This window comes from Mesoplodon bidens (assembly GCF_964165515.1).
Source record: "Mesoplodon bidens genome assembly, chromosome: 8".
In the NCBI taxonomy this organism is placed as follows: Eukaryota; Metazoa; Chordata; class Mammalia; order Artiodactyla; family Ziphiidae; genus Mesoplodon; species Mesoplodon bidens.
This window is the reverse complement of record NC_138165.1, coordinates 59,937,971-60,010,059: the sequence shown is the minus strand read 5'-3', so window position 1 is coordinate 60,010,059 and position 72,089 is coordinate 59,937,971. Positions and strand designations below refer to the sequence as shown.

Sequence of the window (72,089 nt, the reverse complement as noted above, 5' to 3'; positions counted from 1 at the left end):
TGTCTTTGGAGACAGGGATGCTCCTTTCTTCTGGGTATAGGAGGGCACCTCTGACACGAGGGTTTTATGACCTGTTCCAGGGGAGAATGGGAGGTGGAGATCAGAGTGACCTTCCTGCTTCTGCTGATTTAAAAAGTCCTTTCACTTAGGTAAGGTGTCCCTCTTATGAGGTTCATGACTCAAGACTGGAAAGCTCACTGAGGGATAATAAATCATTTTTACTGGATGAGTTTTCTGGATATGTTTAAATGTATGCACTGAGCAAATATTTTAAAATATTTATATTAAACTTGGAATGTTTGACACACACACACACACACACACACACAGTCCTTCTACTTAAAATATTTAGTATGCCAATGTGCTGTATTTTGGGGTAGCATGGGCTGAACCCCGTCATTAGACATTTCACACACTTTTGGCATTGTCACAGATTATAGTCATTTTTACTTTAGGAGGAGGGAAAAGAAGCAGGGTGGGGGCGGGGGGTTGGGAAGGGGGTAGAGGGGTGGAGAAACTTCCATTTCACCTCTCGGATTACCGGTGGTGGATAACTGCCGTCCTGGCTTCTCTTCAATCCTGTCTCTGACCGTGAGCCACGCATGTCATATGTGACATAAGATATGTGGCTGGCAGAGTGCCCAGTGCTCAGAAAACCTTGTATGGAGGGATTCAACTGGGTCAGTTAAATCTCTCAATATTTAAAAGTCTCCCTTGGAAATTAATGGTTTGGGTTTGCTAGGCTCTTTCTTTTCATTCCTCTTTTCCACATAGGGCTAAGCACATCAAGATTCTTTTCCTTAGTCTGTTTCTGGGCCATTTATTTGGCTTTCAAATCAGCCCATCAGGGCACTGACTTCAGGGAGTGAATGAAAAGAAAGGAATCTGGAGGAAGGCCCACCTGCATCTCTTCCTGTCACTGCCATCTTCAGAAGGGATTTATTAAGCACTGACTTGTGCCTAATCTCCCCTAGAGTCTAAATTTATTGCTGAGAAATCTCAGACCTTAATGGATATCCAGTTGTTTCAGATTGATTTGCAGATGAGCCTTAAGGGTAATTCAAATGTTTGAAGACAGTGTTCCACAAATTCTTCTCATGCTTTTATTCAACTACTAGCTGTTATTTTGAGTTTGTAAACTGAGTGCATTAGACTGACACTTGCTGAGCAAATTTTTATAAAGATCTCATTCCAGAAAATCAGTGTAAGTGAGTTTTTAAGCTAACTCTTTTGCTCTGGACAGAACACCCAGCCTCTGCTTCCCATCTGCCTATATCAGCGCCCTGACCCTTGCTTGCATGTAGCCAGGACATCAGATCCTGGAAAGCCCAAGGACAGGGATCAAAATGTGGATGACAGGAGCTCAGCAGGAGGATATTAACACTAATTAGAATACTTTTTCCTGACCACAGATAATGATGGCTTTCTTTGTTCAGCATCTTGAGTAAATCCCCTCACTACAGATTTCCATACTCTGAACCAATCTGAGCATCTGGATGGAACTGCTGTTATGGCCGAATTAGTCATTCCAATTAGAGAAAGTAGGGAGTTGCCTCTGTGTTTTGATTCCCCAATCATCTGCGATGACTGGATTTAAGGGGGGTTTATGAAGCCGTTCCTAGAAGGAAGAAGCATTAACTATGATGTGACCTATTAAGCATGTGCACAAGTTATGAGCTCAGGAAGAGTAGGGACACAGTAAGTATTTTGCAACGACACAATTTTTTTTCTCCCTTGCTGTGCTGGCTCTGTGCTGAATTGATTCCACTTTTATCTTGCTTTTAAATAAAAATTTATGGATGGCAGCTGAGGTCCTTCTTAGAGTCTTTATGATTTGGGATTAAGATCCTCAAGTGCCGGGGCAACTCATTAGCATGTGTACTCTAGCCACTTGTACGGAGTCAGTAGAGGAAAAGAAACGAGGGAGAAGGCTGGGGGCAAAACAAAGAAAAAAAAGTAGCAATTTTCAGATAATAGTAATAACAAATATATAATATATGTGTTAAGTGTATATTTTTTTCTGGAACAATTAAAAGGCTGCTTTTAAGGGCTAACGATCTCATGCTACCTCCAAATATAGCAGAATAAGCATCTTGGCCAAAATTTATATTCATTTTGAAAGTAAGGGTTTAGACATCTAATTCAAATCTAAACTTTGAATTTTAAAACTTGTAAAGAAAACAGACATACAAATAACATTCTACCACATGAAGATCCATTCCAGTTTGTTGGATTTGTGCTTGTTGGGCAGGGCTGAGTGGATATGAAGATCAACGTGTGACTTTGAGCCCTGAACAAAAACCCACATCCCAGATGTTTCCATGCCAGATAGTCTCCTTTCCACCCTCACCAGTGATGAGGTACCAAAGCAGGTGAATCTCAGGAAGCCTTTTCTCAGCAGACTCTCTGCCAATGTTGTCACCCGTTGGACCATGACCACAGGGAATTAGTTGCAGAGAGTCTTACGACGTGGAGCATGGGGAGATTTATAATGCTGCTCCTTTTACAAGAGTTTGAGCTGGCCTACCCCTGACCTTTAGGGGTCTGAGCAAAATGCAAATGGGGCTTTGAGCCACCCTTTTCTTTCCACTCCTAGCTCCATCCTACACCTCAAGGACTTCCTCTTGCTTTGAGTGGGGGACACCCAGCTGTCATATCCAAGTTCCATCCCCTGCCCCCCAAAAAGCTGTCCCTTGGGACCAGAATGTGCATATTGGTGATATGTTCTGCCCCTAGGAGGGTGACCCAGAGAATAGGCCCTCACGGCCCTGGCAGTGGGCCTAGGACTATTAGGCCATGGACTTACCAGCACCTGGATCCTGAGAGCACCTGAGGCACAGGTTCTGCTGGGCATTTCCTTTTGTTCCCCTCACGGGCTCTTCACCAGTGAGGCCCTCTACAGGGAATGGGGTTCCAGTAGCCCAGGTGTAATGGCGATGCTGGACTTCAGACCTACCACTCTTTTAGCCTCTTGTCTATTTTCTGTGAGCTGCACAGCTGGGTCAGCGTAAAATGGCACTACATAGTTTTTGAGTAGCTTCTTAACGTGTTCATAAAGATTTCCCTGAAAAGATTCCTTGGCACCTTTTCCAGTGGTTAATAAGTTTTCTCTCACCTCTGAGCTACACCTACCCTCCAATGGCCCTCCCACAGTACTGAAAACAAACACCAAGGTGGTTAAACGCCAGTTAAGAATATCTCTGTTCCACCACAAACATTTATAAGTCATCATATGGGTGATTGACGCATCATAGTAAGATTCATACAGGGCTACTTGAATTAGAAAAGCACTGAATACCTCCAAATGTTAAATGTGTTTATTTACTCAATATATCAATAGTTTACACTAAATTTGGTGTAACTTACAGCATATGAATGAAAGGGTTGTAATGGGGAGGTAAAAGTCAGCTCCTGCAGGGGAGCTTGTTGTTTTCATCAACAGAATCAGTCAAGATGGGGCTTTCTTTTATGCCTGTGCATATGCTTCAATGTTCCTTGGGAAACTGCGCATGGCTGGAAATCAGGAAGGGAGAAATTGATGCAGTCTCCAGCTTCTATATCTACAGAGTCCCCAAAGGCAAGACTTCATCTTGCTCATAATCACAGAGCCTGACACTTACCAGGTGTCTAATAGATGCTTTATGGGGAGCTATAGAAGGAACTGAAGCAAGGGGATGGTTGGTGAAAAGTGCAATTAGTGAGGCACAGTGGTTCAATGATGCTCATTGATGAGGATGGTGACTATGAACTTGGATTCTGTTTTAAATACAGAGAAAACATTTTCATGTTTCTTTGACTTTAGATTTTTCATGTGTAAGTTGTAGCTTTGAATCGTATAATTCCAAAGGTCCTTCTATATCCAAAATGCTAAGACTGTATTCCCAATTATTCCAGAAAGTATTATATTTGTGCCTTAGTCAGTAAATATTGGGTACCCATACTCCACTAACCCTATTACCTTGTTTGGGATATGGAATAAACATAATGTGGTCTTCATCCTTAAGAGTCAGAAAAAATAGCACATAAAATGTAATGAGAAAACAATTTAATGTTCACCTAGTGTGGGCTCTAAGAGTCAAAGATGGCTTCATGAATGGGGAACCTTGAAGAAAGAGGATAACTTGGGTAACTAGAGAATGGGGAGAAATATCAATTCAGGTTGAAGGAAGAGTATGGTCAAAGTGGGAACCAGCTGATATGTTTGGGGACTCTGAGAATATGGACACGATTTGAGAATGGGAAGTAGAAATATGTTTGAATAGATAGGCTAAAAACAGATTCTAACTACTCTGAAGGAAAGTAGAAAAGGCAACAGAGATACATTATAAGTGTCTATATCTTCATTCTACTAAGCCTCTCATTGGCATGTTACACAGTGGGCCATTCTTCTGGAAATGCTCTTTGCTCTTAGCTCCCATAAGACCACACATTTTTTTGGTCTTCCTCCTACCTCACTGGTCTTCCCAGTCTCCTTCACAAGCCTATCCTCCTTTATCCAACCTCTAAGTGTTAGAGGCCCCCAGGGTTCAGTCCTTGGCCCTTTTCTCTGGGTACTGTACTTGATTTAATCTAGATTCATAACTTTAAGTACCATCTGCATGGAAGTAACTCTCAAATATATATCTCCGGCCTCATGCTACCTTTTGAACTTCTCAGAACCGCATTCCCATCTACCTACCTGACATCTCCACTTAGGTGTCCTACAGGAAGCTTCCACTTACACATTTATGATTCCTACTTAATAATAATCACCCTTCAGTGTGGCTAAGACTGCCGGTTATCCATCAACAACCTTTATAGTCTTCTTCCTTTTGTAAAAGAACTTTCTAATTTTTGCTTGGCATATAGCTGTCCAGCCAAAGGCTGCATTTCATCGTTTCCATTTCAGTTAGGTGGGGTCGTGTAGCTAGCTTTGACCAATGAGAGGTCAACAGAAGTAACGTATGCCACTTCCAGCTGGTGGTCCCCAAATTGTACTGGCTGGGATGCTATAGTGAGGGCTGAAGCCGGAACAGCTAACTTAGGTCCAAAGATAGGAACCTTGCATTTAGGATGGCAAAGCTGTCCTACCAGCCTTGGACTCTCTACCTATGGGTTATTACGTGAGAGAGAAATGGTTCCATATTCTGTGGGCCACTGTGCTTTGAGACCATTCTGTATAGCAGCTTCGACTGTACCCCGAACTCATCCACCTAGTCTTCCCCATCTCAGTAAATGCTATCTTTATCCACCTAATTTCTCAAGCCATATATCTGTTGATTTTCCATCCTTCTTCTTCAAATACAAATTATCAGTAAGTCCTACTGGTTGAACCTAAAAAATATATTTCAAATTCATCTACAACCCAAATTCATGTATGGCTACTGCACTACCTCCTAACTGATCACCTCATTTTGGTTTTGACCCCTGACTGCAGCCAGAGACAGCTTTTTTTTTTTTAACATCTTTTTTAGAGTATAATTGCTTTACAATGGTGTGTTAGTCTCTGCTTTATAACAAAGTGAATCAGTTATACATATGCATATGTTCCCATATCTCTTCCCTCTTGCGTCTCCCTCCCTCCCAATCTCCCTGTCCCACCCCTCTAGGTGGTCACAAAGCACCGAGCTGATCTCCCTGTGCTATGTGGCTACTTCCCACTAGCTATCTATTTTACGTTTGGTAGTGTATATATGTCCATGCCACTCTCTCACTTTGTCACAGCTCAACCCTCCCCCTCCCCATATCCTCAAGTCCATTCTCTAGTAGGTCTGTGCCTTCATTCACGTCTTACCCCTAGGTTCTTCATGACAATTTTTTTTTTCTTAGATTCCATATATATGTGTTAGCATATGGTATTTGTCTTTCTCTTTCTGACTTACTTCACTCTGTATGACAGACTCTAGGTCCATCCACCTCACTACAAATAACTCAATGTCGTTTATTTTTATGGATGAGTAATATTCCATTGTATATATGTGCCACATCTTCTTTATCCATTCATCCGATGATGGATACTTAGGTTGTTTCCATCTCCTGGCTATTGTAAATAGAGCTGCAATGAACATTTTGGTACATGACTCTTTTTGAATTATGGTTTTCTCAGGGTATATGCCCAGTAGTGGGATTGCTGGGTCATATGGTAATTCCATTTGTAGTTTTTTTAAGGAACCTCCATACTGTTCTCCATAGTGGATGTACCAATTCACATTCCCACCAGCAGTGCAAGAGTGTTCTCTTTTCTCCACACCCTCTCCAGCATTTACTGTTTCTAGATTTTTTGATGATGGCCATTCTGACTGGTGTGAGATGATATCTCATTGTAGTTTTGATTTGCATTTTTCTAATGATTAATGATGTTGAGCATTCTTTCATGTGTTTGTTGGCAGTCTGTATATCTTCTTTGGAGAAATGTCTGTTTAGGTCTTATGCCCATTTTTGGATTGGGTTGTTTGTTTTTTTGTTATTGAGCTGCATGAGCTGCTTATAAATTTTGGAGATTAATCCTTTATCTGTTGCTTCATTTGCAAATATTTTCTCCCATTCTGAGGGTTGTCTTTTCGTCTTGTTTATGGTTTCCTTTGCTGTGCAAAAGCTTTTATGTTTCATTAGGTCCCATTTGTTTATTTTTGTTTTTATTTCCATTTCTCTAGGAGGTGGGTCAAAAAGGATCTTGCTGTGGTTTATGTCATAGAGTGTTCTGCCTATGTTTTCCTCTAAGAGTTTGATAGTTTCTGGCCTTACATTTAGGTCTTTAATCCATTTTGAGCTTATTTTTGTGTATGGTGTTAGGGAATGTTCTAATCTCATACTTTTACATGTACCTGTCCAGTTTTCCCAGCACCACTTATTGAAGAGGCTGTCCTTTCTCCACTGTACATTCCTGCCTCCTTTATCAAAGATAAGGTGACGATATGTGCGTGGGTTTATCTCTGGGCTTTCTATCCTGTTCCATTGATCTATATTTCTGTTTTAGTGCCAGTACCATACTGTCTTGATTACTGTAGTTTTGTAGTATAGTCTGAAGTCAGGGAGCCTGATTCCTCCAGCTCTGTTTTTCTTTCTCAAGATTGCTTTGGCTATTCGGGGTCTTTTGTGTTTCCATACAAATGGTGAAATTTTTTGTTCTAGTTCTGTGAAAAATGCCAGTGGTAGTTTGATAGGGATGCATTGAATCTGTAGATTTCTTTGGGTAGTAGAGTCATTTTCACAATGTTGATTCTTGCAATCCAAGAACATGGTATATCTCTCCATCTATTTGTATCATCTTTAATTTCTTTCATCAATGCCTTATAATTCCTGCATACAGGTCTTGTGTCTCCTTAGGTAGGTTTATTCCTAGATATTTTATTCTTTTTGTTGCAGTGGTAAATGGGAGTGTTTTCTTAATTTCATTTTCAGATTTTTCATCATTAGTGTATAGGAATGCCAGAGACTTCTGTGCATTAATTTTGTATCCAGCTACTTTACCAAATTCATTGATTAGCTCTAGTAGTTTTCTGGTAGCATCTTTAGGATTCTCTATGTATAGTATCATGTCATCTGCAAACAGTGACAGCTTTACTTCTTCTTTTCCAATTTGGATTCCTTTTATTTCCTTTTCTTCTCTGATTGCTGTGGCTAAAATTTCCAAGACTAAGTTGAATAAGAGTGGTGAGAGTGGGCAGCCTTGTCTTGTTTCTGATCTTAGTGGAAATGGTTTCAGTTTTTCACCATTGAGGACGATGTTGGCTGTGGGTTTGTCATATATGGCCTTTATTATGTTGAGGAAAGTTCCCTCTATGCCTACTTTCTGCAGGGTTTTTATCATAAATGGGTGTTGAATTTTGTCAAAAGCTTTCTCTGCATCTATTGAGATGATCATATGGTTTTTCTCCTTCAATTTGTTAATATGGTGTATCACATTGATTGATTTGCGTATATTGAAGAATCCTTGCATTCCTGGAATAAACCCCACTTGATCATGGTGTATGATCCTTTTAATGTGCTGTTGGATTCTGTTTGCTAGTATTTTGTTGAGGATTTTTGCATCTATGTTCATCAGTGATTTTGGCCTGTAGTTTTCTTTCTTTGTGACATCCTTGCCTGGTTTTGGTATCAAGGTGATGGTGGCCTCGTAGAATGAGTTTGGGAGTGTTCCTTCCTCTGAAATTGTTTGGAAGGGTTTGAGAAGGATGGGTGTTAGCTCTTCTCTAAATGTTTGATAGAATTCGCCTGTGAAGCCATCTGGTCCTGGGCTTTTGTTTGTTGGAAGATTTTTAATCACAGTTTCAATTTCAGTGCTTTTGATTGGCCTGTTCATATTTTCTGTTTCTTCCTGATTCAGTCTTGGCAGGTTGTGCATTTCTAAGAATTTGTCCATTTCTTCCAGGTTGTCCATTTTATTGGCATAGAGTTGCTTGTAGTAATCTCTCATGATCTTTTGTATGTCTGAAGTGTCAGTTGTTACTTCTTTTTCATTTCCAATTCTATTGATTTGAGTCTTCTCCCTTTTTTTCTTGATGAGTCTGGCTAATGGTTTATCAATTTTGTTTATCTTCTCAAAGAACCATCTTTTAGTTTTATTGATCTTTGCTATCGTTTCCTTCATTTCTTTTCCATTTATTTCTGATCTGATCTTTATGATTTCTTTCCTTCTGCTAACTTTGGGGGGTTTTTTGTTATTCTTTCTCTAATTGCTTTAGGTGCAAGGTTAGGTTGTTTATTCGAGATGTTTCGTGTTTCTTATGGTAGGGTTGTATTGCTATAAACTTCCCTCTTAGAACTGCTTTTGCTGCATCCCATAGGTTTTGGGTCGTCGTGTCTCCATTGTCATTTGTTTCTAGGTATTTTTTAATTTCCTCTTTGATTTCTTCAGTGATCACTTCGTTATTAAGTAGTGTATTGTTTAGCCTCCATGTGTTTGTATTTTTTACAGATCTTTTCCTGTAATTGATATCTAGTATCATAGTGTTGTGGTCAGAAAAGATACTTGATACAATTTCAATTTTCTTAAATCTACCAAGGCTTGATTTGTGCCCCAAGATATGATCTATCCTGGAGACTGTTCCATGAGCACTTGAGAAAAATGTGTATTCTGTTGTTTTTGGATGGAATGTCCTATAAATATCAATTAAATCCATCTTGTTTAATGTATCATTTAAAGCTTGTGTTTCCTTATTTATTTTCATTTTGGATGATCTGTCCATTGGTGAAAGTCAGGTGTTAAGGTCCCCTACTATGAATGTGTTACTGTCGATTTCCCCTTTTATGGCTGTTAGTATTTGCCTTATGTATTGAGGTGCTCCTATGTTGGGTACATAAATATTTACAATTGTTATATCTTCTTCTTGGATCAATCCCTTGATCATTATGTAGTGTCCTTCTTTGTCTCTTCTAATAGTCTTTATTTTAAAGTCTATTTTGTCTGTTATGAGAATTGCTACTCCAGCTTTCTTTTGATTTCCATTTGCATGGAATATCTTTTTCCATCCCTTCACTTTCAGTCTGTATGTGTCTCTAGGTTTGAAGTGGGTCTCTTATAGACAGCATATATATGAGTCTTGTTTTTTTATCCATTCAGCCAATCTGTGTCTTTTGGTGGGAGCATTTAATCCATTTACATTTAGGTAATTATCAATATGTATGTTCCTATTCTCATTTTCTTAATTGTTTTGGGTTTGTTATTGTAGGTGTTTTCCTTCTCTTGTGTTTCTTGCCTAGAGAAGTTCCTTTAGCATTTGTTGTAAAGCTGGTTTGGTGGTGCTGAACTCTCTCAGCTTTTGCTTGTCTGTGAAGGTTTTAATTTCTCCATCAAATCTGAATGAGATCCTTGCTGGGTAGAGTAATCTTGGTTGTAGGTTTTTCTCCTTCATCACTTTAAATATGTTCTGCCACTCCCTTCTGACTTGCAGAGTTTCTGCTGAAAGATCAGCTGTTAACCTTATGAGGATTCCCTTGTGTGTTATTTGTTGTTTTTCCCTTGCTGCTTTTAATATGTTTCTTTGTATTTAATTTTTGATAGTTTTATTAATATGTGTCTTGGCATGTTTCTCCTTGGATTTATCCTGTATGGGATAAATCTCTGTGCTTCCTGGACTTGATTAACTATTTCCTTTCCCATATTAGGGAAGTTTTCTACTATAATCTCTTCAAATATTTTCTCAGTCCCTTTCTTTTTCTTTTCTTCTTCTGGGACCCCTATAATCGAATGTTGGTGCATTTAATTTTGTCCCAGAGGTCTCTGAGACTGTCCTCAGTTCTTTTCATTCTTTTTTCTTTATTCTTCTCTGCAGTAGTTATTTCCACTATTTTATCTTCCATGTCACTTATCCGTTCTTCTGCCTCAGTTCTTCTGCTATTGATCCCTTCTAGAGTATTTTTTATTTCATTTATTGTGTCGTTCATCGTTGCTTGTTTCCTGTTTAGTTATTCTAGGTCCTTGTTAAATGTTTCTTGCATATTCTCTATTCTATTTCCAAGATTTTGGATCATCTTTACTGTCATTATTCTGAATTCATTTTCAGGTAGACTGCTTATTTCCTCTTCATTTGTTAGGTCTGGTGGGTTTCTATTTTGCTCCTTCACCTGCTGTGTGTTTTTCTGTCTTTTCATTTTGCTCATCTTACTGTGTTTGGGGTCTCCTTTTTGCAGGCTGCAGGTTCTTAGTTCCCGTTGTTTTTGGTGTCTGCCCCCAGTGGCTAAGGTTGGTTCAGTGGGCTGTGTAGGCTTCCTGGTGGAGGGGACTAGTGCCTGTGTTCTGGTGGATGAGGCTGGATCTTGTCTTTCTGGTGGGCAGGTCCACGTCTGGTGGTGTGTTTTGGGGTGTCTGTGGCCTTATTATGATTTTAGGCAGCCTCTCTGCTAATGGGTGGGGTTGTGTTCCTGTCTTGCTAGTTGTTTGGCATAGGGTGTCCAGCACTGTAGCTTGCTGGTCATTGAGTGAAGCTGGGTGCTGGTGTTGAGATGGAGACCTCTGGGAGATTTTCACCATTTGATATTATGTGGACCTGGGAGGTCTCTTGTGGACCCGTGTCCTGAAGTTGGCTCTCCCACCTCAGAGGCACAGCACTGACTCCTGGCTGCAGTACCAAGAGCCTTTCATCCACACAGCTCAGAATAAAAAGGAGAAAAAGTAGAAAGAAAGAAAGAAAGATGATAAAATAAAATGAAATAAAGATAAAATTAAGTTATTTAAATAAAAAATAATTAAGAAAAAAAATTTTTAAGTAAAAAAACCAAAAAGAAACAAAAAACGGATGGACAGAACCGTAGGACAAATGGTGAAAGCAAAGCTATACAGACAAAATCTCACACAGAAGCATACACATACACACAAAAAGAGGAAAAGGGGAAAAAATAATATATCTTGCTCTCAAAGTCCACCTTCTCAATTTGGGACGATTCGTTGTCTATTCATGTATTCCACAGATGCAGGTTACATCAAGTTGATTGTGGAGATTTAATCCACTGCTCCTGAGGCTGCTGGGAGAGACTTCCCTTTCTCTTCTTTGTTCGCACAGCTCCTGGGGTTCAGCTTTGGATTTGGTCCCGCCTCTGCGTGTAGGTCGCTCGAGGGCGTCTGTTCTTCGCTCAGACGGGACGGGGTTAAAGGAGCTGCTGATTCGGGGACTCTGGCTCACTCAGCCGAGGGGAGGAGGGGTACGTAGTGCTGGGCAAGCCTGCGGAGGCAGAGGCCGGCGTGACGTTGCACCAGCCTGAGGCGCGCCTCGCGTTCTCCCGGGGAAGTTGTCCCTGGATCACGGGACCCTGGCAGTGGCGGGCTGCAGAGGCTCCCGGGAGGGGCGGTGTGGACAGTGACCTGTGCTTGCACACAGGCTTCTTGGTGGCGGCAGCAGTGGCCTTAGCGTCTCATGCCCGTCTCTGGGGTCCGCGCTGATAGCCGCGGCTTGCGCCCGTCTCTGGAGCACCTTTAAGCAGTACTCTTAATCCCCTCTCCTCATGCACCAGGAAGCAAAGAGGGAAGCAAAAGTCTCTTGCCTCTTCGGCAGGTCCAGACTTTCCCGGACTCCCTTCTGGCTAGCCGTGGTGCACCAACCCCTTCAGGCTGTGTTCACATCGCCAGTCCTCTCCCTGCGCTCTGACCGAAGCCCAAGCCTCAGCTCCCAGCCCCGCCCGCCCCGGTGGGTGAGCAGACAGGCCTCTCGGGCAGGTGAGTGCTGGTCGGCACCGATCCTCTGTGCGGGAATCTCTCCGCTTTGCCCTCCGCACCCCTGTTGCTGCGCTCTCCTCCGTGGCTTCGAAGCTTCCCCCCTCCGCCACCCACAGTCTCCGCCCGCGAAGAGGCTTCCTAGTGTGTGGAAACCTTTCCTCCTTCATGGCTCCCTCCCACTGGTGCAGGTCCCGTCCCTATTCTTTTGTCTCTGTTTTTTCTTTTTTCTTTTGCCCTACCCACGTACGTGGGGAGTTTCTTGCCCTTTGGGAGGTCTGAGGTCTTCTGCCAGCGTTCAGTGGGTGTTCTCTAGGAGCAGTTCCACGTGTAGATGTATTTCTGATGTATCTGTGGGGAGGAAGGTGATCTCGGCGTCTTACTCTTCCGCCATCTTACCCCTCTCTCCCAGAGACAGCTTTATGAACTTAAATGCTTTATGTCATGTTCCTGTTTGAAACCTCTCAGTGCCGTCTCATTTTTATTAAGATACAGTCCTAAGTCCTGAACTTGATCCACTATGATTAGGTTTCTGCTTTCTTCCCTGACCTCATCCTGTGTCACTTTCTCCTCACTCACCAGTCTTTAGCCACAGTAGCCATCTTTCCATTTCAGTTCCTTAAACACCCCAAGCCCTTTCCCACTCCGGGCCTCTTGATCATGTGTTGTCTCTACTAGGAAAGTTCTTTCCTTCATTCTTTATCAGGTTGGTGCCTAGTCATCCTGCAAGCATCAGCTTAACCCCCTCTTCCCCAGCTCTCCAACTGTATTTCATAACCTAATCTTTTCATGTATAGTACATCACAATTTATGACTATACATTAGAGGGCAGCTCTGTTCCCTGCTATAATTGAAGCTCCATGGTGGCAGGGGCCATGTTGGTGTTGTTCACCTCCATACACTCAGTATTATCATGGTGACTTTCACATAGTAGTTGGTCAATAAATCTAATACTTCCTCAGAGGAAGTAAGTAGGAGAGGAATCTGATGAGAGACTTCCTCAAAGGAAATAAGTAGGAGAGGAATCTGATGAGAGCAGAGATTAGGGAAACTTTATCTGGAAGAAAGACGTAAAGGGGATTTTAGCTGGAGACAGACTGGATGTATTTGTTTTCTAGCATTACTGTAACAAATTATCACAAACTGGGGACCTTAAAACAACAGAAATTCATTCTTTCACAGTTATGGATGTTGGAAGGCTGAAACCAAGGTATCAGCAGGGCCAGATGTCTAGGAGAGGATCCCTCCTTGCCTCTTCTAGATTCAGGTGGTTACCAGCAATCCTTGGAGTTCTTTGGCTTGTAGCAATGTTGCTCTGATCTTGCCTCTGTTGTCCTGTGGCCCTCTCCCTGTGTGCCTCTTCTTTCTCTATGTCTCTTCCCTTCTTAGAAAGACAGCAGTCACATGGGCTTTATGACCTACCCTATTCCAATATAACCTCCTCTTAACTGATTACATCTGCAAAGACCCTGTTTCCAAATAAGGTCAGATTCCGAAGTTCTAGGTGAACATGAGTATTTTGCGGAGGAAGCCATTCAACCAATTTGCAATATTCCAGGCAGGAGGTGAAAAAGGTCTGAACAATGTTGCAGTGAGAATCAAGAGGAAAGGATAAGACCAAATGACATTTATGAAATAACAGACCATAGAATTTTAGGGCTGGAAGAGACCTTAGAGGCATTCAAAGCCTCTAATAAAAAAAAAAAAAAAAAGCTTTTCAAATTAAGCTTCTCATACCCTTCAAATAAGGGACCTCAGAGGTGGCTAGAAAGTGGGGGGCATAGGGAAGCTTTTCCTGGTTTATTACCATTTGTTTAATCAGAACAATTATAATTTTATGTTTCACAGGCTGGGTGTCCACATAAGATTTTGTTGGAAGTTGGTTTTATTATATGTCTTGTCTAAATCTCTCATTTTGCTGATCAGGAAATTGCAGTCAGTCAAAGAACAAGACAGTGATTCAGAAGAAAACTGCATAGTGTGGACTGTTGGATTTAAGAATGTGGGGAGAAGGCAACCAGAGTAGTATAGGAAACTTTCATGAAAGAGAAGAGGTTTAAACTTAGTGACCATACTTGTGAAATATGATGAGAAAAACAAAGTTCAATTGTCTTTGTTGTGATAAACCAAAGTTCTTCTGGACAGAGAACCCCTGTGTGTCCCTGTCCTTGGATGGGGGACAAAGGACATGGTGGAGGGAGTCAGGAGATCTGGGTGTAATTCTGTCCTGCCCAGGTCACTGGGCAACAGACTGGACATATGGACAAAGGAGAGGGAAGTGCCGCCGGTAGCATCCGGGTTTCACAAGTAAAGGACAGCAGACATTGGTGGTGTGGCAAGTGGGAGAAAATGGATTAGATGCAGATCTAGTTTCTAGAGGATGCCTTTTTTGTTTTGGGTATATTGGGTTTGAAGTGACGGTGGAAAACTAAAACTTCGGTGAGTAAACCTGGAAGAAATAAGTCATTTTATGTGTCTATTTTGAGGCCCCCATCATCTTTTCATTTTAATGATGGACAGGGTAGTGTCTCCTCTTCCACGGTGTTCTCCCCAGTGTGCCCAATTTGAAAGGCACATTGTGGAGGTTAAAGAAATGGTGACCAGTGACTGGGACCCTCATCTCTCACCTGGACCACATACTTTCTGATTAAGTTGTCTTCCCAAATCTACTCAGGCCCATTCTAATTTTTTTTCCCCACACTACACTCAGAGTTATCATTTCAAAACATAAACCTGATCATGTTACCCGGTCCTGCTTTAAAATACTTTGCATTGCTCTTAGACAGAGATTAAAGTCATGTGCCTTATGAGATTTGGCTAGGTCTAACCCTGCCTTGAGTCCCAAGCCTCACTTGGTATGACTTCTCCCCCTGGCCTTGGAGATCTGGCCACACAGTTTTAGATTTGCTGACTTCTTCCTGCCCAGGGCCTTTGCGCATGTTCTCCATGCTGTCATTTTCTGTACCCCTTACTCTGTCCAAACACACATTCATCCTTAAGACGCCCGCACGGTCAACACTTCTTAGGGATTTCTTCCCTGCCTAGAAGTAAGTCATTTTAGGTCAGGTTCCTTGGTTTCTTGCAGAGCACTAAGCCCAGTTCATAAATATGCATTTGTTGCCCTGGTTATTTGTTTAACTTTAATTCTCTTACTCTAGGTTCCATATGAGTAGGGACTATGTATGTTTTGCTGTTTTCAGCACCTAGCACAGAACCTGGAATGAATGAATGAATGAAAGTTGTAACTCCAAATGTTTGATTCCAAATCCTAATGTTGCATTCAAAAGTACACTCCCCCTCCCCATTTTCCCCCAAACCTGCTTTTCCCTATAGCGGCATATCGTACTTTAACAAAAATTTAAAATTTAAGTCTTCTTTCCACTATAGAAGTATTTGGCAAGTTAAAGTTATATCACGTGTTAAAAATGCATTTCCTTAAAGACCTAGATTTTGGCTATTAAAGCGCGTGCTGAGACACATTCCTATGTTTTAAAAGGAGAGAAATTGTTTGTATGGAATTTAAAAAAATCTCTACAAAAGCAGCTTCCTATTTTACCCTTTGAAGGCTGCAGTAGTTATGAAGGTGCTACTCAGAACTCCCTTCAGGAGAAAACCTGCCTTGATTCCCCTTAGCTGACAGTCTCCAGCTGTGGGCGCCTTCAGGACACCCACCCCAGCTTTCTGTCAGAGGCCTCCCAGGCAGCTGCCAGCCAATGACGAGCACCGTTGGAGCACCAGCACCTGGCCATTTCTGCCTCATGCAGGACTTCTCTAAAAGGCACCCCTTCCTCTGGAGCTCCCCGTTGGGTTGGCCAAGACTTTGTTGGATCTGCACGGTGGTGTGAGGCTCTCTCAATCCTGCTTTCTCCCCAAAATCAGAGTCTAAGAGCTTTCTCTTTCAAATCCCCTTCCTCACTCTTTGCTCTTTCATGGGCTCTACCCTCCAGTAAACCTCTAGCACTCCTAACTCTGTCTCAGCATCTGCTTCTCAAAAAATCCAACCAATGCAGAGGGCTTCCAGTAATATAATGATATGCAATTAAAATGTTAGGATTTTATTTATTTTGATTTTTTCCATGTTCCTTTCCTGGTTCATTCTCTCTGAAGATGTTTAGTAGCTCAATTTATAAGGCCTCTTTCTGAAATGAAGAATAATTCTAGACAGAGAATAATTCCTTTGTTACTAGTCTGTAACGTCCATGAGACCAGAGGCTTTGTTTGTTACTGTCGTATCCCAGCACTTGACACATGGGAGGTGCTCAATGAATGTTTGTTGAATGATTGGATGTATATTCAATCTTTTTCTTTTTTTTTGGTTTCTATTAAATAGAAGAGACAAGAATAAGACATACTATAATAGCATTTTAGATAGAGGCTGTATTAGTTTGGTAAAGCTGCCTTAACAAAGCACTGAGACTGGGTGGCTTACAGAAGAGAACTTCCTTTTCTTACAATTCTGGAGGCTGGAAGTCTGAAATCAAGGTGTCAGCAGGGTTGATTGATTTCTTCTTTGGTCTCTTCTTGGCTTATAGATGGCCATCTTCTCCCTGTATCTTTACATGATCTTCCCTCTGTATGTACCTATGTACTAATTTTCTCTTCCTATAAGACACCAGTCATGTTGGATTAGGACCCACCCTAGAAACTTGATTTTAAGTTAATTATCTCTTTAAAGAACCTACCTCCAAATACAGTCACATTCTGAGGGCTTCAACATATGAATTTTTCAGGGGCACAAGTTAGCCTATAAACAGAGACCCGTAAAGCAACTGTTTGGTTTTAAGTGTTTTAACTTGTCTTGGACACCAATGGAAGTAGAAATAAAAATACAATAAAATAATATGAAAAATAAAAATTATATTTAAAAAGGCAAAGAATTAATACCCTTTCTCAAATGTCTAATTTATAGCCAAAGAGTTATATTAGTATATCTAAAAAACAGGCAATGAGGTATAAGACCAAAATGCTAGGGACTTCCCTGGTGGTCCAGTGGTTAAGAATTCGCCTTCCAATGCAGGGGACATGGGTTCGATCCCTGGTAGGGGAGCTAAGGTCCCGCATGCTGTGAGGCAACTAAGCCCGCGCACTGCAACTAGAGAAGCCAGTGCACCACAACTACTGAGCCCACGCGCTCTAGAGCCCAAGCTCCACAAGAAGAGAAGCCTGCATGTGCCGCAACTAGAGAAGCCCCTGCACCACAATGAGAAGTCCTTGCACCACAACTAGAGAGAAGCTCCTGCGTGCCACAACAAAGACCCAGCACAGCCAAAAAAAAAAAAAGACCAAAATGCTTTGGTAATTCCTGAGTGGACTTGTAATGTTCAAGATACATGATTTATCTTGAAAAAGAAATGTTACAACTCATAAATGACCGTATGCTTGAAACTACCAATGGAGATTTCTTTATTACATGGATTAAAAATCTAAATCAGACCAGATAATATCTTTATCATTAAAACATATATTGTTTTGAATTTATATCCACATTAGGAAAATTTATTTCCCAGGACATAATAAAAATTATTAAATTATTACTTATTAAAATATTAATTTTATTTTAACTGTTGGAAAAATGTTAAATTTTTCCTTTCTAGTCGTTTTGTCTACTTGGTTCCTCAGCCTATCTCAAGTAATAAAAGTAACAAACTTGTGGTATCCTCTCCACAAAAGTGAACATTGGTCTTTTTCTCCTGGCATTTCCTACCTCAGAAACTTGCATTATGTTACATCTTGTAAACCACCATTGTTGTGTGTGGCTATGTTTTGGGGACTTATTAGAATGAAGGAAGTTCTTCCCCAACATGACATTTCCTTTCTAATACAATACAAAAATGGAGTATTTAGGGTTGACCACTTACACATTGTTCCCATTTCAGGCCCCACAGTATTGCCGTCATGTATGAATGCCTAACCTTTCAGAAATTTCCTTTAGGTTTTCTTGTATGTTTACTTTCCTGTGAGTTTTGAAAGACTTGACCTCTCTGGGAGAAGTCCTTTGAGAGACCCCAGATCCATATCACCTCTACTAGAGCCTTAACTGGACAGCTTTGTAAAGATGGTGCCATGACTATGTATTGATTTGAAACAGCTTCACTCACCATAAGCTCAGTCCAGCCTGTGGCTACTGCTACACAGCTCCGAATTCCATTCTCTTGTACTTGTGGAATTCTCTAGAATGCTTCCTTTAGATCATAACCTTCAGTTCGGAAACACTGGACTTTATCAAAGGCTCTATTTGGAATATAATGTTAAGATTTCTGCTACTAGTAAATTCTACTACATTCTAAATACCTTCGGGGTAATATAAATGTCTGATATTTTAAAAATATCAAACTGGTTAAAGTTAAACTGAGATATATTAAAAATTTTTAAGAGTTTATTTGAACAAAATTGACTGGAATTGGGCAGCACTAAATTGGAAGTGGTTAGGACCACTCCTCCACAAGAGCCAGGGGAAAAGACTTACCTAGAAGAGGTACAGAAGCAAAGAAAGGAAATAATTTGATTGGCTATGGCTTTAAGCCTAGGTGCCTGTTCTTTAATTGACTGTCCTTAGCATTGTGATTTTATAACCTTGAGGCATTTAAAAGCTTAGATTTTGGTTTGCTTAGTAGGCTGCCAGGGCATTAGAGCCTCAGTCTAATGATCTCCTTGTTTAATTAATTTAACACTGCAAATGCCTAGTTCCCTTCAGTTCAACAATCATTTATTTAGTACTTAGTTGGGCCCTGAGCCGATTTAAAAAAAAAAAGAAAGAACAAGACTGGGTTCCTATCTTGGAGTGTTTATAGCCTAGGAAGGAGCTTATATACTTCTTTTCTCCCTGCCCTACACCTTTTAAAATAAGCTGATTATTTTTTCATTATTCATTATAGTAAGTTTGGAAAATACAGAGAAATCAAAAAAAATATTTAAAAATCAGTCAGAAGGCCTATCACTTAACTACTGCTAATAACATTTTTATTTATCTTTTTTATATGCATAGACTTAAAAAAATTTATAATCAGATAGTATGTACAGTAGAAGTTGTATGAAACTTGCTTCTTTCGTGTCACACCTCATAAACATTTTCCAGTAGCCTTTGTAAACATCACTGAAGAAGCTAGGTAATATTCCACTGTGTAGATTCACCATAGTTTCCTTAATCTTCATTTTGCTGTGAGATATTTAGATGATTTCCTGTTTTCTTGTTATTCTACCTGAAAAACTCAGCTTTGCGCACAAAACATTTTTAGTATTTACTACTGTTTTCTGAAGTTAAAAATCCAGAAGTGGTCTCTCTGTGTGCAAGGGAGTGAACATTGAAGCTTCCAGGGCATCTGCCAGGGCTTTGGAAGGGTTTGGCCAGTTTACGCCTGACCAGCAGTGCTTAGTGATGCCTGGCTCACTGCGTCCTTGCACTTGGGAAACTGTTACTTTGAAAATATTTGCTAGTTTGATAAATGAGAAGTGGTGTGTTGTTGTTTTGATTTTTATTTATTTGGTTGCCAGTGAGGTTGAACGTGTCCTCATATTTTTGTTTATCAGTTTTATTTCCTCTTTTATGAACTGGCACTTTGTGTCCTTTCTCATTTTATTTATTATTTCTTCCACATAGCTCTTCTTTTCCACTCCTTACAGATAGGATTTCAGCTCAGCCAGGGTTTTTTTTTCCAGGGCCTCTTTAGCCTATACAGCTTGTATTCCTTTTTTCAGGACCCATGGTAACTGATCAATTATTTTTGTACTGTCACACAGCTGTAACAGAAAGCCCATCTTAAACAGAAAGCACTTCACAGTTTCTTCAGTGTCTTCTCATGCCTTCTCATCTGAGACAGAAGTTGGGCCTCTCTCCTTGGGAAAAATGTTCTATAAAGTAGTGAAGTTCACTTGGAAACTCTCTTAGTAAACGACATAATAGCGGCAGCCCCTTGGAGATTAATTTTGACATTCCCATGAGGCACCTGAAGGCTAAAAGGGACTAGCAGAATTATCCTCATTTCCCCCCCCCAAAGCTGGGGTCAGGTCCAACAAGGCTTTCTGCACCATTGATTTTTCTTGGGCTTTTGTGGCTCAGCTTGTGGCTGTGAAACACTATTCATCACTGTGGATTATGGCTTTTTCTTTTGTCCTATTTACTGGCTGGAGAGTTGCTGCCAAAAGTTGTGACTGGTGATTATCACTTTGGAGAAGCAAATCTCATGTTGCTTATGCCTGAGGAAGGTCAGTCCGTGTGTATCCCAACAGCTCTGATGAGTGAACCATTGCTGTTCTAGCTACAGGCAGTTATAACAGGAGATGCCACCTTCATCTGTACTCCTGGAGATGAGAGTGATAGAGCACAAAAAGTGGATCAAAAAGGCAACTCACCTATCCCAGGCCTTTTTTAAAAAAAAAATAAATTTATTTATTTAATTTATTTTTATTTTTGGCTGCATTGGGTCTTCGTTGTTGCGCACAGGCTTTCTCTAGTTGCAGCGAGCGGGGGCCACTCTTGGTTGCCGTGCGAGGGCTTCTCATTGTGGTGGCCTCTCTTGTTGTGGAGCACGGGCTCTAAGTGTGCGGGCTTCAGTAGTTGTGGCCCATGGGCTTAGTAGTTGCTCCGCGGCATGTGGGATCTTCCCGGACCAGGGCTCAAACCTGTGTCCCCTGCGTTGGCAGGCAGGTTTTTAACCACTGTGCCTCCCAGGCCTTTCTTCTCCAAATAATAGACCCAGTAAAGCAGCAGGATTTGGCCAACCAATAGGGCACAAATTAGCACACAGACCCACACTGAGGTCCTACCTGTGAAAGCATTTTGTGGCTGGTAAAGTGCTTATAAATGGTAGGTGTCGTGTTTTTGCAAATACTTAAAGGTCACAGGTTCACTGGGGTTCTTGGTGCCTTTTTTTTTTTTTTTTTTTTTTTTTTTTTGCGGTATGCGAGCCTCTCACTGTTGTGGCCTCTCCCGTTGCCGAGCACAGGCTCCGGACGCGTAGGCTCAGCCGGCCTAGCCGCTCCGCGGCATGTGGTATCTTCCCGGACCGGGGCACGAACACGCGTCCCCTGCATTGGCAGGCGGACTCTCAACCACTGCGCCACCAGGGAAGCCCTCTTGGTGCCTTAAAGCTTAAAGAGTAAACTGTCTCATATTAAGAGTTTCACATATTTATTCATGTTTATTGAATTTCTTCTGTATTTAAGCATTGTTTAGTTGTGGTCAGCAAACTACAGCCAGCAGTTCAGATTTGACCTGTCCCTGTTTTTCATAGCCTGGGAGCAAAGAATGGTTTTTACATTTTTATAAAATGGTTGAAAAAAATTAAAAGAAGAATAATATTTTGTGATATGTGAAAATTATATGAAATTCAAACATCAGGGTCCAAAAATAAAGTTTTATTGGAACACAGACATGCTCATTCATTCATGTGTTGTCTCTGGATGCTTTCCTGCTACAATGGCAAAGTTGAGTAGTTGTGACAGAAACTGCATGCTCCGTCGAGCCTAAAACATTTACTATCTAGCCTTTTAGAGAAAAAGCTTTCGATCCCTGTTCTAGACACTGGAAATACAGCTATAAACAACGTAGACATAGTCTTTGCATTCATAGAGCTTACATTCATGTGTAACATCACTTTAAAGATGGCCCCAGTGGGACTCACCCTTGGTCCTGGCTTTAGAAACAGGTTCTAACCAACTGGACTAACTTATGTAATTTTAGCCAACATTGGCACAACCTATGGAATCTGATTAGTTTCTCATCAAATCAAATCAAATCAGATCAAATCAAATCAAGCCTATCGATTAACTATGTTAGACTGCAAAGGTCTCTGCACTTAAGACATTAAACTAGTTGGGAAGCAAAATTTGTTTAAAAATGAAAGAAAAGAATAATGGTAATGACACACAACAGTTGCTTTTAACTTTTCAAAAGCCTTTTATGTGTGCTAGCTTACAAACTGCAGACTTCATGAGCTAAGAATTTAGGGTGGAAAAGCTCACTTTGGACTGATAGAGACTGAGTAGGCTTGCCAGAGGAAGTAGGATGTTGTCCAAAACGATGGTCATGATTTCATTCTTCAATCCCAGGGGCCTAACAAGTTGTCTCCTATGGGCAGAAGTCCAAGAAACTGCCTTTGAGGCTCTTTCCCATATTCTATGGTTTGGCAGAATTTCTGCTTTTATCCTCATGGTGTGAATGGACAGCTTCCCTTGGGCTGGTAAAATAAGAAGACAGGGATTGGGAGCTTCTCACCCAGCTTGTGAGGTGGGAAGGGATTTGCTCTCCCCTAAATAAGGAATCAGTGGAAGCAAGACTTGGGGGATAGGTATTAAATAATAGAAAAATTGGGTGGGAGGGCGAAAACTTTGATTTCTTAAAATGTAAGGAAGTCGGAAAGTCTGAGAGTCCTTTAGCTAACTTTCCAGCATGTCTAGAACACCAAAGGATTACTTCTTCCACTATACCATGAGCAACATTCATACCTGCATGGCCCAGGGTTTTGTTCAATAAATGGTTCAATAAAAGAATGGCTGATAAAAAAGAATGAAATATTGCCATTTGCAGTGACAAGGATGGACCTAGAGATTATCATACTAAGTGAAGTAAGTCATACAGAGAAAGACAAATATTATATGATACCACTTATATGTGGAATCTAAAAAATAATACAAGCGCCTCTCTATATAAAGCAGAAATGTAGGGCTTCCCTGGTGGCGCAGTGGTTGAGAGTCCGCCTGCCAATGCAGGGGACACGGGTTCGTGCCCCGGTCCGGGAAGATCCCACATGCCGCGGAGCGACTGGGCCCGTGAGCCATGGCCACTGAGCCTGCGCGTCCGGAGCCTGTGCTCCACAACAGGAGAGGCCACAACAGTGAGAGGCCCACGTACCCCCCCCCCCCAACACACAAAAAACAGAAATGTACTCACAGACATAGAAAACAAACTTATGGTTACCTAAGAGGAAAGGGTTGGGGGAGAGGGATAAATTAGAAGTATGGGATTAACAGATACAAACTACTATACATAAAATAGATAAGCAACAAGGATTTACTGTATAACACAGGGAACTGTCAATATCTTATAATAACCTATAAGGGAAAATAATCTGAAAAAATATATTTATAACTGAATCAGCTTTCTGTATACCTAAAAACTAACACAATATTGTAAATCAACTATACTTCAATAAAGAAAAAAAGAATGGCTGAAAGAGTAAAGGAAGGAAGTCAAGTCTCACACAAACATTAATCAGAATGCTTAGAGCATAGTGTGCTCTCAGGAATACAAATTTATGGGTGTTCATTCATTAGCTCATTCAGCAAGTATTTATTGGGTCCTGCTATGTGCCAGGCACTGAAACCCATTTTATTTCAATGACTAATAGTGAAAACCTTTCTCAAATGTCAGTGTCTGCTTTGTTGCTTTAAAAAGTACAACCAGGCGAGTGTCCGGTATTGAACCCTAAAGAGGACTGGAGAGCATGGAGGATCTTTTTGACCTCATGGTTATTACCCTGGCTAGCGTCATAGAAAATAATAAAGTTACTATAATGCTTAAGAAGGCACACTCTGGTGTCAGACTGCCTGGTGTCAAAGCTTTACCACCCATTAAATATATGGCATTGGGTTAATTTTGCCTCAATTTCTCCATCTGTAAAACAGGAAAATAATATTTCCTACTATATAGGGTTGCTGTGAGTTTAAATAATCAATGTATTATTTAATGTAGGAAACCCTCAAAGTGAATGGTAACTGTTTTTGTTATCACATAGGATTCGGCCTAGAAAAGATAGAGATGTTTGGACTGAATATATTGAGAACATGAGGACATGCCCCAGACCTTGGTGGTTCTGTTTTAATGCCATTTATAGTATGCATAGCAGAAAGAGCATAACCCCTTTATTTGTAGTTTAACTCTTTGTGTCCTCGCCTGAAAATGCAGATAGCAATATCATCTAACTGATTGATGGGTTCTTTGTGTGTGGATCACATGTATGAGAGTGCCTGGAATTTAGTGAGCTCTCAATAAATATTACTTTCCTTCTGACAGAGTCAAATATGAGGAAGTAATTCCCTTTGATTAAGAGTGTTGATGAGTTGAGTTCTAGTTAATTGAACTGTAATATGTAAATCAACTTAATCGTGGACCGGCTCTGCCAGATAAACACCCAGCACCTGGTAAGGTTTGGTTGAGCACCTTTGTTGATTTTGAAAAATTCTTTCCCTTTCTGTGGCTTTCTTAACATTGTGGATCCTCCAGCTCAGCCTGCAAGCAGTTTAGCATTTTCAGTTGAAAGAAGGATTTTCAGGTTTTAGAAGATTTTAATTATGGGACTTAACAGGATTGATTTAAATTAATCCAAATCAGTTGCAGACAATGGAACAATGGGCTGGTACCTCAATCACTCCTTGTTTGTTTTTCAAATAAAAGGAGAAAGATGGGAAGTGTTCCTAGTTGAGTCACAGGCTGTGGTGAGGATTAAATGAGTAAACATCGTGGTCTTTAGAGTGACAGATATTGGGTGGGAACTAGAGAATCATCAGCAGTCACCCTTTACCATGTATTTCCCTTTGTGAGATGTCTTCTTAGAATGGCAGGAAAGCAGAAAACAAGCAGGAAGATATGTTCGTTATGACAAAGTAACATTGAAATCAGGGTGAAAGAGGATTGTGTGAGTTAAGTAAAGTGGGTGTAAAAAAGCATTGAAATGAGACAGAATAAAGGAGGCTAAAGGGAGACCTTGGGACCCTGTCCAGTGATAATTTCATGAAATTATGCTGGTTGGATGTATCCTTATATTGATAATAATTTTCATCCCATGGCCGTCACCTTAAAAACTTGTTCTCAATCTTGAACACTGTTGACACTTTGGGCTGGGTAATTGTTGTGGGTGCCTGTCCTGTACATCGTAGGATGTTTAGCAGCATCCCTGGCCCCTACCCACTAGATGCTAGTAGCACCTCACCTACCCTCCTACCCACCCACCCACCCCCCAGTATGATAACCCAAAATGTTTCCGGACCTTACTAAATGTTCCCTGGGGGGCAAAAATCACCCCCAGTTGAGAACCACTGCTCTGAAAGGATTTGTCTCCACTACTTTATGGGTCCCTGAGGCTCCAACATTCCTCTTAGGCCATTCCTCTGGCTAACTTCTGGATCTCTCCAGCACTGACCGGATAAGCCACTTTGGCAACCAAGTGGAGACCTCCTCAAAGTGGGCTGGGTAAATCCCCACAATGCCAGGCTCAGTGCCACATTTCCAAGTGTTGGGGCCGCCTAGATTTTTTCTAAGGTAATGTGACTCTTGTGTCCAGCGGTCCTTGACCCTCTTAAGTGAGTATTACCTGGGAATAATGACAACTCAATTCTGTTTGTGGTGCCTTTATTTACTGACAGTAAGCTTGGAGAAAGTTACAGACACTTAGTTGAAATTATTAAAATAAAGCCTGTAGGTTATCCTCTTAAAAGAGTACCCCAGAATGATTACTTGAATATAGGCATAACCACACAAGGAGGCTGAGAAGCCCACAGTAGGGAGAGCTGAATTGCCAAGTGGCATTTTAGGAAAACAAAGGCTTGGCAAGATAAAAACATCCACTTTCCTCCCCAGGTACAGGCTTAATGTTATTAATAACTCAGATGTCATATTTACGCCATTATTGGCAGCATGCATACAATTTAAATATTTTAGCTTCCATTATACAACTGGATCTACATTACTGACCTTCAAGGGCCCCATTCATAAGGGATGAGGAAAGGGAACAATCAGCTACTTCATGCAAGGGCTGGCCAGCAGACTGGGTTTCCCAGCATTGTCAGACAAACCACCACACAGGGAATGCTTTGGAGCCGCTTGGAAATAGCAGGGTCAGGACAGAGAATGATAGGGGTGGGGGAGCTTTCAGGGCAGGGAGAGAGCCAAGGCTTTTTTTTCTTTTTGAAAAAGAGATATCCCACCTTTGTTCCAAAGGAGAATGAAATATCCATTAAGACTGGTGACACTGGGAATTTTGTTTCAGCTCAGTTCCTTTTGTCGTGACTCCAGGGCAGAGGCAAGGAATCTGGGGTGACAAGGTTTCAAGCTAAGATGAGAAAGAAAAAGAATTCCTTCCAAGGATTTCTTCTATTGTCTCTTCAAGAATAAATATTTATAGAGAAAGTTCAAGTGAAGTCTTTTACAATGGTCACGGCTTTAAGACTAAGCCTTTGAGAGAGAACATGTAAAACTATGCTTAAATGAAGGGTGATCCAATTAGGCTTCCCAGGGTAAAAAAACCAAGAAACCTCAAGATAATTTCCTATGTAAAATCTAATTGTGTTCTCAAGTGGAATAGGAATACTACTTTGAATTATCCCAGCTCCATAGACTGCAGCAAAAATGTACAGCCAAATTGGATTCTATTTTAAGTAATTAAATTATTTCCCTTCACAGGATCTATAATTTGTCTTCAACAAATGTGATTTGCCTCAGAAAGATAAGACATTGCAATTTTTCCTCCAAAATGGATTTTCTGTGCCAGAAACAATTATGAAAAGTAGACCAAATATTGCCTTAATTATATCCTGGTTATGATCTTTGAGTGCATGCCTGGACTGCCGTGAGTGTGTCACAAAGTGAGACAGGTATGGCTACTATAGTTTAGAAATTATCTTTAAATGGAGACCGGAGCTGAAATGTACTAAGAGCTTGCAGCTTGCACAATGGTAGTGTAAATAGCTATGGGTGATGTTACATAAGACTCCAAAATCTTGTGCAAAACGTGGGCAATGGGGAGCTTGCATCAATGGACCTTTCTTCTGAGCTCTGAAAGCACCAATTTAACTTTTATCTGCTTGGCTGAACCCTTGAGGTGCTAGATGTTGCAATAGATTAAGTGTTGAGATTTGCATAGAAGATATTGCAAGAGGGGTATTTTGGGCATGGTTAATTTTATGAAGAACACATTCACTTTTGGCTTTTGGCTTTTATTTTCAATAGCAGTTCAGTTGCCTTATGACCAGGTGTTCTGGGGGACAACAGTGGGTAATGGTTAAGAGCAAGGGCTGGAAGGATGAATGGAGTCAGCTCCTGGTATGTCCCCTTGAAAGTGCAAGTTATGGCAAGTCTCTGAACCTCAGTCTCCTCGCCTGTCAAAAGGGCGTGACGACATCTAGATTGAGAGGCGTAGATGAGAAGAGCATACAATGCCTGGCTGGCACAGACCTGGAGTACACAAGGGGATGATAGTAGTAAAATCTAAAACATGGGGTTGCATACCTTTTCTTCTTTATGCACATTTATCCTTCGGGAAGATTATCTTTCATAGGAATATGTACTGGCTGGATATTTCTAAACTTCCATGAGTTAAGAGTGGTTAAGACTTCCGATACTGAAGTCACATTACCTGGTTTGAGATATTCATTATGCTTACTTACTATACTTTGACCAAGTCACTTAGGCTTACTGTACTTTGGTTTCCTGCTCTACAAAATGTTAGTAATAATAGAACCAGAACCTATCAGAGTTGTGATAAGGATTAAGTAAAATATTACAACTAAAATACCTAGGACAGGATCTGACATGCCATGCAGGTATCTATTGTTATTTTTGACTTCTGCCAGCCAAAAGGAATGTCAATAGAAATCAGAACATAACACTAAGTAGGTTTATCATGTACTTTTATTAACAACTTAATACAAGGCTGTACATTGTAGGTACTGAAATCAACCCACTCCTGAAAACTGAAAAACCAGCATTTCTATACCACTTCAGGCTTTGGTTAAAAGTGCCATCTTCTACAGCAAAATCACATAGTGTAACCAAACAATTGAAGAGCAGGAAAAGGAAAATGTTCCACTGGAATGGACAGAGTATTTATTTACAAACAGCTGAGGATAATTTCTAGCTTAAGTGATTTCACTATACACTCTGGAATGTTCAGTTCCCTTTTCTACGGTCCTACAATGACATACAGCAACTAAGAACTTGGCCACAGGTCCTGCCTAGACACTCATCGACATGAAACAACAACAAAAAATATTTATATAAATAAGTCAATTAAACCTCACAAAAACTAAAGGCACACAAGAAAAAAAGTCCAACAGTCGATAAAAACTGTACAGTGTTGGTCAGTCTTTTATATCTGAAAAAATGTGTAACTTCAGAAAAAGTTTTTTAATGTATAAAAGTCCAGTGTTAGCTGGAGTGAAAACTCGAAGACTCCGACTCGGTTGAAACAGAAGAATGTCCACCCCTCTTTCCCTTGGAGAGGATCTTCAGGCTGGACCCTCTGCTCACAGAGGTGAGTGCATGCTGGGCAGAGGTTTTAAATTTGGCCCCAAGGAAGGCATAGAGGATGGGATTCAGGCAACAATGGAAAAAGGCTAGGGCCTCGGTGATGGAAATCCACTTGTGCACAGTGCTCTCAAACTCACACCCTTGCTGGATGATTTCCAGGAGGATGAAGGAGTCGATGCTGATCCCAATGTAGTAGGGCAGCCAGCAGGCAAAGAAAGCCAGGATGAGGATAACTGTGGTCTTGAGGGCCTTTCGCTTCTGGTAGCCCTTGGAGTGGGACAGCTTGGAGATGATAATGCAATAGCAAGACAGGATGACGATACCCGGCAGGATAAGGCCAACCACGATGTGCTGAAACTGGAACACCACCAACCACAAGTCGTTGGGATAGAAGCGGTCGCAGATGTCCCTCCCATCCCCCTCCTTGACGTTGGCAAAGATGAAATCGGGAATAGTCAACAGGAGAGCAGGTATCCAGACACCAACATAGACCACCTTTTCAGCCAACAGCTTCCTTGGCCTCTGACTGTTGGTGGCATGGACGATAGCCAGGTACCGGTCCAGACTGATGAAGGCCAGGATGAGGACACTGCTGTAGAGGTTGACTGTGTAGATGACATGGACTGCCTTGCACAGGAAGTTCCCAAAGTACCAGTTTGCCACGGCATCAACTGCCCAGAAGGGAAGTGTGAGGACAAAGAGGAGGTCTGCCACAGACAGGTGCAGTCTGTACTTGTCTGTCATGCTTCTCAGTTTCTTCTGGTAACCCATGACCAGGATGACCAATCCGTTACCCACTATGCCAGTCAAGAAGATGATGGAGTAGACAGTGGGCAGAAAGATACGGTTGAAATGGGCATTTTCCTCCCGGAAGCAGGGTTCCTTTATGGAGTCATAGTCTCCTGAGCCCAAGTCATCCTCTGTGTAATTATCTGAAGAGAATATCTGAAAAAGGCAAGGGAATGGACATTCACTTTCAAGTTCGGCAGGCATACCTGAAGTTCAAAACAATGTTTCTGGTATTTTAAAAAAGCAATTTATAAAAACCAACTCAGCCCGGCCTGCTTCAGGAAATTCTGCTCCCACTAAAGTACTGGGGTAAGAGCACAAGGGAATTATTCTAGACTCCTACAACTCTCTTCCCATCTTCCCCCATAGTCGCTTCATTATACCCCTCATTAGGAGAACCAGTTACAAAATTCTTTAAAACAATAGGGCGATGAGATTCTTTGGGTTCCAAAGTCACATCTTTGCTAACTCTTCTGCCCCGCCCACTAGAGGGAAGGAAAAACCTTGGGAGGAAAAAAACCAAAACAAAACACAAAGAGGCCACTCCTAGGCGGCATGATGGTGGGACTGGGGGTAGAATCTCGTGTTCCGAGGAGCTGGGATTAACTTTCTCTATGAAGATTCGCCAGGAAGGGAAGAGGGGAGGAAGAAGCCCTGCGGGGTCCCAAAGACTCGTATTCTAAGGCATGAAACACTGTTTTCTCCACGACTGTCTAAACACAAACCATTACATACTTCAAGCAACACGTAGTGGGGAAGAATGCGGTCTTAAACGAAGGGCTTTGGTGCTTGGGGGCGGGGGTGGGGTGTCAGAAGCGGGGAACCCTCACTCCCACCGGCGCCGCTCAGGGGCGTGGGTTTCTCTGCCAAACCCATGTTTATCACTTGCCGCCTTTGGGACGTTAACGAGCACAGCATTTTAATGGGAGGGGAAAGTCACGGGGTCTGCACCCGTGGTCCTCGCCCCGAGTTTCATTTCCTCACTCTCCCGGGTCGCTTCCCATCCCGCCACGGATCCAGTTAATGGGGTGGGAGGTCTGCAAGCTGGAAGCCTCCAGGCGGAGGGCGCGCTGGGGACCGGGTGGTCCAGCTCCAGCCCTCCGCGCGGCCCACCACGCCCACCGCCGGCAGGCAGTGGCTCCAACGGTTTGGCCCCGCCGCACGCCAGGCGCAGTCCTGCAGGGTGCTGGGGAGAGATTGGGCGGCTCCGCCGCGGGAGCCTTTGAATCGCGCGCCGCTGGGGGAAACGAAAAGCCTCCCTACCAAGGGGATTTCAAAAGGCTCCAGGAAACCACCGACGGTTACATGGCGCAACCGGGCTCGGTGAGAGCCCAACAGTCTCCCCACTTGCACCTGCGTGTCTGCGCCGCAACTACCGGCAGCCCAGGTGCCCTCCCAGCCCTTCACTCCACCCTTAGCCCCCCGCGCACACCTCGGGGTGCTGCTGCACCGTGACCGCTTATATACTCCTTCAACTTCTTCACGACCCCCAACTCCAGAACCCCGAGGCCCCCTCGCGGCGCTGGCGACGCCCGCGATGTCTCTCGCTCAATCCTCAGTAGCGCGGGCTGCTCCCGGCCACCTCCCTGCTGCGGCCAACGCGCAGACACCTCAGCCAAGCGGCACGGTGGGTACGCCCTCTGCTCCCAGTGCCCGGGCACTGGCACAGCTCCGCGGGCAGCAGAGTTTAGCGAACACGCGCCCAACGCCAAGAGTGGTCCCCAGGCGCCTTTGCCCCTAAAGTTAACCAGGGGCGCAATCTCCCTCTGGGAAGTCAGCCCCGGCGCGCCGCCCTCCACCTCCAAATTCAGATCATGTAATTCGCTCCAAAAGAAACCCCCGCTCCCCCGAGGAAGAGACCCACGGTCTCTGGCAGCGCGCACATCTTCTCTGCACTTGTGCACAGAAGGTTCTGTTTGCAAACATTGAGCAAACCCGGCGCGCGCCGCAGAACTCAAGGTCGAGACACATGCAGCCACCGAAACGGTCGTTCCCATCTTTTCTCCTCTATTTAGAAAAAGATTTCAGTCCAACCCGCCCCCCCACCCCGACCGTAGCCAAGCGCACGAAAACTCCTTTCTATGCCCCTTCTCGGGGGCACGGGCACCTCCAATATTCTGGTCGTTTCTGCCCGCTCGGAGAGGGGTTGCGCTCTAAATTCATGTGTTTGTAATACGTTTAAGAAAAAGCAGGTTGAAACGACTTACATGGAACCCGTCCATGGTAATCGCTTGCTCTCCAGCCGCGGGGGCTACCGGAGTACTCAAGTCCTAGGAGACACTTTGCTACCTGCTACCACAGCCAACAAACTGAAGTTTCCAGTCGAAGCTGGACTTTTATAAAAACACGCTCCGCGGGCGGCGCATGCGCCGCGCGGGTGGGCGGGAGGGCGGGGCGGGGAGAAAGGGGGGTGGGGAGGAGAGGGGCAGATGAGCGGGTGGAGGCCGCGAGGGAGGGGCGAGGGGGTAAGCCCTCAGGCGGTCCCCGCAGGCTAAGACAGGGAAGCCCCTCAGCGGTTCCCTTTAGCTCTAGCTCGCGATCACCTCGTGAGCCTAGAGCTGTGGAGGGCGTCCCGGAGGCGTGCCGCAACTTGGGAAAGCAGGATGCGCCTGGAGGGAGGTTGAAAGCGCGGGCGACCGACGCGTCCCTGTGTGGCGCGTCTATCCTTGCTCACGTGGGTAGCATTCCAGACCGGGAAGCCTACAGATGGAGACACTGAGGCCCAGAGAGGGGAAATGACTTGCCAGAGTAACCCGACCAATAGGCGGCAATGCTGGCATCGGGTCCAACATCTGACTCCATTCCCTGCTCTTTCAGCACATTCAATCCATTCAGGAAATGAAATAAGTAAAGATTCTTTCTTCAGAGCACAACTGTGTATAACTAGGCATGCACATCCACAGTAATAGTACTAGAGTCAGGAAACACTTTCAGAAGAATGTAGGATGACTTGGCATAATTCTGGAGGGAGGCTGTGATAGAGAAGTAGGTATGTATTCCCGGGTAACCAATTCGTGAATAGTACTTAAATATATATATATATATATATATATATATATATGCTTTGTTCTCTTATAACAAAGCATATATATATATACATATTTATGCTTTGTTATTAGAGAAACTTAGCGAATAGTACTTTTGTAACATATCACAAGGTACTTGCACAGAGTCATTCATTCCCACAACACCCTGTGGGTGTTACCATTACAGAGATGCATTTAGTCAACAGGTATTTAGTGAGGGCTGACTGCATGCCACGCACTGTTCCAGGCGCTGGGGATACAGCGGTGAACCTGGCAAAGCCCCCAGGCGGAGGAAACAGGAAGCAGCCCTGCAGAGATGAAATGCCAGGGTTGGCAGGAGATTCCAAGCAGACTCGAACCCACATCTACCGGCCCCGCATCTGCAGTCCGACCCAATACGGAGGACAAGCGTTGGCAGCGGTAAGAAATTAGGTTGGATAGCAGGGCGGGGTGGAGTTGGGGTGGAGTCTGGACGCTTAACCCCAGACGGCTGGGGTTTGCGGTGGGCGCCCAGACAGTGCTTTCCAGTCTCGCTCCACTTCCCACCCGCGCAGAGCCTGGGTGGGGCCGGGGACCCAGTGAAGGACGGGACCAAGAAATAGTGCGACCGACCGCAGGCGGGGGTGACCGCAGGAGTGACAGCAGGGACCGAGGTGTGAGCGTCAGCCGCCGGGAGAGGTGGCTGCACTGCGACGCGGACCCCAGACGCCTCCCACTCTGGGACCCTCGAGAGAAGAGGGCTTGCCCAGACTGGACCTTAAGCACCACCCCCTTTTTCTTCCAGACGAAACCTTTCAATCTGGAGGTGTTCCAGAGACAGTGTGTAGGCTGGGAACCGTATCTCTTCAGAGCATAAGTTTTTCCTCTTTTGTCTAGACCCATTCCCTGATATTTGTCGGTGAAGGTCCTCATCTACTGAAAGCTGATATTGGAGTTAGGTGGTGGGACTCAAAGAAACTGTCAATTTAGGACACAATAATGACAGGATAAAATCGGACATAATATTATGTTATGTAGATTTTTTAAGTCTTAAAAGCACTTTAAATTTTAATAAATCATTAATAAAATGTCAGGATCTTCACATTTCCATAAACCAGGTAGGACAGGCATCCTATCGGCTGAAGGGCTGGAATTTCAGACAGGTTCCATGGCTTGCTTTTCTTGAAGCTTAGTAGTGGCAGAATCGGTATGTTTTGACCCAGAATGTCAGCAGCATTGTACCTCAAAACTCTTATCTTCACAATGACTAAAACCTGAAAAGTGGAATCTCCCAAACCCACCCAAAAAGGGGAGAGAAGGTAAATCCAGAGTAAAATGATTTGCACAATAAATATTTGTTGATTGTTTTCAGACAAAAGAAAGCTCCTTTCCTTTATCTGAGCACTCCTTTAGATCCTTTTAGGTATATTGCGAGAAGGAAGAAGATAGTTAAGAGAACAATGAAATGCTATTTCGTGACTATCAAATTAGGCAAAAAATTTTCTTTCGAAAGATAATATTGGGTCTCAGGATTTGATAAGACCAACTGTCTCTCGCCTGTGGCTGGTGGGAATGTGGGTTGGGACATCCTTTGTGGAAAACACTTTATATTCAGCAGGAACCTTAGAACAGTCATTCCATAAGTTTCTATAGAAACATCCTAAAGAAATAGGATTTTGCAACAAAAGTATTCACGTTCACAGAGGCATTATTTATAATAGTGAAGTATCTGAACAGCCCTAATTAGGTGTCCACTGTTAGTGTAATAGTTGAGAAAATGTTGGTACACCCATACGTGGAATTCCATATCCCCATTGCAAATGATGTTTGCAAAGAATTTTTAATGACAGAGGAAAATGCTTATGAAACATTAGGTACAAAAACCAGGATTCCAAACTGTGTATATAGTGTGATCTCAGTTATGTTAAAATTAGGAGAAGTTTGGAAGGAAAGCCAAAGTGTTTATAGGAGTTTTCATTGGGTACAGAATTATATTTGATTTTTTACTTTCTTCCTTGCATTTTATTGTGCTTGCCAAATTTTCTATAGTAGACATGAAACATTTTCATGTTCAGGAAAAAGTCAATATGATAAAAATGAAACAATCCCTTCTCATACCTTTCCACTTCCTAAAGTATTCGCTAGACATGATAACTTTTTCTATGATAGTCCTCCTTTCCTCTTTCTAAGGAATGGTCTCGGGTCGTTTTCCTCTGGGCTAATCCTACCTGAACTGATTTTTTAAATGCTCTGATGTTCTTAAAAACAAAGCAGAACAAAAAACTCAAACATTGATTGAAGGCTTGAAATATGCAGCCCACCTCATATAATCCCCTCAACGACTCTGGAAGGCATGTACCACCTCTACTCCACGGGTAAGCAGACTGAAGTCCAGAGAGGGTGAGGAACTTGGCTGTGATCACACAGTGAGTATCTGCACCCAGTCCGTCTGGCTCCAAAGCCCAGGCTCTCTCGACTACATCACAACGTCTGCTTTCTCTGATGCTGAGATTCACTGTCTGAAACTCCTTCCTCTGAAAGGTCATTTGGCATTTACTTACATGCTGATTTGAGTGGCATCTCTTGTGACAATATTCAATTTTAAAATGAGTGTATAGCTTTTCTCCTCTCCCCCAAATAGTCTAGGTTTCTTAAAGTGAATGCTCAGATATCCTCTATGCAGCTAGCCCACTGATGAACAAATGATGGACTCCTTAATCGTTTACTGAAGCTTTGTTTAATGAATTAATGACTTCCCTGTGTGGCTCTGGCAACAGAGCTAGGCCTAGGGGCTGTCAGGGCTTGGCAGGGTCCCCAAGTTCTCAGGCTGGCTTTAGCCCAGGGAATAACTAGTCTTGGCCGTGGTTTGGAGGGGATGCTTACAAATCCAGTGACACAGTGGCAAGCATTCTGCCACCTCCTGTTGCTCGCTCTGCAGCTGGTTGGTTTGTGTGTGAGCTTGTGTGCATGTGTGTGTATCTGTCTGTGTATGACAGAAAGCTGTACTCTGTCCCCAGATAGGCTCAAAGCCAGTTGGGGAGAAAGCTTAGGGACAGACCTCCTCCCGATGGTGGATGGCAGGAGGCAGCTGCATCAAAGGCCTTCTGAAAGCACCAGGTCCCCCTGTCCCCTCCCTGGGTCCTCCCCTGTCTCTGAAAAGAAAAATTGCCACTTTTGTTTCTGACAGAGGAAAAAACCCCAACTTCCTTGATGGCAGTAGGGGATACTCAAAGGGACAGAGTTAATATTTTCCCAAGTAATTTTTTAAAAGGGAAGCTATTTCTCAAGGGCCATGTCATTCTAACCGAGGGTTACATATCTCAAAGTGACAATGCTATCAAATGTCAACTATTTCCAAGCTGATATTAGGTGGGAGAAATGGTCCACCACCCCACTGCCACTGCACCCAGCCCACTCCTCATTCCCCAGCTCCTTATGTCACCAACACCTACAGGTGAAAAATGACTTTGGCAAATAAACCTGTCTTCCATCTTGCAGCTATATACCAAATTAGGAAGGTTATTACTGGTTTTCCAGGTACCATTTTTATCCTAAATTTAAGTCATATCTTGAGTTTCTAAAAGGTCTGATTTCGCTAAAATGAGATTATTCATGATTTCCATTGAGGCTCTGTAGCAGTCAACAACAGTTAATGAAATTGCCTTTACAAAGAGAAAAGCTAGACTAGTAAACAAATACAGCCAATTTAGAGTCACTCTGGTAAGTCATTTTAACAAAGCAGCCACTTAATTGACAGTGCAATGACCATAACTTGACTAATTCCACTGCCAGGAGGATGTATTACTCTCAGAGTTTGCTGGGCTCATGTGGCAGGTGTGGTGTGTGGATCCGAAGAACAAACAACAAACAGACTCAGTGCTGCTACCTCAAAAATTATGGTGTCAAGCTGGGAAAGAGGGCAGGACTTTAGGAAATAATTGAGTGAGAAAACTCTGTTCTCCATGGAGAAGGCTTGTCATTGTTTTCCTTAAACCAGTAATTTATTGGCGGTCACCTCAGGCAGCTATATAACAAGAGGAAGCGCCCAGAGCCCTGTGGACGGTCCGCTTTCTAAAGAGAATTATGCATCCATGGCAGAGCCAGGGTGCTCCCAGAAATGTGGTGATCTGATCACCCATACAGATGGGCTCTGAGATCATTCTACCAAGAGTTTTATATTAGCAGAAGGACAGGATGGGAAGTGTGTGTGTGTGTGCACGCGCGTGTTTGTGTGTGTGTAGAGGGAATTCATGTAATGTTCTTGCATGAGCAAGTTATTAAATCCAAAGCCATAATCCATCTGGCTCTAAGTAGCCAGAGCTACTTGTAAAGGTCTAAGGCACCAGTGACAAATTCTAAAAACCTGCAGATACTGTAAATGAATGAGGCAATAGGGTGTGGTAGGGACTGTGAAGAAATGGAAGGTATATACCCTGTCCAGAGTGGGTAGCCACTATCCTTGATTGCCCTGTGTGGGAATTTGGGCCATATCTTCCAATTTTTTAAAGAGAAGCTGAAAGTCCTGATTAGTTAAATGTGAAATCCCTCAACTTTAAAATGTAGATTCAAAACAAACAAGCAAACAAACAAAACCTTTATAAGCTTCCAGTTTACACTGGCCTAAGGCATTGGCACTAGGAATCAAAAGAATAATTGGGGGTTGGGAGACCTGGAAGGATGGAACAGATACAGACAAGGGCACCAGTGCCAAATAGTCAGAATCAGCTTCAGAACCCTTTTGCAGTAGCCTCTGTGCCATAATTTGTCCATTATGCCAAGACTGAAATTAATCACTTTGGATTTCCTGAATTGATTCTCCCCTCTAGCTCCCACTGTACTCAGGTTAATATTTAGGACCCTGAAGAGAATTAACTCAACTTCTGTGTGACTCTGTTTTATTCCCTCAAATGCTTCCCCATCCCTAGGCTCTCAGCCTTCTTGGCTGCCTTGCATGCATGAATGCTGGGCTGTTACTCCTTTCAGCCTTGTAGGACAGCTTCCTTCGGGAAGACGGACATTCCTTCCTCTTCTCTTTAAACAGGAACACTGACAGTAGAAGGAAGGATTGCCAGCTGAACAGTGAAGCTTAGTGGTTCGGAGCACAGGACTTTGGAGCCGGCTCATATACACACTTGGGTGCTGACTCCACATCTTTTCCAGCTCTACATGCAGGGGCATCACAGCTGGGCAAACGTATCTCGTAAGTCTGTTTCCTTAGCTGCAATAGATAACAACAGCATTTCCATTTTTGGATTGTTGGGTGGATTAAATAGGAAAATGCATGTAAAGTCTTTCTCACAGCGTGGGGCACATAGTAAGTGCTCAATAAACATTACCTATTATTAATATAGGCTCATATCTCAGCTGTTGAAATGTCTTTCTTGTCACTGGAGGGATTTGATTAACCAGGCAGATGGCTTTCTCCACCATTACCCAGAGAAGCGAGGTAAGGGGAAATGGGGCCTTCAGTAAAGTGTGAAATGTTCTTACTTCTAATTGTGGGGCAGAAGAGAGACATCTGATGGAGGAAGGAAAGAGAAATAATAAAGTTTCTCATATGTGCCTTGAAAGCCCCCTCCTGTAGTTACAGAGACTCGGATTCAGGCTTGGGAGGGGTCTTTGAACCCATTTGGTCTCCATTCCAAGGAGTTCCTTCTACAACCGTATGGGGTGGTGCCACCTCTGAACACTCCCAGGGATGGGCAGCCCATTACTCGGAAAGGGAGCCCATTCGCTGGTGGGTGAACCTGATCACTGTTCAGCCCTTTCTCCTAGGCACCTGCCTCCCCCATTTTCTATCTACTGGGTCTAGCTTAGCTAGAGCTCAGCTGGATGAGATGCTGCAAGAGGAAGCCAAAGAGAGCAGAAGCCAAAACCATCCTGGAGCTAAAGCACAACCTGCCTGCCCTTCCTGAGACACTGATTTCTGTAGCCGCAGGGATGAGTCTAATGAGAGGCCTCTTTGTTCCATTAGCAAGTTTGAGAGTGGAATCAGGCCAGGTTAGAGTTTCTTTTCATAAAGAAAATTATCTCCAAACATGGAAGATTTGGGAATTAAGTGATCAAAAGATTTAGTGCTGGACTTTTTAAGGCCTCCTGAGTCTTTACGATGTACGCGTTGTCTTGGAAAGAAAACGTGGGAAAGTGTCAGCTAATCGAGAGTGAGATTAACCCCATCTCTGCTTGGTCTTAACATTAGGGGAAGCCAGGTTAAAATGAATACTTAAAAAATTGTCTGAAGGAACTTCCCTCATGGTCCAGTGGTAAAGAATCCGCCTTACAATGCAGGGGACGTGGGTTCGATCCCTGGTCGGGGAACTGAGATCCCACATGCTGGGGGGCAACTAAGCCCGTCTCACAACTGCTGAGCTTGGGCGCCTCAACTAGAGCACACATGCTGCAAACTACAGAGCCCACGCGCCCTGGAGCCTGTGGGCCGCAACTAGAGAAGAGAAAACCCGCAGGCCACAACTAGAGAGAAGCCCATGAGACAGTAGAAGATACTGCATGCCTCAATGAAGATCCCGCCTGCCGCAGCTAAGACCCAATGCAGCCAAAAATAAAATGAATGAATGAATAAATGAATAAATAAATAAATAAATAATAAACCTTAAAAAAAATTGTCTGAAGATCCATGCCTAAATGGGTTTCTTTTTAGCAGGCGCTGATGGCTGCCTGGAGAAAACCTTGCTTTCTCATCTAGCTGCCCCTCCGACCCCTTTCAATCAGAAAGCTCAAGGTGTTTCCTGGAATCTCTGTAAACTGAGGAAGACTCTGTGTTGGAGTGATTTCTTTTTAGATGGAGGGAATGAAATCGTTTTCAGAGTTATTTAAAAATATCGAGGTGGTGTGTTTCAGGTTTTCTTTCTTGTTTTTCCAGTCATTGATCCCTGTGGTAACCGGTTGCGGCATCATCCTCCGGGGTGGTTTTACTCAGGTCCAAGTTGCCGAATGCAGCCCTGTACGGCTCTGCCTGCCTCTGAGAGCTGCGGTGGGGCAGCCCCTCATAGGGAGCAGACACCAAATGTCCCGGGTCTGCCCACTGTCCCTTTATGGTTCGGAAATCAGCTCACGTGCAGATAGTTTATTGCTTGTTTAGGGGCAGAGGAGAATGACCTCTTTGGCGACACTGAACAACTGTGAACAACTTGGATGAATCCTTTCCACAAACAGCTCTCCATTTGCATGTCCAGATTGCTGAGAGCTTTATCTTTGATGATAAATGGGAGGGTATTCCAGCTCCATCTTCAAGCTTCCCCCTAAAGTGATTTCGATTAGGCTCCTCAAGACTGGATAGGAGTTTTCTTCTCTGCCAAGTAAACTTTTGCTTCAGGGTTAGGGTTCTGGCAGCTGGTTTTCTTTTGGGGGGCATTTTTTTCCAACTGCCTTTCATGCCACCCCATATGGGGTGTGCTAAGGTTTTTGTCATGCACTGGCAATTTGCCAGGCTAAAAAAAGAACCACCCTCACTCCTTCAACCAAATACCCTCTCCCAGCTTCTCTCTTACACCCACACTGACACACACTTACACTGACACACACACACCATCATAACCAGCCACCCCAGAAACCCACGTTCTCCAGCATTTCTGAATTTTTTGATGTCCCAGCAACAGCTTCTTTCTCTCTTCTCTGTCATATGCCTGCCCTGTGTCCCAGTCTCAATTCTAGAAAAAGGCAGGCTTGCTTGGGCACTGCCATGGATTTCTACCCGGGCTTCTGTTTAAGAGTTTAAGTGCTGGAGGGTCACCAGAGTGGCTCCCTGGTCTTTGGTAGGTAAAGACTGCCTCTGCCCTTTTATGCTAAACATAAACATTTAATTGGCCCTCCTTTCTGGTGAGTCCCACAAGAAATCTCTGGCCTTGTCCTTGAAAGCATGAATATAGAGAAGATATTTCTTCTGCCCATTCTCCACCAGCCCAGAGGGTTTTGTTGAACTTTGTTTACTTTCTATAGTTTGTACTTTGAAATGATAGGCTATTTTCCAAATCTGAAAAAAAAACCATGATTAAGTATATTTTTTCCAACTGTATGCTTTATTTTCTCCTTAGAAATCTCTGCTTTACCCCCATCTTGAATCAGAGAAAACCACTTAGAATGCCCTGCTCTTCTGACCTGTCCCTGGCCCACGCCTTTGTGCCCTCCGCAAACAGAATGAGCTGTCTTGAATGAATTCTTCAGAAGAAAGAGCTGAAAGTGGGGGCATGTGAGGCATCTACAAGAATCAGAAATTGGCAGAAGTAAGCCAATACAGCACAGTGTGTGCGGGGATTTCTCTCCCTCCGTCACTGTCCCACTTTGTAGGGAGTATAGAGTTTTCCTCTTTTCTCCCAACAGCAAAGGAAGTGGGTTTGACTGTGTGAGCTCTCCCTTCTTTGTGTTGCCTGGGGCAGAGGTGTATACACGTGTGTGTGTGTGTGTGTGTGTGTGTGTGTGCTTCACTGGCCAGAGGCAGTGTTGTAGGTCCCATAATCCCCCTGGTCCTGAGTCCCCTTCTGGAGTTTCCACAGAAGCAGAGGCAGCCACAGAATGCCAGGTGTGCCTGTCCGGTGACGAGCACCCCTCCCCCCAACCGGGGAGGACTCTAGACAGTCCCCCAGGTGCAGCTACTCTGGTAACTCCCTCCAGAAGACCTGGCTTCTGGAGGTGAAGATTGTGAAGAGCTGAAAAGAGTTCTGCCCATCTGTCCACCCATTCTACCTGTTTGTTAATATCTGCAAAGACAATGAAGTGTAAAGCAGCAGGCCATGTCCCGGAAGCTGGAGGAGATGGATCTCCCTGGGTGTGACTGGGGTTTAAGGGACTAATGGAAATGTGAGTGGGGACCACACAAGACAACCTTGTCAGGCGAGTTGCTTTGCGGACTCTAAAGCGCCAGACAGCTCTCAGGGAGTAACTATTATATTAACCGTTTATCTTGTGGCACTGATATGAAGACCATACAGGGTCATGGATGAGGCTACTTTGTAAACGGCAATAACACTAAATTAAAAGTTAATTATTATAGAGATAAGATATTTTGGTTAAATCTAGATGGAGTATATGAGGAAGGCTAGTTTCTACCTGTTAAGGCTTCATAAATCACAGGAATCAAGTTTCAACCTGAAGACCCCAGCCCTGCTGTGAGAAGTGGGGGAGATAACGGGATGATAGAGTCTGCCCCTGGGGTCAAATCAAGGTTGGTGTAAGTCCTCTCACAGTGCAGGCAAGTTTCCTTGATTCTTCTCCCCTTCGGATCTGGAACACACACTCTCATACTGCCCCGGATCTGTCCCACAGCATTTTATTTAATTTTTCCATTTCTTTTTATGATTTGCCTTCTCCTCCCTTAGTGGATTCTCTTCCTGCTCTCTCTGGCCCCTTCTGAGCTCCTTTACTGCTGAGGCCTCTTCAGTACCTGTTTTCCTCCTTCCCTTCCTCCCTCCCTCCCTCCTTTCCTCCCTCCCTTCCTTCCTTCCCCATTTCCTTCCTTCTTTTCTCCTTTACACAAACTGTTGTGAGTGCCTATGATGTACACAGCTCTGCTAGGTGGTGGGACAGAAACTAGACGAATAGCATACAATCCTCGGTCTTAAGACATTTGAGTCCAACATGGGAGGCAATATAGGAACATAGATAACTGTAACATAAGCCAGAGCAGAATGGACAGTGTAAGCGAAGTAGAAACAAGGTCCAGTAGAGAAGGAAGAGGTCTTTCACACAGGAGACGTATGTAGAATGGGTAGGATTTTGACTTGGAAAGAGTTGGACAGGAAGGAGGACATTCTGACTGAAATGAAAAAGCTTAAACAAAACGATCAGGCAGTTTGACTGGAACGTAGGTTGGAATTCTGTCTGGAGAGGCACGTTGAGGCTAGAGCATAGATTGTTCTATAGGCAAGGCTGAAAGGTCTGGACTTCATAAAATAACAGGAAAACTGTGAAGATGTTGAGCTGGTAGATATTATGGTCAGAACCATCTTTTAGAACAATTAATCTGTAAGTGGAGTGTAGAATTTTTGGAAGGAGGAAGCTAAGCTGAGGTGGAGAGAGCAGACAGAAACCTAGTTGGATAGCTCAGGTGGGAGGTGGTAAAGGTCTGGGCTAGGTGGATAGTGGTGGGAATTGGAAGGAGGCTAATGGATAAAAGAGATCTTGGGGAACTAGCATCTGGTGATTCATTGATGTGGGATTGAGGAGGTCAGGGTGACTGGAATTCCAGCTAGGGTGTGATGAATAGAGGTCGGGGGAGAGGCTATTGGGGAGGGCGGGGTGATGCTGTTTAGAGAAAGCCTGAAGGCTTATCTTTTTATTTTTCAAAGTGTGGGTGTTGATTGCACCTGTCTGTGGGCTTCCTGCGGCACCGTGTGTCTGATGATATCCTGTTACTGATGTCATCGGGTGACTCCATCTACGTGCACATCTTTAGAAGATAAGCACCATAGGTGGCAAAACGTGGCAGACCAGAAAAAAAAAATGTTGGTTTCAAGATGCTTCTTAGATCCTTACACTTCTGAGGCCTTTGACTGGGTCAAAGCAAGCACCCTTGCTTCCAGAACTTTACTCCTATAATATTATGAGTTGCTTTGCTGAGTGTTCTGGTCTACCTTTCAATGTCCAACCTTGGTTCCTGAGTGAGGCTCAAGGCTGGCCCTAGATATAATTTGCTATAGGCAGAATTTATCTTCAGATCCGTTTTCTCTTTTTTTCTTGGCCTCAGATCACTTTTCTGGCTCTTTGGTTATGCATTGGTGGCTCCTTTCAAACACTGTTGTTCCACGATTGGATTCTTTGGGGGATATTTACTGTTCGGGAGCAAGTGAGTGCAGGTGGACAGGCCACCGGGCTTTGCCCCTGACAGTGTGGCACGTGCTGGTTCCCAATCTTTGGGCAGTGGACCCCCAGGGAAGTTATTGTAAAAGGTCCAAATATTCCCAAGTCCCAAATCTTGCTTCAGACCGAATAATGAGCTGCAACTTTTCAAAAGACGTGTGGATGCTGTTGTGATGAATAAAATACCAAATTTATTTGAACGTGCCTTTTTTTTTTTTTTTTGCGGTACGCGGGCCTCTCACTGTTGTGGCCTCTCCCATTGTGGAGCACAGGCTCCGGACGCGCAGGCTCAGTGGCCATGGCTCATGGGCCCAGCTGCTCCGCGGCATGTGGGATCTTCCCAGACCGGGGCACGAACCTGTGTCCCCTGCATCGGCAGGCGGACTCTCAACCACTGCGCCACCAGGGAAGCCCTGAACGTGTCTTGAATTCATAATTTTGTTTGTATGGGGACTTGTGTGTATAGTTAAGCATGTTTTTCATCAGCAGACACTAATGGCTTGACCAGCTTTCCTCTGGTGGTTCATGAAACTTTGTGGTTGTTAAAAGTGATCTTCTGGTTTGGGCGAGAAAAGGCAGCCTGGAGGGAGCAGAGTTTTTTCCTTTACCTGAAGCCTGCCCCGGCTCGGGCTGCCAGGGAGAGAGCTTGGGAAATAAGCATATTGGAATGAGATGAAAAGATTTGTCTGTACACCAGTACCACTCGGCTTACAGCAGGGAGCTACCAACCAAGAACCAGCTAAGTAAGAAGGCTGTTACTTGGGAGGCAGCTTCCAGGTCCTGGAAACCTACCTTCCCATCCTGGGCAGGAATCTCTTCCTGATGGAACCTCCTGGAAGGGTGAACATCTAGTTCTGCCCAGGCCCCTGCCCAACAGGTACTACTACTAGGTACTAATTAGACTACTAGGTAAGTTAATTAGGACCACTACTATGTAAAAATCAGATCCCTGGGCCTCAACCATGGTGTTTCTGATTCAGTAGGACTGAGGCGGGGCCTCAGTGTTTGTATTTTTAAAAAATGCTCGAGATGATTCTGATGTCAGCCAGAGTCGAGACAGAAGGCTGCTAAGAAAGGACACAAATACCCTGTTATAAGGCTTTTTGTTTGTGAAGTGTTCACTAATGCATGAACAGCGTCATGGTGAGGCTTCTGCGGTTTTTTTTTTTATGTGCCTCTTCTTAACTTCTCACACCCGCCCTGGTAGGTAGATCCCTATTTCAAAAAACGGATGAATTAGGGCCCAGGGAAGTGAAACCAATGTGCTGGCTGGGGAGTGACAGTTGGAACCCCAGTGTACAAATGAAACCGGGAACACTGGGTGTGACGAGCTCTTGAGGAGGGATAAACAGTTGTGACTTTGAGCCTACAACTGAGATTGGCAAACATAAAGCAGGCACCAGCCCAATGGAGGGGACTGATGCTGCTAAAATCAGGGGAGGGGAAGTGCTTTTTAAGAAGGTTCTGACACGCCCAGTTCTTCCATCCATCCAGCCTACCTTGGGCAAAAGAGAGGAATCAGTTTAAGAGCTTGGGCTCTGGAGCTAAATGATGTGGGTTTACTAACCGAGAGGCTTTGGGCAAATAGCTGGATGTTTTAGGGTCTCGGTTTCCTCATCAAAATGATGATAATGCAAAGTGGTGCCTAGCTCTTGCCATGAGTCCAGCCGTCAACATCAGTGTTTATGGCACACCTGGCCTGTGCTGGTCCAGGGCTGAGGATACCACTCTCTAGAAGCCGATAGAAGCCCATGTCAAGGATGCAGGGGAAGGAGAAGGGCATCAGAAGCTCAAATCCTTCTTCACGTGAAGGAGTGTAGGACCAGGGAAGCCAGATGTCTGCATGCTCTCTCTTGCACCCCAAACCTGGGGGTGCCTCACTGGGTTCCTCCAGAGGCTGGTGGTGAGCAGGAAGATGGTAGCCACCATTTCTTATGGCTGCTCCAGTGTGTGGGTGACAAAGCGCTGCTTCCAATGCATCAGCTCACCTCCCATGTCTCCTGCCTGGTGCCTGAGGAGTGAACCTCTCATTAGGAGAGACTCTTCTTTTAGTCACATGGATCCCAAAGATCACTGGGACTTAGGTTGTTTAAGATGTCACTTAGAAGTTCAAATCTGCTCCCAGATGGGCCCCAAGAGAGGAATGGCTCCTCTATCGAGGCCAATCATGTGATGTATCCTCATCTACATGTGGCCTTGCTGCCTTGCGTGCAATGACATCTCAGCCCACAGAACTGTTAAGGTCTCTAAGCCTATAACCTCCAGGTGACCTTCCCCAGGGGAGTAGCAGAACTATTATGAGCCTGTTCAAGGCTCTTCCTTAGAGATGAGTCAGACTTTTCTACCTAGTCTGCTCTAGGTTGGAGTCGATGCCACCAGCAACAGTCCAGGACTGCCTAGCAGCTAGGCGTCCATAGGAATACACCTCTCTCCTCCAGCCTTGCATTTTCCTGGCATTTCCTCCAAGTTAACATCTTGCTAGAACGGTGGAAGTTGACATAGAATGTCAGCTGTGTTCTATGTAATATATGGCTGCTCACAAGGTAACATTTCAGCCTTGTATGTGAGGGAGGAGCATACTTAATATCCCTAATCCCATTGTTTTTTAGGACCCTTTGTTCCTCCTTCACACCCCATTCTCAGGCAAACTCTTTTGCTCCTTGATTTTGATAACCCTGTGGATGGGCCATAAGAGAGCAGAAACCGAGCCCTCTCTGCTGTTGATAATTATAGTTCTCCTTCTCGGAACTCCTTTCTTTTTGTAAATGCGTACCAGGTGCCCCCGAGTAAAAGGTGATACTCTGTCTGTTTCGCAAAGGCATCCAGATATGAGCAGCCGAAACCATCAATTCCCCAAAGAGACGCAGTTTCCTCGGCCCCTGTCACCACATTAAATGTTCACTCCAGCTCACTGGCTGAAATGAGTCAGTGGTCCTTTCAGAATTCCCTTTAGCACAGGGTTTCAAAAAAATCTGTGATTGAGATTGTGATTCATTTTTTTCTTCACTGCAGCTGAGTATTTGCATTCTCCTAAGGTGAAACTCAGCCTGTCTTTTCAGGTGTTGAGAAGGAGACAACAAAGCTGAGAAGGGGGGAAAACCCCAGCTACCAAAGGAAAGCCTGAGAGCTTTCTTTCCAAGTGTATGAAAAATGCTTCTCAAAATCAGATTCTAAAACTGAGCTGAGTGGTTTGCTGTGTGCAGCTTTCTCCTGGCTTGGATTTTCTTTAATTCTTCTCTTTTTAAAGGGCAACACATCTTCCTTCTGGTTGCCGTCATCCACTCAGCCTCCCTGACCTCCCAGAGTCTGGCCTCATCTGACCTACCCAGCAGCCCCTTCCTGGTCCTCTTCATTAAAGATGCCTACTCCATCCCTGGGGTCTCCTCACTGACTTCTCACCAGCCCAGGTGGTGGTGACTTTTCTATGGGGATGGTGTTATCCACCCATTTCTGGATCCCCTTCTGCATTGATTCAAATCCTTCCCATTTTAGAGCCCATCTCCAATCCCACTTGATGGCTAAAAGGTTCTCAGTTGACATTCAGCTCTTTTCTTCCCCAGACGTTTACTGAGCACCAGCTATGTTCCAGGCACTAGACATAGGAATACCCATGGCCAACCAGGAACCTGTCCTCACAAGGCTCACAGGAACCCAGACAAGTGCACAGGCACTTTAGACTCCAACCTGAACCAAACCCAGGAAGGCTTCCTGAGAGAGGCGACCTCAAAATGAAGACAAAACCAGTAAGTTAACAAAGTGAAGGGAGTAAAGAGGGAGAGCATTTCGCTTTTTTTGTATGAGATGCTGTTAAGCATTTTGCACCCTACTTTGCATTCCTTTGTATTGTTTCTATGCCTAATGTGTACATGTTGTTACCTTCAAGATATTATGACTTCTTGAGGCCAAAAGTCTATGGTACATTTCCACTTATCCTTCCTGGGGCTTAGCACAGTGCTGAATACTTTGCAAGGAAGGAAAATAGCATATATTATGCCTGCTGTGTGCCCACCAAGTTGTGTGCAAGTGGTGTTTCAGTTACTATGTTACTGAAAGGAATTGGAGTAGTATGTCTACGGCAACACCTGCAGCCTGGAAATCAGGAGGCTGAGTAGTTGTGTGACTTTGGGTGAATCTCTAAATTTCCTCTGGGCCTGGATTTCTTCATCTGTGGAATGAAGGGATTCCACTACAGCGTCTTCCAGCTCTGTGATCCGCTTTTGCCTGTGGCTGCGCAGGGCCATCTGGTTGTCGTTGAACCGGTGGGAAGACAATGGCAGAAGACGGTTCAGGGGTTAAGTCAGGAAACCCAACGTGGAAATGAAACCGCAACCCCAAGTGCTTCAGTGCTGGGCCAGTTGGAGACCAAGGAAAGGATGCCCCTGAAAAATGACCCCAGCGTGGGCCTATCGCCTCCCTCCTCTTCTCTGTGCCCGGTGCCTGACGTGCTCAGTGCGAGCTGCCAACCAGGGAGGAACAGTGCTCGCATGGGCTTTGTTCTGAGGGGCCAATGGAGCATCAACACCTGCAGTCTTGTAACCTAGGCTACAGAAATAGCAAGTGGGTGCGCAGAAGGCAAGTTGATGAGATAGACAGCGCTAGGTACAGACGCTTACAGCCGAGCTTTGGTGCTAAAAACACCCAGTTCAGGACATCATGTACTAATTCAAGGGGTGGCCCCCCTTCTCTCTCTCTCAAACTTTTCAAAACAGGAAGAAAGTTTTGTTAACTGCAGATACCAATAACCCATGTCCTTCTAGAGAGATCTTTCTGGAAGCCATCCAAGACAGCTACCTTCACTAAGGGGATGCTTATCACTTTTTTTTCCTCCTTTTTTTTTTTTTTCCTCTTTACTCTGAACTTCTGGTAGCATTTGGAAGGTTGGCACAAGGCCATCTGAAACCACAGTGAGGTGTTAGGTAATCATGTTCTCATTAAAATGCTGCTCTGTGGTTTAATTTTCAACGGTTTTTCTGCAGCTTGGAAACACACATACTATATTTTGAGGCAAAGAGAGACTTTGTTTACAGGCAAAAAGGCGGGAAGATGGGCAGCCCATAAGATACTTCCTTGTGTGTTTCCAGAAAAGAAGCAGCCTCTGTCATTCCAGAGGATGCAAACTGAGCATGAGTGTAGCACTCCTGGGGCCTTCTAGAGATTGATGATATTTAATTGACCCTGGGGACAAATATCTTAAGAACATCCTAAGACAGGTCAGATTGAAAGTATCAAGTAGTATCTATTCATGACCATTTGTCCACTTAGTCACTGAGTTGAGCACTTTCATTGAATGTCTACCAAACACCAGGCACTGGATTAGGCCCTAAGAACAGGGAGATAGAAGCCACTGCCCACCACCAGTTGGGGTGGCAGGGAGTAATTGGGCATGCACTACAGTGGGGTGAGCAAGCCCTGTCTCTTCTCATCCCCACCTCTGAGGAGGCTCTTTGAATTTTATCAGTGAAGACAGCAAACTAAAGCCCAGGGTTATCATTTTCTTTTCAAAAAAGATGATAATAAAGCCCCCAAGTGCTCCCATTAGACAATCTTCTAGGAATTACCTCCAACCAGCTGGGCTCTGTGACTGTGACAGGTCCTTGACTCAGCCACTCTGGCTCTGCTGTTTGCACATTCCCAGCAGTAGGATCTTGGCTTCCTTCCTACTTCGTCCATTTGACTCTCAGCTTCCCCGAGGCCTTACAGAAACTGGGCTGGCCCCTGTCATATCCTTTCAGAGACACAGTCAGAAAAGCACCTGAGTCGCTGTGCACATAAGATGATGGCCCCAGGTAAACTGACTAAATTCAGCCCCAGGTAACCTGGACAGACCAATTCAACTCCAGGTCTAATTTGAGCACTTCAGACCAGACCTCTTCTGGTAATAATAGGTAAAAATTCTACCTGTTCCAGAAATGGGTGAAAAAGAAATTCATCTTTGGATCTTTTTTTCCCCTCCAACTTTCTTCCTTTTTCTTTCCCATCTGTCCTCACTCTTAGAGCCCTTTCTCTTTCTCTCTCTTTGGTTTGACCGTGTTATTGTATGCGTATTAATGGAGAAATTTGCATAGTTACTTTTGGCATTTATTTTGAGGGATTCAGGTTTTCACAAAGCACTTAACACAGGTTGAAATTTAGAAGTGCCTTGCTTTTCCTCTTTCAACCATTAAATACTTGACTGAATTGAGACATTCAAGCAGGGGTCTTTAAAAACATTTAAAAATCATTGTGAAGGCTTTGGGTTTAACTAAAACCCCTCTCACTGGTAAACATTTCTGTGGCAAGTCAAACTTGCGACACTTCACTGGAGGTATTTTATATGCCCCAAAAGGTGAGTGTAGAGTGCACTGGACTGATTTCATGTTAGTTTCTAAAAACATTGACATTAAAGCAGGTAAAAATCAGTGTGGTTTTCTTCATGGGCCGTTTCACTTTGACTTTCAACCCTGTGTCTGAGGGTTTGATGAACCAGAAATGCAAAGTGAAACTTGGGAGTGTGAGTACATATCATGGCACACAGACTTCTATGAATGGGAGCTGAGTTCCTGTTGAGTTTCTTATCAACATTTACCGTTTGTGAGATGTTATCCTCTACTCTTCATAGAAAATATGGTCCTTTGCCTTGAAGGAACTTACTTTAAAATAGATGTATTGTCAGTCAACCATATAGCAAGGTATTTTCTAGTTCTTCTCTTCAAAGTTTCATGCTCTTATGGACTATTTTATTTAAACCAGAGGTGCCATCTTCGGAGAGTGGGTTGCAAGACCTTCCTGGCCCCTGTCATCTGGAAGATTAGAGGAGAGGGATTGTGAAAGGCGAGTTCGCTGCCTAACGTCATTACCATATTTGGATAAAGTGCCCCTCTGCCCACAGCCTCCCCCTTACTGCTCCCCAACCTCCTTTGGCTGTGGCAGCTCTGGAAAGCAATGGAAAGGACAGAAAATGTGGAAGAGAAGCCCTGAGCCACTGAAGATGCATTTTTTCTGTCTTCCCACTTTTGACTGCTTGGGCTCAAGGAAATCAGTAAAATAGCATAAAGGAAGCCCTCCCAGCGTATTGCTCTTGCGTGTACATTTAACGTCTCAAATGCTGAATTCACTCAGACTCCTGAAAGTTTTGTGTAAAAAGCGGAAAATGTACAGAAGAACTTTTTTCATAATAGTTTAACGAGATTTAGTGTTCAAGGTGGATGTATGGGTGTTTGCCTGTGAAATGAAGGTGGCTCTTAGGTCCTGAAATCCCATTGAGTACCTGAGTTGGAAAGGGGCTCCATCAAACCTGCCCCCTCCCCTCAACTGCTTGCTTACAGTTGTTAAAGTTTAGCCCAGGAGGGATGAAAATCAGCGATCGAATGGCAAGGTGCTATTGTGCTGTCTCCATGAGAGAGTTTACACATGCTCAGAATTTCAGATGTGATTGACAGAGGAGTGTGTGTGAATCAAACCCCTTGTTCTGTTTTGCAGTCACAAAGAACCCTTTCCCTTTGAAACCCAAGAAGTTCTCCTTCTTTGGACCTGTGGAGGGAATTAGGTAGCAAATAACCATGAATATTTTTAAAAAATCCATTAAAAGTTTAATTGATGGAGCATTTAGGAATTTTAGGATGGCTTTCTTAACCTACCTTCCAAATGCAGCCACCTAATACTAATACTAAGAGGTATATTTTGTTCTTGAAATCCTCCAATCTGACCTTGGTTATAATTTAAACTTTAAATACATTTATTTTTATCTAATTAGATGATATTAAGAGAAAACTGACCCAACGATCAAAAGCTTTCTTTCTTTCTTTGCTTGATAATAATTCAGAGCAGAATCCTATATAGAGATTAGTGATCCTGTGGAACAAAGATTTTGTGTTTGGCTTTCAGAAATGGTTGTGCAAATATTCAGTCTGAAAGCCCTTTTAATGGCCAAAAATGGAGGAATTGACAATTGGAAAAGGCCAGGTGGACCTGAGCTGGGATGAGTGGTTTCTTGGCCGAAAGCCGATTTCTCATGATGAAAGCTGGGAAAATTCGCTCCGGGAGAGTAATCCAATGATATGAAAGGATTAGGCAGGCTTACATTTAGCAAAGTGTAAACCATGAATCTGAATGGTGCACCTCTTCCCCATACAGACAGCTGCTTTGCTTGTAAAATGGTAAAAACCAAAATTGAATAAGAAGAGAAACTAAAGAGAGAGTGTGTGAAGAAAGAAGCACTGGGTGTTTCAAAATAATATTGCATGCATACAAACCGAGTTTGCCGGCAGTAAGTCCTGGTCAGCACTAACAGAAGACTCATCTAAGCAGAGAACAGCTCCTCAATGACAGACGGAAACTTCTACCACCTTGAACCTGCACAGACTCCAACTTCACCTTCCACCTCTTGCTCCTATTGGTCCAGCCACTTAATTATTTCACCTCTGAGTACTTAGCTATTAGTGACACTAATTAACACCTGCCTTGCCCTTAGATCTATTATGAAGCTGTAAAATGCTGTGAAAGCAAATTGTTCCAAGAGCTATTAATTCTGGTAAAGGCCGTGTCAGCTTCAGTTATGTGCTTATAAATGCAAACCCAACTGGTCAGTAATCTCCAGGGATGGTCTAAATTGCACAGCTGGCTTTTTAGAAAATGTGTGTGGAGGAACATGTAAAGAATGCTGAAAATGCCTAAGTAAGGTTAGATAATAAATGGAATTGTACTGGGCAGGGGGAGGCCAGAACAAAGAAGTTATTATTGGGCATCAGATATATACTGTCTCGTACAAAGGGACGAGTTAGGTTGCGTTGGTAAGGTATTTGGGAGGAGGTTATTAAGATATGGAGTCAGCACAAAGCATAATAAGATGGATGAAACAAGTGCCTGCTCCAGGTCCTTTTCTTTGCTGGCCGTCCTTCTGTCATTACCACCTGGAAGAACTGAGGACATGAAGTTGGAAGATCTCCAGTTTGTGTGTGTGTGTGTGTGTGTGTGTGTGTGTGTGTGTACACGTGCACACTTATGGGGGTGTCAGACCCTTATCTGCCAATTTAGGTAAATTATAAGAAATTGACTACAAAATTTGTCCTCATCATAAAATAAAAATAAAACAATATGTTAAAAATCATATGATAATTGTCTCATTGCATTGAGATAGATGATGTTGCTGGCAATCTCCCCTTAAGACATCTATAATCTGTTTGTATCAACCACTTGAGTCATTGATCTGAGCTGCACCAAGTTGCTTTCTTTACTTACTCTGCTTCTTTCATCTTTTCGTATTTCTTTTCTTATATTTTAATTTATTTTCCTATGTTATTAAACTAGAAAACCATATCTTACAATTATTAAGGTTTGGGGAAAGGCCCATATATTTGCCTCTGAATATTTCAGTCACACACAGACCTCTGGATATTTCAATCACACACAATTATGATGAAGGCTCTTTCTGAAGAGTGCATCTGATGTTTGTCAGATGCTCAGTGAATGAGCTTATCACACTCAAGTGTGGGACAGTTGGATGGTGCAAATCAGGAGATAACAGCAAATAGATCCCTAGTCTATTCTTGGGTTCCATTTGGCTCTGAAAAGTATTTATGTCATATTGCCACATTCAGGTGTGTTTTTAAATATTTAAATAATACACGGTAGGTTTTGTTTTCCATTGAGTGAGGAAAGCCATTAAATGCTGGCAACAAATCAGGTTTTTTTGTTTTGCATTTTTGAACTCTTTATACCATGGTCCAGTCTTAAAAAATATCTGGATATCTTATCCTTCACCTGACCATGCAGGTTCAGGCTGTCCAAGATACTGAATATATCAGTGAGATATGCTCTATAGCAAGACACTTGAACTCATAGAAATGGTCATGAAGAAATTACTATTTATTTTTATGTATTTATTTATTTTAGTTTTACTTTAGTTAAATTACTCCCCACCCCCATTCCCTGCCTCTGGCAACTACCAATCTGTCCTCTGTATTTATGAGCTTGGTTTAAAATCAGAAAAAAGTTTTTTTTAGATTCCACATATAAGAGAAATCATACAGTATTTGTCTCTCTCTCTCGATGACTTTTTTCACTTAGTGTAGTCCTCAAGGTCCATCCATGAAGACATTCTTTTTATCTCATCTCTTATTTCAAAATCTTCTTTCTCATGAATAGCCAGTATTACCTATCAGTGACAATCAGTGTCTATCTGTATCTGTCAGTGTCATTATCTATCAGTGACTGCAATTTCATCATGTTTTAAATTTTCACCATTTTCTTTGTTGTGGGCACTGTGATGTCCACCACCCAGATCCCCCCTCCATGAGTGAAAGACTTGTTCCCTATCCCCCGCCCCTCCCAGTTCCTGGGAGTGCAATTGGAAGACAGCTCTCAGCCTACAGCCCTCTTCGAGAGATGCTTCTGCTGAAGAAAAATGCCTCACCCAAGGTCATGTCTCCTTCCAGGGGCTGACTGATCAGTGGGGGTATGGACAGGTCCCACCCCCTCACGCCATCTTGGGACAACTCTGAAGTGTTGTCCCAGCCTCAGAACTCTCCATGGGGTTGACTTAGGACTGGATCACAGCTCAAATTCTCCCTCTGCCCAATCCTACTTCCTTTCTCTCTTTTTCATAAGTATTGATTCTAAGAGTAAGTCTTATAATAAATGTCCTGCATGTTAACATCTGTCTCAAATCTTCTTCCTGGGGAATCCAACCTGTGATAGCTGGTGTCAGAAGAGATAGGAGGAAGCAGTCACTGGGTGGGAGTTTGGGTCTAGAGCACATGCTGCCTGGTGGCAATGACAACCCCATCACTGGTGGCAGGTGGAGCACAGATAGGCCCTGGCTTGATGTGGCAACACAATAATTAAAACTCTTACCAATCGTGAGCAGTGATGATACACAGGTGGGAGACAATGTGGTGGCTCACGCATTGTATTAGGCTTTTGAGAAATATGGGGGAAATGGTAACTTTAAGGACAGTGAAGTTTGGTGGTTATAAGTAATAACTCCATTCTGGAAAAAGAACTTAAGTCTGAGAGTGATTAACTGGCAGTTAAAAATCTAAAGGTGAGTCCAGAGGGCCTCCTTGGTAGCATACAAATAGGCCTTCATCATCTTCAGCAGGAGAGAAAGTTGAGGGTCAGGCTCAGGATTTGGATTTAATTGTAAGAGTAACTGAGCTCTCCAGAAAGTTAAACTCCCCAAAGTTACAAGGTTAAGGCCTTGGTTGGGAAAGAATGGGACCCTGAGATATGGGCTGGTGACATCTGGGTTCCTGCATCCAAATATCTTGAATCTGGGATTCATACCTTCTGAATCTGCACAGGTGGCCCACATCTCCCTATGAGGGACTGATGCTTCCCCCTTCCCTGAAGATGATGGAGACACCTCTCCTTGTTAAGACAACATGCATCTCTTCCTTCCCCTCTTTTTCTGTCCATTAAGCCAATGACTAGGGCTCAGTCACAACATAATCCACCTGAGGACGTGAGGGCCTCATCATGGAAGGAACTGCAGGACCTAGCCAACTTGTACCAGCAGAACCCAGGAGAAGATTGGATTCTGAGGATGCAGGGCTGGGAAGGGCAGAACATACATTTGATACGTGAGAATTTATTGATATGAGAGCACTCTTCTGAGATACAGGACTTAATACTCTGGTAAAGACCCCCAGGAAATGGTACAAACACGCTGCTAGGATGGCTCTTAGAAGCATGGACAAAGTGGTGATCTATACTAATTGGAGCAGAAATGACATAATTGCTGTGGCAGATGGTGGAAGAAGAAATGAAAAGGCTCAGAGAAGTGGGCCCATGAGAATGGATATACTATGTAAGGGTCAAAATCCCACAAGCTGACCGTGTTCTATGAACGGGCCAGGAGGACACACCATTGACCAAAGCAATAAGGAATGTGTTGGAGAGAGGGCACCAGCAACACTTAGAAGCTCAGTGGTGCTTGTGTTCTGTATCCCAGGCCTGACAGCAGGAGATGTTGTTACAGAACTGGGTTCACAGATGATACTAGGGATCAAAGGAACCCCAAACAGGAGAGGCCATTGACAGTGTGTTACTGTCAGAAGCCAGGTGGAGGCAATTATTGTAATGAGCATCAAGTTCGAATGGCATCTATGGGGGCCTGACCCATAGATGGTTGTAGAGGTAGTTAATAGAACTCAGTATTCTTAGGGGCAAAATATTAGATGGGCAGCTCACAAGTGTACTGCTCTAAAGAAATCATGGGTGGATGATCAGGAGTCTGCGAGTCATTGTTCCAATAAAAATTCATGATCCCTTGCCCAGTTTCTGGACACGAGTCAATTTTTAAACCAGCAACACATCTAGTGAGGGAGAGTTCAGGTCCCCAGGAGGAAGGATCCCTAAACAGCTCCATGTGTTTAGGAATGAATTCTCCCAGTCCTTCCCCAGAGGGACCTCTGGTCACTTACTCTGGTAGCTTTACACTGGGAAAAGGGAAATATCCAAACATTTTCAAGGACTGTTGAACACAGAGTCAGAGTTGCCATTGATACCTGGAGACCTGAAGCATCATCGTAGGTCCCCTTTTAGAGTGGGGGTGTGTGAAAGCTAGGTGATAAACGGGGTCCTGGATCCGGCCTGGCTCACAGTGTCTTCACTGGATCATTTCCAGCAATCATTTCCCCAGTCCCTGAATGTGCAATTGGAATAGAGATACTTGGTAATTGGTACAACACCACGCCGGCTTCTTGGCCTGTGGGTGAAGAGATATGGTTGTGGAAAGGTCAAATGTAAGGTGCTGAAATGGCCCCTCTTCACCCTGCCCACCAACAAGATAGGAAATTAAACATAGTATTACATTCTGGGGGTAATAGCAGATATTAATACCCCCCTTAAAGATACCAGGTGGTGGTCTCCATCATATCACATTTAATACACCAATCTGGCACCTGAACACAGCAGATGGATCCTGAAAAATGACAGTGGACCACTGTAAACTTAACCAATTAGTAGCCCCAAATGCGATTTCTTTATTGAACAGATTAGCATGGCCTCAGGTATATGATATGTGGTCATTGCTCTGGCTAAGTCTTTCTTTTTCAACCCTATTAGGGAAGAGGATCAGAAATAGCTTGCATTGACGTGGAAAGGACAAGAATATTCATTTGTGGTTTTGTCCCAGTTAATGCTCCTGCACTCTGTCGTAAAATAGTCTAGATTATCTGGACATCCCATATCACTTTGGACCACTATATCAATGATATGCTAGTCAGATTAGGTAAAATTTACCTTGATAAAACATACACATTTCCAAGGTGGGAGATAAACCCTACAAAGATTCAGGGACCCACCACATCAGTAACGTATTTAGGGGCTCCTGCTCTGAGGCATGTCAGGATAACCCTTCAAAAGTAAAGGACAAATGATTATATCATAAGCCTTCCACCTCCAAGAAGGAAGCACAATGCACAACTCCTGGGTGGCTTCTTCTGATTCTGGAGTCTGCATATTCCAAACCTGGGGGTACGGATCTAGTTCATGCAGTAGGTGTTATGCAAGGCTGTCAGCTTTGACTGGTGCCCAGAGCAGGAAAGAGCTCTGCAGCAGTTACAGGCTTGGGCTATATGACCAGGTAGGCCCCCATGGTACCGGTGGTATCAATGGTGGGAAAAGATCCCTTGTGCAGTTTATGGCAGTAGGACAGTTACAGTATAGACCTTTAGGTTTCTGGAACAAGGTGATGCTATCTTCAGTGAGATGTATATACCTTCTGAAAAATAGCTTGTGGATTCTAGTAGAGGGACAGTCACCAAGTTGATTATATCTCAGTAAAAAAAGAGTCTTGTAGATAGTGGTGATATTGTACAACATTGTAAATGTATTTAATGCCAGTGCATTGTATGCCTAAAATGGTTAAAATGGCAAGTTTTATGTTATATATATTTTATCACAATTTTTAAAACCCATAATGTACCAAATATACCATAATATAACAAATCTACCATAATATACCAAAAACCAATTACTTTGTAGACTGTAAGTGGGTGAATTGTATGGAATATGGATCATATCTCAATAAAGCTGTTTTTAAAAAAGATTTTTTGGGGAGGAAATCATCAAGTACTTGTCTTGCATACAAGTGCCCCACGCCAGAACCGAATTTTGTCCACATATAAAGTGAAATGTCTGCACAGACATGATACCACCTTTCTCCCACATTATATATAGTTGACATTTTGCAACATTTACCAATGTTCTTTGACAAAGAAGTTTTCCTGATTGTTTTGCTTTCTTTCCAAACATAATATTTATCATTCCCTTTGTAGCTGGTTTTATAAACTTCTTGGCAATAGTGTGGTGTATACCTATTTTTCTATGAGGAGTGCATCCTTTATGATGCCTCTGTAGTTTTGGTTACTCCATCACCTTGAGCAATACAATTTATCAGTTGTATATTGGGAAACACTTACAGTGTTTGCACTTGTTCTGGAAAAACTTTATTGCTCTATCAGAGAATTTGGAAAATAACACTGAAGCTTTCATGGCTTCCTACTGTTATTGGAAAACATTTTTATAAAGGATGCCACCCTGGAGGTCCAGAAGGAAATATATCAGCAGTCAAATACAATTCAGTTTTCAGATTTTGCTGGTCTTTCCTATCCTTGACTTACAGACTTAGATTTCTCTTAACTTGATCATCACAGTCATATTCTCACTTCTCCCAGCACTTACTGGGTCACCTCCCTTCATTTGTCCTTAAATCTGTTCTTTACATTTAAGATGTTATCCTGAGTTGTGGTATTTACATGAGTATTTTCATCATCACCACTTTTGAGCCATTGATCCTTTTTTTTTTGTCAATTAAGGATAATCATAATAGTCACAACTGAAAATACAAATTCAATAAGCAAAAACAATGACATGTTAGCTGAGACAAAATTCACACCATGTAACTTAATGTTGGTGGAGAGGAACAGATGGGTTGCTGGGGTAACCGAGGCTCTGAGAATCCCGTTTCGAGGAACCACACCTGGTCTTTTCTCTTTTCTTCCGTTCTTTCCTTATTGGTCCTAGCTGAACTCCTCACCTGTCTTATTCCCCTCTTCCCCTACTCTCCTTTCCCCTGTTCCTCTGTTTCCTTTTTGAGAATTATGGCATTAAAATGGAAAGAGAACTTGGAGATCTTTAAATTTATTTTACAGATGAGGAAACTGAAGTCTAGAGAAGTACAATGAACCAATCCAAGTCAGAGCGACCAGACCTGGTCCCCTGGCTCCTCTGACTTATGGCCAATGTGTTTCCATTTGCCATGAAGCCACTAAGCCTTCTCCTTCAGCTCTTCTTTCCAGTCCTCTCTTGATGCCGACAGCGGTTGGACCCATAGTGATTAAGGTATTTTATATCAGGGCTAAGGAAGTAGGGGCTAAAGGGACTCAAAACTTCCCTCCTTTGTTTTCTCTCACTCTGTGCCCCATGAATAGTCAGTAATTCACACTCTCTCTGCATTTTCCCTCCTAAAATATCTGTCAAAATTACACACTCCTTTCTGTACTGGTACCATTGCCTTAGTTCATGCTGTCATCATCTTTCTCCTGTACTATTTCAACACCTCTTTTCTAATTTCTCTGCTTTTAAGAACTACTTCTACCCCTCAAGCCCAAATCCAAGTATTCATCCATCTATCCATCCATCCCTCCATCCATCCATCCACTGCTGCCAGAATGGTCTCATACTCATCTCTATTCTTTGGTGATTCTTAAATCCCTACAAGATAAAAGTCCAATCTTTGAGCAAGACCCCTGGCAGACAAGTCTCTCTGTGGTCTGGCCCCTGTCCTTCTGTCAAGTCTTATCCCCATCACTCTGTATATTAGTCGTGCTAAGTTATGATGTATTAGCAAACAACTCCAAAATCTCAGTGGCTTAACACAACAAAGGTTTATTTCTTATTTACACAAGGTCTGTTGCAAATTTGGGTGACTCTCCAGAAGACCTGTTCTCCATGCAGTAACTCAGAGATCCAGGCTTCTTTGACACATGATTTTTCCATTTCACCAGGTTTCCTCCATGATTGCCATAGAGGAGGAAGAGAGAGCTGGAAGGTGGGCTTGAGCTCTTCTGAGCATCAGCTCAGAGTTTGTCACTTAACTGCAAGGGGGATGGGAAATGCAGGGAATGTTTGGTGATTACTACTGTTTCTACCATGGTCCCTCTTTGCAACTGGAGCACTGGAAATATCTGACTACTTTTCCCCTGAGTACAAACTCTTTTAAAGCCTCCATGTCTTTCTACTGAGGCATTCTACTCTGCCTAGAATATCTTCCTTGCTGACCTGACAAACTCCTCAAACCCAAGTCTGTATTTATTCTAAGAAGCCATCCCGGAATTTCCCAGGCCAAATTAGTGGTTTCTTCTCCAATGTCCCCACTGCATCTTGCAGTTACCTCCATCACAGCTCTTTTTATATTATTATAATCATTTGCCTGGCTGTTTCCCTTTAGATAGAAATCTCTTTCTGGATAGAGAAAGTATACTTTCATGTTAGGGTCCTGAGCTTTAACACAGTGGTACACAGAGACTCTTCATATCTGTGGTTGAATAAATAAATGTACAAATAAATTAAAGAAATGACTAAAGAACTATCTAGTTTCTCATTATGTTCACATCCCCACCACCACTACTTTAGCCTAAGAAGCCACCTTCTCTTGCCTGGGCAATCTCATAGACTCATTCTGATACTCCTCTCCCATTCATGCCCCTGTCCAATCCATTCTCCACTCAGCAACCACATCATTATGAGGCATGAATCAGAATGGGGTTTCCTATTTCCTTAGAATAAAATCCAAACATCCAAATTCCTTCCCACGACCCCCTGCCTGCCAATCTGGCTTCAGTTCACCCTCTTATCCTGTGGCTCCCACACTGGCCTCCACTTAGTTCCCTGAACACACTAAGATTTTTCTTTCCCCAGCACTTTCTTAGAGTTGGTTCCTGTGCCTGGAATGCTCCTACATCCTTTTCTCTTTTGGTTAGTTCTCAGTTTTTAGCTTAAATGCCACTTCTCTAGCAGTTACAATTATTTTGTTTTGATTGCAAGTCAGAAAATCCCACTCATACCATCCCAAAAAACAAAGGGAATTTACTGGCTCCTATATCTAATAAGTCCAGAAATAGTTCTGGCTGCAAGAAAGGCTTGATCTATGTCACTGAGGACCCTGTTTCTCTCATTCACTGTACAGGTGCTCTTTCCTCATGATCACAAAATGGCTGTCACTGTTCTGAGCTTAACATCCTCATACCACAATCTCCAGTGTAGAGGAGTGTCTCTTCTGGTGGTTTCTGCTCAAGTCCAGGGATTCCTTCTCCCTCATTGGCCTAAACTGCATCACATGCCAGTGTCTAAACCAATCACCTTGGGAGGGACATGAAGGTAAGGGGAGGGATTAGACTCACTTAAGCCAATCAGGACCTTTACTTGGAGCTGAGGGTGGGACCCCACATGATCTAACAGCATGGCTTCATATGGGGGAGAGTTGAAATTTCCAGGTGATAAAGAGTGTTTTTGCTGGGAAAGGTGGGAAATTTGTTTTAGGAATACAAGAGCAACAACAAAAGTCCATCACACATTTTCAGAGGAGCCGTCACTACCCACCCCATCTAAGGAAGTCCCCTCTGTTATCTTCTATTACTGAACAATATGCACTTCCCTCAGAGCACCTGCTACTGCTTACACTATTTATTTTTGTTTTTTACTTGTTTGTGATCTGAATCTCCCACTAGGCTCTAACTTCATAAGAGCAGATGCCATGTCTGATTTGCTTACCTAGGGCTGGAACATACTAGAAATTCAATAAATATCTTATTAATGAGAGAAAAATGAACAATTTTCTTCTTTTCCAATTTAGCCCTGGCTTTAACCAGGGGATGCAGGAGAGGAGGGGTGGGAAGGATAAGGGTGGCTGTAAGCACTGTGAGTGTTAATTTGGCTTTTCTTTGTCTAGAAGCTTAGTCCTCTGTCCCCTCCAATAATCCCTCAAATTCCCCATCCCCAGGCCTTTCCTTATTAATCCACCTGCTCCTGACACTCTGGTAATTTGATGTTTCTTTTTTTAAACCTAGCTTGAATTAGTGTCTTAATAGAACTTGATTTTTTAAAAAAAGAGTTAGTTAAATTGTGTTTTTCCAGAGAAGGTAGGAACCAAGTATTCTCTCTTTGTATTTCTCCAGCACCTACAAATGTAATGGGTGTGCTTTACTGGTGAAAATACAATCTCCTTCATGGAAATTGAGACTGGAGTCAATGCCAGGTAGTAGAAAGAGAGGAAAGTTGGGAGTGAGCCAGGAAAAAGAAAAAATTGCCAGGAAAGAATAAAGTTCGGTAAACAGTGAAGTGGGAAGTCTTTGGGAAAAAAGGGACATAGCTGAAGAGAAGGAAATTTAGAATAAATTTGGGAAAGGGAGTAAAAACTTACAAAGTAGAAATAGAACTGGAGGAATCTTCCTTCCTTCTTACATTTATCCATTTATTCATCAACACTTATTGAGCACTTAGTATGTGCCGGACACTCTTCTGGGAGCTGAGTATATAGGGGTGACCAAAACATTCCAGTATTTGCCATCATGGAGCTCATATTCTAGTGAGAGAAGATAGTAAACAATTAAGTAGATAGCAACTATGGGCTCCTGGATAAAAACACATAGATTGAAAACACATATCTATTTTTACTCCCTCCTGAGACCCCTCAGAATGAAATAAAGGCACTTTTTAAAGGCATAGATACTCATGGATGAGGAAAAGGGGAGAGGAGATGACAGGACCAGGTGTGGGAGATGGAAAGCAAACTTGTGAAAACCGTGTCCTCCATGGGCAGAGGAGAAAGCTGAGGACCAACCTGGTTTACACTAACCACCTCCCAGAGTTTTGGCAGTGGGTGTGTCAGGGGAATCTGGAATGGGGAGTGTGTGTGTGTGTGTGTGTGTGTGTGTAGAAGACAGAAGATAAAGAGGATCAGTTCAGAGTCGGCTCTCCAGAACCTCTCCTTTTCTCCACAGAGAAGAGCCAGGCACCTCTGGCAGAAGACTGGGGCTCTAGTCCCTGGAGAAGACTGCCCACCCAGCAGAGGATGGCAGACTATCTGGACACAAATGGGGGATTAAGTGGTTGTATGTGTATTGGATACTGAGGCCCCCTTTCCCCATGAATGATGTCAGCCAGGCCTACACCCTCCAGCAGGAGTTTGGATAAATGTTCTCTGGAGAGTCTGACCATCTCAAAAGAGAGAGAGAGACCTAAAGATATCGATATTGGAGTTTTCCAACCAAAGCGTGCAGCCTGATCACAGCATGTAGTGCAACCCTCCAGTCAGCAATCCCCACCTGTGTACTCAGAGCTACCAATCAGCATTTTGGTTCCCTGCTCCTCAGAGGAGCAGATGGCTAAGGATTACCAGACATCTGAGGAAAGGTTCTAATAAGAAAGACCAAACAAAAGCCAAATGCACAGAAAAAAAGCAACTTGGAGGAAACAGACTATGTAGGGAGAAGAAAACCTGTAAGAAAGAGGCAGAAAGAGGGCGAAAATTCTCATTGGATACTCAAAGAGATAAAATATATTGCAATCCTGAAATAAGAACAGAATGCTATATATAAAAAAGGTAATATTCAGAGAAAAAAAGAGCTGTTGGAAATTTAGAATATAAGAAGTAGAATAAAAAGACAAAGAGGCGGATAAATTGGGGAGAAAAGATGACAAAATTAGAGGAGTAGCCCAGGAGGTCCATATAATAGGGATTTCAGAAAGAGAGAAAAAAGACAACAAAGGGAGAGGGGGATTGTCAAAGAAAGAATTTAATAGAAATTCCTAGAATTGAAAAATGCCAGTTTCCAGATTGAAAAGGCCACCAAGTGCCCATCACAACTGCACAATGGGTGAAAAGAGTCCCACACTTACATCATCATGAAATTTCAGAACACTAAGCCAGAGAAAAGGCTTGAAACGTTCCAGACAGCAAAAATACATCACTCACAAGGGACCATTAATCAGAATGGTTTCTATTGAGAAACCTCAGGACCTGGAAGACAGTGGTGCAATGCCTTCAAAATTCTGAAGAAAAATGATTTCTGAGCTAAAATTCTACTTGCAATTTATCTATGAGTTGTGAGGATAGAACAGAAACATTTTCAGAGGTACAGATTCTCGAAAAAAATGTGTCTTCTATGCAGTCTTTCTTAGGAAGCTTTATGCAGCACATGCTCCCCCAAAACAAGAGAGTAAATCAAGAAAAATAAAGATGTCAGGGTCAGGAACCAGAAGATGCCTAGGATGATGGTGAAGAGAAATTCCAAGAAGTCAGCAGTGTCCCAGATACATGGGGAAACCATTTTATATTGGACCACATCAGAAGGCAAAGGGAAAAGAGTGCTTCAAGAAACAGGCAACTGGTGAAGTATGGTTTTTATTACTGATGCAAACAGAAAAAAAGAAACAAAACAGGAAACTATACAATTAGTAACTCAAGGAAAAACAGAAATAATTGGAAAGAAAAAGTAATAATATAATACTATATGATTCATAACATTCGCATAGTCATAATTACGTAACACTCAATGTTGACCTATCCCTAAGTACTATGTACTAGGGGGAAAGAAGGATAGAAAGTAAGTGGCTGTGTGGTGAGGGCAGAGGGAAGAGAGGAGCTAAATCCTCGCCTTCCATAGTGGAAATCAATAGACAGTGCCTGAAAGTGTTCTTTAAAATTTTTTTAAATTAATTTGTTTTTTGTTTTGGTTTTTTTGTATTTCTTCTTAAAAGCTGAAGTATAATTGATTTGCAATATTGTGTTAGTTTCAGGTGTACAACATAGGGATTCTGTTTTTTTGAAGATATATTCCATTATAGGTTATTACAAGACATTGGGTATAAGTCCCTGTGCTATACAGTAAATCCTTGTTGCTAATCTACTTTATGTATAGTAGTTTGTATATGTTAATCTCATACTCCTAATTTGTCCTTCCCTCCTCTCCCTCTCCCCTTTGGTAACCATAAATTTGTTTTCTATGTCTGTAAGTCTGTTTCTGTTTTGCTATATACATTCATTTGTATTGTTTTTTAGATTACACATATAAGTAATATCATATAGTTTTTACCTTTCTCTGACTTACTTCACTAAGTATAATATTCTCTAGGTCCATCCACATTGTTGCAAATGGCAATATTTCATTCTTTTTTATGGCTGAGTTATATTCCATTGTATATATGCACCACATCTTCTTAAGTCTGTTGATGGGCACTTGGGTTGTTTCATGTCTTGGCTATTATAAACAGTGCTGCTATGAACATTAGGGTGCATGTATCTTTTTGAATTAGAGTCTTCATTTTTTCCAGATGTGTACCCAGGAGTGGAATTGCTGGACCATATGGTAGTTCTATTTTTAGTTTTTTAGGGAACCTCCACACTGTTTTCCATAGTGACTGTATCAACTTACATTCCCACCAACAATGTATGAGGGTTTCTTTTTCTCCATGTCCTCTCTGGCATTTATTATTTGTACACTTTTTGATGATAGCCCGTCTGACCAGTGTGAAGTAGCTCATTGTGGTTTTGATTTGCACTTCTCTAATGATAATCTAGTGATGTTGAGCATCTTTTCAGGTGCCTGTTAGCCATCAGTATCTCTTCTTTGGAAAAATGTCTATTCAGGTCTTCTGCCCATTTTTTGATTAGGTTGTTTGGTTTTTTTGATATTGAGTTGTATAAGCTGTTTGTACATATTTGGATATTAACCCCTTTTTGGTTGCATTGTTTGCAAATATTTTCTTCCATTATGTAGGTTGTCTTTTTGTTTTGTTGATAGTTTCCTTCTCTGTGCAAAAGATTTTAAGCTTAGATTAGGTCCCTTTTGCTTATTTTTTATTTTTTTATAGATTTGTAGACAATTGTTAAAGTTGTTGAAAGTGGTTGCCTTGGGTAGGGACTGTGGAAGGGTAGGAAACTGTTGCTTCTTATAGTAAGCTTTGTAGATCTTGTTGATTATTTCACTCTGTGTACAATTAACATTGAAAAAGAATAAAACCAAAAGAAAGGAAAAGGAAAGTACTAGAAAGAAATACAGCAAAATGTATTGGGTTTATGGTAATGGATTCTTTTTATTGTCTTATTTGTACTTTTTCATATTTTCTACAGTTTCTGAAATGAACATGCCCTAGTTTTTAAATCATAAAATACATATTTTAGGTTAAGGAGAGAGAGAGTTATAATGAAAAGAACCAGTTTTGATAGGAGGATTTGGAAAGTTTTCACTGATGGTGACATTTGGCCATATCTTTGAGGGAGTAACCATGTGGGTACTCAGAGGAAGAGCAGTCCAGAAAGATGTGCAAATGTCCTGGGATGGGGAAGGTGTGCTTGAACCATGCTTGGCGCCTGTGAGGAGCAGCCTGGGGGCCAGGTGTGTGATAAGTGTGGAGGGTGAGAAACAATGATGTCAGAGAGAGGGCTTGGGGCCACACCCTGTGAAATCTTGGGGGCATGTTAAAGATTTCAGACTTTATCCTGACCACTAAGAGAAACTGTCAGTTTGGAGGACAAAAGTGGCATGACCTGATTCTCATTTTAACAGGATCACTGTGGCTGCTGTGCGTGTGTGTGTGTGTGTGTGTGTGTGTGTGTGTGTGATGGAGGAGGAGGGGAGAGGAAGGGGAGGGGGAGGGGAGGGGGAGGTGGCAAGAGTAGAAACTGGGAGACCACTTAGGAGGCTTTTGCTGTAGTCCAGGTGAGAGATGCTTCAGGGTTATGCATGAATATTCAAAAAGTTGTAGTTTTCTTTTATCAGCAGAAACCTTTTTTCAAAGGAAATCTTATGTTGATCTCTCATTTATAAAACATTAAAGTGGAGTATAAAAGTGAAGGGGCTTTAGCTGAAGTAGGAAGTAGGGGGTCAGGGCTCCCTGCCCCATCCCCTCATCCCTGCCTGCTCATCCTGGTGATCCCTGGGAGGTGTGCCTTTGAAGCTGGGGTCCTGCAGGTGGCCATTTGAAAACTCTGACTCACTAGCTCCCTCCTATTATTGAAGAGGTCCAGTACAGAGAGGAGGTGGACGAAGAGGGGGGTTGGGTAGAAGTGCTTCCCAGCTGGGGTTCATGCTTCCCATGTGGGGAGGCAGGAAAAAAAGAATCGTGCTCCACGCTCCCATGGGGGAGAGCAATACCAGGGCCCTCCAGCTCAGGGCGCTTCCCACTGCACTCTCCTGTGGCCACTTTCAGGCCAAGTGTAGTATGTCAGGTTTTACCGTCTAGCTCCGCACCCCCATCCCTTCCCCAAGGAGACTTGCTTTGATCTAACTTGAATTCATAAGAGAAGCTGGGGCGGGAGTTGGGGACAAGTGAGGACAGTGGGTGAGGAAATGGGTGAGGATCTTCTGTAGGGAGGATCTTGGTCCTTAGAGCCTAGCCCCATGGTGTCCTTGTAAATGTTTGACAACTGCTCTCTGAAAGAAAGGGGCCCTGATTTGCAGCACTTGTAGATTTCCATGGTGTAAGTAGTCCCATTATCATGGATTTAATGACATCAACATGACATCACTGAACACGAAGTTAGGACGTTGTACATCACTCTACAGCTTTCCCACCATACAGCTACAATAGATGCAGCAACCTCATGACTTAGAGAATAGTAACCTGTACTAGCATAATTAGAAAGTGATGAGTTTTGAGTATTTGTTACCTTTACTTATAATTTAATTTAGCTTTCTATGGCTGTCTTTAGCAGTCAGCTGGCATAATTTCTGAAAAGTTAGCACTCACTCAGCTCTCAGGAGCAAGGTTGAGCCAGCACCCCACTGTCCCACCTCTCAAAAAACCCCTCTGAACTTTGAATAAAAAATTTCAGTCTGTAAACAAACTGTGGTACATCTATAGAGAAGAACAGCACTCAGGAATAAACGGGTATGAACTACTGATACATCAAAATCGCAAATGACTCTCGTAGGCATTATGCCACATCTAAGAACCTGTATTAAAGGTTACATAATGTATGACCCCACTTTTCTGAGAGACTTGAAAGATAAAACTGTCATGATGAGAACAGATCAGTGGTTGCCAGGGGTTAGGGGTGGCAGGAGGGAGTGACAATAAAGGGGTAGCATGAGACAGTTTTTTGGCGTGATGGAACTGTTTCTATGTCCTGATTTGGTAGAGATTACATGAGTCTATACATGTGTTAAAATTCATAAAACTGTATAAAAAAGTCAATCTGTATGATAATTTTTTTTTAAAGGCTTCAAATGCTTGGGTTTTTTTTTTAAATTTTTGGCTGTGTTGGGTCTTCATTTCTGTGCGAGGGCTTTCTCTAGTTGTGGCAAGCAGGGGCCACTCTTCATCGCGGTGCGCGGGCCTCTCACTATCGCGGCCTCTCCTGTTGCGGAGCACAGGCTCCAGACGCGCAGGCTCAGTAGTTGTGGCTCACGGGCTTAGTTGCTCTGCGGCATGTGGGATCTTCCCAGACCAGGGCTCGAACCCGTGTCCCCTGCATTGGCAGGCAGATTCTCAACCAATGCGCCACCAGGGAAGCCCTGTATGATAATTTTAAAAAAAAGAAAGAAAAGCCGGCATATTGTTTAAAACAATAACAACAACAACAAACAGAGTTTCGGTCTGAATTGGGCAAGTTATTTTGGGCCTCCTTAGAATCTGCTGTGAAATGAAAGGTCTAGACAGTCAGGAGCTGCAGGTGCCAATGCCTGTGAGGGGGACAGTGGATAATGTAAATGGACCCAATAGGGAGATGTGGGGACTGTGGAGAACTGGTGAGTTTCCACCTGCTTATATGGAACAGCTTCAAGTTCTGTCTCAGCTGATGGCTACTGTGATGGATTATGCACGTAATTTGTCTGATCTTTTGAATTTCAAGCTAAGTGAGGACTCTGGATTTTTAAAAGGTGAAGTTTCCTTATTTGTAAGCACTACCAGAACCCAACAAAACATGCCTGTGACTCATAATCAGCTGAGGGGCTGCCAGTTTGCAACCACGGGATAGAATGCTCTGTACCATCCTTTTGAACTCTCTGGGCCAAGATTGTAAACCCTGATAAACAGTTTCTTTGTCAAGAGATTGCATCAGAGATTTGAAGTAACTTTGAAGTTTCTTGCACTACTGAATGTAAAATTAAGCCCTGCTTTTCCCCATTTAAAAGTTGTGCAATTGAAGTACTGTTATTGTGGTTGTCAGAATCCATGCACGGGGAAGAGAACCCAGTGCTGACATGGACTCAAATGGCTCTTCTCCCCTCTTGGCGGCTGTGCAGGGGCACTTGGAAATGTGACATTTAGTCTGTTACAGATCATAGCCTCTCATAAATGGGCTTGACTTCTCTGCACACATTACCAACTTTGTGATGATGAGTGAGAACTGAGTTCATCTTTCATCCCCATTGCCAGACCATGACTGACATGCTTGCACGCTTAGATTTACACTTGGCATGCAGCAGCAGGAGGCCCATTATAAAGGGCTGAGAAATGGCACTTGGGTAGGGGACAGTATGCACCCAGACAGAAAGCCGGGGAATGGAGCACAGACATGAGTAGGACAGATGAGCCCATGAGTTGGAGGGCCTGGTCTCCAGGGGCTGGAAGGATGGCACCCCTCCCCCACTGTACAACTGCGTTACACACCAGCATTGCACACTAAGGGAAGAGCTCTATTTGGGAGTGGGTGGGGGCAGGTCTAGGGCTGGGAGGGGACTGGAAAGGGGCTTGCCTAAAGGTATTTTAGTACTCAGGGTTGCATCCCCAGGAAGCCCAGACCCAGGCTGAAGGAGGGTAATAGGAAGAAATCTGTAGATTCAAGAGTCTCACTCCTGGGGCCTCCAGAGCCCATGAAAAGAAGTCGGACCTTTTCTTGCTAGTGAACTGTGGCAGCCAGAGTTTTGCCCAACAGGGTTTCCCTTCCGTGCTTCATCTGACAATCAAAACTTGTTTTTCAGAGAGAACCTATTCCGTGTAGTTTGGGTAGAAAAGTGACCTCTCTTCCTTCCAGAAAAGGGCATATAACCAGGCCCCTCTAATCAGAGCACCCATTCCCCTTGCTTCATGAGCAGTTCAGGGATGGACTTGTGACTCCAGCTGGTATAATCTGAGTTCTTCCTGGTACTTGTACTATAACTAAACAGAAAGGGGGACTTTTCTCTGTGAGTATTAGCTGTAAGAATGATATAACCTAGAGCATCTTGCCACCATATGGAAGAGTCTATGAAAGGAACATTTAAATGATAAGTGCATTTAAATGGTCTTGATGCTGTTGATGGTCCTGGATACAGTCCTACCTGAATTCCACCTCAGAACTTTATAGTTACAGGCATCCATTTCTTGCTTCTGTCCTTTCTTCACCCTTCTTCTTCTTTTATCTTAAGTTAGTTTGTGCTCAGTTTCTGTCATTTGCAACCCAAAAGTCCTGATTACTACATCTCCTTACATATGTGATGAATGCTAAACAGGTTGATGCCACACGTTGAATATATTAATAGTAAATTAAATCTTATATGAATATAAGATCTAGTTTATTTATTCAGCTAATGTATACTATGTGCCAAAACTATGCTAGATATAGGAATCATATTATGAGCAAGACAGACAATATGGTATTAGGTATTTTGTGACTACAACATTCAAATAATTCACTCAACAATTGCCTACTATATGCCAGGATAATGCTGTGATAAAAGAGGGAACAAGACAGATATGGTTCCTTTCCTCATGAAATGTAACATTCTGCCTCAGTTTCCTCATCTGTACAACGGATATAATACTTGTTCCTACTTCCCAAAGTTGTTGTGATGAAATGAGATATGTAAAATGCTTAGAATAATGTCTGGCACATGGCCAGTGCCCAGTTAAATGGTAGATTTCAGTTTCTAGTACTGAACTTTTTGGATATTCAAGGGTCCTTCTTTTTTTTTTAAGTTTGTTTTCTTTTCTACTGCAGCAAGAAGTAGTTTTGGGGGTCAGATAGAACTGGTTCATATCCTGCTTTTTCTAATGAAGCTAATGAAAAGACTTTGGGCAAAACACTTAATTTCTCTAAATCTCAATTTACTCATCTGTAAAATGTAAAGTGGAATAATAATACCTTCCTTGAGAAGCCACATAGCAGGCAGTTAATTATTATTATTATTAATCCATCCATGAAATATAATGAAAATATCACTGGAGAAAAATTATCTCAGAGGAAGTAGTAATTAATAACTATTATTATTTTTGTAAATAGCATTTAGAATCATTACTTAATACAGTTCTCATACTTTTCACCAAAATACTTCTGGGAACAGAGGAGGGAAAATTATCCTGAGGGTGGGAGTCTGGGGGAAGGCAATGGCCCAAAGTGGCCTCCTGCAAATGAGAAATCAATTTGTCTAAACTTATGAAGTTTTTTTTTTTGCATTCCAGTCTGTGGTCAATTCAAGCCTGTTTTAACGTGAAGATGTTTTGTATTACCTACCAGTTAAATTGCTTCCAGCCCTTCCCTCCCTACCTGATAGATCAGTAGGAAATGGCTGGTTTATCCTGTGGCTTCATATGCCCCCCACCCGCCAAGTCCCATCCCTATATACTATTCACTACCACTCAGTGGAGATCTGCACCACCACTTTGAGACTCACAGCCTCAGAGCATTCTGAGTGATGGTGGGCTTGGAAGTGATGTCCTACTCAATGTTGTGTCACAAAGGAGTGCCCCCGCCAAGACCTCCATAGCACAAAAGTGGAAACAGGGGTGAGTGGGCCCAGGTCAGCCCTTCCCTGCTTAATTTGGTAAATTTGTGCCAGAGGCAACATATACCATGTAATTCTGTCACCAAGATGGAGAGAAGGCAGGATAGAGATGTGCAAAAGTACATTGGTCAGGCCAATAAATCCCTAAGGAATATCCCCCTCCACTAGGCTGTCCCCAAAAGATGCTGGCAAAGGCAGACCCAGACACCACAAACCAAGCCTGAGAGTCAGTAGACGAAATGGGGACAAGAGAGAGAGGAAGGAAGGCAGCTTGGTCATCGAGAGTGAATTGCATGCATTGTGGGAATAGGGGTGATGAAACACTTTAGAATTGGGCTCACCACAGTCTTTTAATATGATCAGGATGAGACGTATGAGCATTGACTTTGCTGGAGTTGACCTGGAGCTGGCTGCATGGGCCATATGGTTTCCCTGACCCATAAAAGTCACTAAGTGAGGAAGTAATTTATTGCTAGAGATCACTGTCTGCACCAGAATATCCTGGTGTGTTCGGTTCATTGTTTCCTTAATAAGGGAATGGGGACAGGAGCGGGCTGGGAGGGGGCGGGGGAGCGGAGAGAAGCGCTTTGGGTTGTTTCTAACAGTTAGACCGGGTTGGTTGGGGGGGGGAAGAGGAAGATTGGGAAGACTGATGCTTCTGCCGCTAGGTTCACAGGGGTCTTTCCTGCCTGGCAGCTCAGTAGATTGTGGAAGAGAGAGAGCTGGGAACAATGAAGAGGAAAAAGGGGTCAGGAACTTCAAATGCTTAACTTGGGATTTGCACAGTTTGAAGAGAGGGCATTTCATAAATGACAGATCATTCAGGAGCCCGGGGAAAGGGGCCAATGAGTTCTAATGAATTGGTGCCATAAAGGAGAGGACTGTTTCCTCCCTACACACTGCACACGGAGAACCATCAAAACAATAGCTGCTGATAACCTTTCAGTGGAAGCTGGAATTCCGACCGTGATTCCTTTGCTAGGGTAGTTGCCCTGCTTAACAAGGAGCTTCATACAAAGGCTCTGGAGCTGAGCTGGAAGACCAGGCAGCAGGCAGCCCTGAAAATTTGCTGGTACACTTGAAAGTCTTTTATTTCTTCTTCTTCTTCTTTAATAGCCCCAGGCTTCTCAGCAGCAATTATTTCAGTGATTGCGTCCTGGGTTCCTTACCTCAGTCTTATCTGAAGATGTTATCGTATGAACTTGAAATAGGAACGCTCCAACTCCTTGTCTGATCTGCTTCTGCTTTTTAGTATCGAAACACATGTACTGACAACTCAGAACATTTCTGACTTTCTGTTTTTCAGGCTGTGTGAAAACAGATTCTGCTGAATTCCTATCTGGGTATTTAAAAAGCTCTCTCAGAGTATTCCTGACTAGGCCTGGTAATTTTAGCTATCACATGGACTAAATGAACCCTGGGGT

The 72,089-nt window shown here is 43.1% G+C and overlaps 1 protein-coding gene across 1 annotated transcript; it reads right to left on the bottom strand.

The window, feature by feature from the left end:
- Positions 1-27,731: 27,731 nt before the first annotated feature.
- CXCR4 (C-X-C motif chemokine receptor 4) lies at positions 27,732-31,458 on the bottom strand. Its single transcript, XM_081242760.1, has 2 exons — positions 31,364-31,458; positions 27,732-29,312 (listed from the first exon to the last, which is right to left on the bottom strand). Exons 1-2 carry the CDS (start codon positions 31,376-31,378, stop codon positions 28,266-28,268), a joined length of 1,062 nt encoding a protein of 353 aa, XP_081098886.1. The 5' UTR covers positions 31,379-31,458; the 3' UTR covers positions 27,732-28,265.
- Between the last annotated feature and the right edge of the window lie 40,631 nt (positions 31,459-72,089).